Source organism: Panthera tigris, chromosome B3, assembly GCF_018350195.1.
Source record: "Panthera tigris isolate Pti1 chromosome B3, P.tigris_Pti1_mat1.1, whole genome shotgun sequence".
NCBI classification, from domain to species: domain Eukaryota; kingdom Metazoa; phylum Chordata; class Mammalia; order Carnivora; family Felidae; genus Panthera; species Panthera tigris.
The window spans coordinates 35,267,704-35,339,035 of record NC_056665.1 but is presented as its reverse complement, the minus strand read 5'-3'; the positions used below and the strand labels follow the sequence as shown (position 1 = coordinate 35,339,035).

Sequence of the window (71,332 nt, the reverse complement as noted above, 5' to 3'; positions counted from 1 at the left end):
GTGGTCAAGGGCTTGGAAGGAAGAAAATGGGAAGATCTGGAAGGAATAAGAAACTAAAAGAAAGGCACAGTACACGCATGGACTTAAGAACAGGCACGCAGCGGGCAGGTCTTGGGGGCTCATGTCAACGCCCACTGCTGGGGAGGCATTCACCAATCAGGAGGGCAGGACAACTCATCCTGCGGGTGTCCATTAGCCTCTGTCCCCACCTCATCAGCCATGGTGGCCAGGAAGGGAGCCATGGATCGCCCCAGCAGCAAGGAACCCCTCTCACCAAGGCTCATCTCATTACTGCTGCTATAAAGTGCCCGGTCTGCCAAAAGCAACTGTCGTCTCTGAACCCCCAACGTACAACCCTCCCTGCAGAAGACGACCCCACCACTTCTGGGGGTCGCACTAGAGGGATCTAGGGATCACAGTAGAGCCTTCCTCCTATCCCTGACAGAAAAGCGATCTGCTCTTACCGCATGGGGGGTTTTCCTTCCTACGCTCAATACGAAGGCGTCACTGGATAGAACACCTTACCTACCTACACAGTTTCCCACATGCCAGTGGCTCCCATCAAGTGGCCCATCATATGGCTGGGGTGAAAGAGGTATGACAGTGAGCGCAGGGCCATGGGATCCCCCGGTCTATTGCGTCCCCATCGCCCAGAAGCAGGACCTGTTACAAGGGTGAAAGGGCCTGTTAAAGGTGGCACTGAGGTGCCAGCTAGCGGACAATCCCCTGTGGGGTTGGACTATTGTCCTTTAGAATGTGGTCTAAGGGCCTAGCCCCAAAAGCAATAAATGGCCCTTGGCGACAAGGGCTCGTCTGCCATCACCGTCACCCCCGGGGGTCCTCAGGCAGAATTTACGCCCCCCTGTCCCCACAAAACTTAGGATCTGTGAGGTGAGGGGCCGTGGTCCCCGGGCAGCTGACACCTCCATCGTGGGGCTCACAGTCCTTGCAGGTGGCACCGTGATCCCGGTGGACTTAAAGCTGTGGCACCCCCAGCCCCACCCCCATCTCTTTAGGTTGATCATATCAGTAGACTAGCAAGCAAGGACAGCAATCACCGTCCCGGCGGGGGGCAACTCACCCCAATTAGGTGCTGCCGCCATTGAAGGCAGGACCCCTCTTGGGGGATCTTGGTGGCCCTTGGCCTGATGAAAAGGATCTGTGAATGAGCAGTGGCAGCCACAAAGCAACTCAATAAAGACGTGGCAAACTAAGGGCGCCGATCCCTTAGGGCATGGTGGTCCGGATCGCCCCACCCAGTAAGGAACTCAGATCGGCCAAGCTGCTGCTTGAGGACGAAGGGACGCAGAGGCAGAGTCGTGGGGCTTCGAAGCGTTGGGTCACCCCACTGGGGCCTCGGGACCAGCCATCACTGCTTTCCTTAAGCCTTTTTTCACCAACCCTTTTGCCTTCAGTTTCCCCAGAGGTCGGAAGGAGACTCTGCGACCCATCGCGGCCTCCCGCCGGAGCACAGCTGAGAACCTTCTGTTTTCAGAAGAAGCTGGGGCCCCAGATGTTGCTAGGGGGGCAGGACCGAGGGGCGGGGCAGAGCAGATCTGGCGATACAGGGGGTGGACGCACAGGCGGACGCTTTTCTCACATGCCACTTGGGATCCGCCTGACCTCGCCGGTCTCTGGGGTTTGGGACACTTGCTCCTGCCTCATTCCGCCGCAGTGGCCACGCTGTGTGACTCTGATAAGCGAAGGCAGGCACGAGCCCGAAGCACTGTCGGTCATGTCTCCGCCCCACGCACGCACGCCCCATTCTTGCTGCGGGGGCTCTTCTGTCGAGGCCTGAAATAGAAGACCCATGTGGCACCCATACCTGTGCTTGAGGAAGCGGGAGGAACAAACAGACCACGGGGACCCCTTTGAGCCATGGCTGCGGGAGCCTCCGGTGCGTTCTTCGTCCTTCCTCTCCCTGGGTGGGCAATCCTATGGCGCGGCCACCATCCGGCCTTCTGAGAGCCGTGTTCGTGAGATCGACGCATCAGCCACATTTGACAGCATGGGCGGCCAACATTCTCTCTCTCGTTCTCTCTCTCTCCAGCTTTGCTTATCATTTCCCTCACTCTGGCGTCTCTGGAGCCGTACTCCTTAAAACAGCGGTAGCACGCAAGCCTTTGCCCCGGGCTTTGCTTTCTAGGGAGCTCAGGCTAAGGCAAGAGGTCGGGCCCTTTTATTCCGCGCCCCCAAACCGAGTGGTCGGGACCACGATCGCTTCTCGTTTCCCGGTTAGGAAAGTTGAGCCATTGGACCAGCGCCATATAACGAGGAAACTGCAGACACAGGACCCGAATCTGACTCTGACTTCAAGCCTCGGCTCATGCCAGGGCACTGAGGCTGTACCTCTCAACGAGGCTCCCGTGACGGGCAGGACTGGGGAAAAGCATGTGAAGAGAAGGATGGGCCGAGGGGGACCCAAAGTTGTCCAGGGCCGCGAGGCAGGGCAAGGAGAGCTTGGGTATGGCCAACCCACGTCTCCTGGCCAAGAGCGGCAAAATCAAGGCCTGGAGACGGACCCTGGGTGCAAAGCCTGAGGGTGTCCCTGAATCAGAGCCTGGTGACGTTTGGGGGGAAGCGACTGGTCCGAGTCTGACGGCGAAGGGGATGTCTTGAGAGCTGTCTCCTTTATTCCTTGTCTCCTGGGGTCCCAGGAGACCCATAGAGTGAGGGCAGAAGAGACCTGGGACCTGTCCCCACCAGGGTTTCCCATATCATGCTCCCGGGAACCTGTGTGCTCCAAAGGGACTAAAGTATATGCCCTGAAAAGATAATCCCTTAGAAAGCCACCAGGCACTGGGTTAGAATAGGAAACGCACATAGCATCTACACGTTGACAAACACAGAAGGAAACAAAAGCAACAATTTGATTAACTTGCATTAGGCATGGCCCAAGCTCAGTAGACCCTGTAACCTTTCAAAAAAAAAAAAACTTTGTCGGCTCTGAATGACAAATATTTACGTCTTGTGGCATGCTCTGTTTTACAGAGCGGTTTCTAGACTAGTGTTTGGAAAAACACTGAGATAACTCAATCCCCGCCCCCCCCCGTCGGATCGTGGAGGGACACTGCAGACCAGAGGTGACTCAGCTTGTCCAGACACACAGCAGGCTTTATCAGATACCCTGAGTCCCTGGCCCAGGCTCTCACTCTGACCTGGAAGAAATTTCTGCTGCGTGATTGTTGCCAAGCTATTAATGAAAATGACACCTAAATTAGCTTCAGAAAATGAGGTTTTAGCATTGGAAAGTTTTTGACTGTTGAAATTGGGAATGCAAATGAGTATATGTGCTAGAAATCAATTAGCAAGTGAGAAAGGAGCCCTACCAAGTCTGGTCATCGCAACCCACTTGGGGCCTCAGTTTCCCCTTTGGTGACGGGGGAGGGGGGGTGGGACCCGGCTAGCATACTGCTGAGGTTCCTCCCAGGGGGGATGAGATTCTGTGATTTCAGAGCTAAGGGTCAAAGAGCAGAGAGGTCTGGGGACCGGGGATGGGGGACCCCTCAAAGGGGAAAGAGGCCAGCTGGCCTAGCGAACGGCCCCTGGCAGGCTTCTCAGCTGTTCGCCTCCCCCCAACCCCGAGGAAGGCCCTTGTCCTCATATGCAAAGCGCGCATCTCACATTAGCTTGCAAGGCAGCACTGATTAGTAATTAAACAGCTTAAAAAAAAAATAAAGCCATTAAAGCGAATGCCATCAAGATCAGAACTTCAGACGCTGGCTCGTAATTAGGAGCGTACCTCGAGACCCACAGGAGAGGACATTTACATTTTAACACACACGCTGCACAAGCATTAATATCTCCCCCCTCGCCGCCCCTGTTCCCACCATCGGGGAACTTGCTGCTGAATTCATTGGCTTTCCAGTTTTACCCTGATCCTGGGAAAAGCGGGCCATCTTGCAGGAAGGAAGCAGAGAGAAGTGACAAGGGGTTTTGCATCAGGCTGTAGCCCCACGGTGCCTGGCCGCATTACTTTGGGCAAGTTTCCTAATCGTCTCAGCAAACCTTCTTTTGCTCATCTTTAATTTTTTTTTTTTAATATGTATTTATTTTTGAGAGAGACGGAGTGTGAGCGGGGGGGTGGGGGCAGAGAGAGAGAGAGAGAGAGAGAGAGAGAGAGAGAGAATGAGAGAGAGAGGGAGACAAAGAATCGGAAACAGACTCCAGGCTCTGGGCTGGCAGGACGGAGCCCGACGCGGGGCTCGAACCCGGGAATGGCGAGATCATGACCTAGGTCCGAATCAGACGCTTAACCGATCGAGCCACCCGGGCGCCCCTGCTCATCTTTAAAATGGGGCTAACGATGCCCACCTTACAGTGTTATGCTAAGGATTAAATGAGTCAACGCATTTCTGAATGTAACACATAGTCAGTCGATGCCTGATATCTGCTGTCTGGCACTCAGCCCTCTGCTGAGCGCTGTTGGGGGCCAGAGGGGCAGATGTGGGGCTCTGGAGAAGACTCATTCTCCTTGGAAAGTGAGATGGTCACTTTCCACCCATGATCCCATTTAGTCCTTGGCAACCGTCTCCATACCCATTCGACAGATGAGGACATCAATAGGCTGAGAGAATCCAACCGGCTTGTTGAGCAGAGCCAGGAGGTGGAGGGGCCAATCGGTGAGACCCCACAGCCCTAGTGTGGGGAGAGCCCTGACTGCAGAACTGGGGGGGTCCCGAGGCTCTCCCTTCACCTGTGAAGGCAGCCTCTTAGGAGAGAGAGCCAGCCAGTAGCCTGGGGAAATGGACAGGCCTGCATTCTAGGGCTTCTGGGATATGGTTCATCGCTGTGTGACCTCGGGCCAGTCTCTTTGCCTCTCTGGGCCTCCACTCCGATTCTGTAAAATGAGGGCTTAGGAGAAGTCAAACTCAGCCGCCCCTCCCAGCCTTCACTCTGATGCTGTGTGAGCCTTTGCACGCTCTAGAATTTCTCGAAAAGAAACTACCTGCCCTTGGTACCTGGGCTCGCCGTGACTTTCAACTCTCATTATTTCTCTCAGAGACTTAACTCTCCAAGGGTTAAGAAACAAAAGTTTGGGGGCCTTTAAAAAAAAAAACACACACACACACACGTCAAATATCAGGACCAGACAGGCCATTTTCAGACAGTCCCTGGGGCCTAGTCAGCTATTAAAGATGGAAATTATATATTCATAACACAGGATATTGCTGCTTGCTTATTTATAACTTGCTCCATTTCAAGAATATTTATTCTAGACGAGGAGGCTTGATAATTTTCATCCAATCTACTCCTCATAGCTTAGGGCGAAAGAAGGGAACGAGTCAACTGAAGGAGCAGCTTTCTATTATCAGCAGGTAAGAAAGGCACTCGGCTTCCCTTCCTACAGGAACACACCCAGCTTGGGGCTGATAGCCAGCCCTCAGTCCGCACCAGCCTCCCCGGGGCACCCCAGCCGGGCCCACACCATTCCTGGGCAGGTTGGTTTCAACCAAGGCAGAACTTAACACGGGAGCAGCATGGGCTCGGCCCCCTCCTTTGACCTGAGAAGAGGCCGAGGCCCGGAAAAAGGGTATGTGCTTGCTCAAGGTCAGGGGGACGGGACGCGGGCACACGCGTGCACACGCGCAGCCGGGCTGTGATGCCGGGCCCCTGAGTCTCGGGCCAGCGCTGTCACAGGGAGGGAAAGGGAGCTACTGAGGGCCTACTCTGTGCCAGCCTCTGGGCTAGGGGCTAAATCAAGCCGATGAGATTTTATTAAGCGCTAGCTGTATGCCTTGCCCTGTGCCGGGCATTGCTGGAAGATCAGGAGGAGGAGACAGATGTTTGAAGAAAGATTCCCTTTAAAAAAAAAAAATATTAATGTTTATTTATTTCTGAGACAGAGAGAGACACAGCATGAGCGGGGGAGGGGCAGAGAGAAAGGGAGACACAGAATCGGAAACAGGCTCCAGGCTCCGAGCTGTCAGCACAGAGCCCAAGGCGGGGCTCGAACTCACAAACCGTGAGATCATGACCGGAGCCGAAGTCGGTCGCTCAATCGACTGGGCCACCCAGGCGCCCCTGAAGAAAGATTCCCTTTAAAAAGGTGAGAGCCAAACCCCATGGCATCAGCAGCTGGTCCTGCCAGTCCCCGCCCCCGCCCCTCCCCAGCTGGCTGGGTCATCGGTGTTATTCCCACTGGGCCAAAGAGGACAAGGAGGGACTGGTCCAAGGTCACGACGTTGGCGAGGAAAAGGCAGAGCCTGGACTTGAACCCGGAGCAGACTCAGAGCTCTGCTCTTTCTACTACCCCCAAGCTACAGTGGTCAGACCGAAACCGAGACGTCCCCTGTCCCCTTTCCCACGGGCGGTCTGGCCCTGAGCGCTGCCACGCCCCGCAGGCCCCGGGGGGGAGGGCCCTGTTCCACGGAGGAAAAAACCAGACTCCAGGAGCCGCCGCGTGATCGCTGGAAAAAGGCCGCGCGTCAAGCTGCCTCCGAGCGCGACCCAAATGCAGTCTCTGGCTACCATACGGGCGCGCGCGCACGCGCACGCACACGCGCATATGCGTACACACACGTGCACGCACACATGCAGGTGCACATACGCGTACACACGTGCCGGGGGTGGCTGGCGTTCTTTTCATCCTCTGTTATGCATTTCCCCGCCCGCTCACTCAGCGCGGCTGCAAAACCTATTGGGGGTGAGAATCATCGAGACCGAGGAAGTGTGTGTTTGCGCTGTGTCATTTATTCATTCTGTAAATATTTATTGAGCCCTTATTACATGGCTGGCCCGGGGCAGACAAGAGGATGCCAGGTAAGAGTGGCGAGTGCCAGCAACACGGGCCTGCCCTCCCGAGGGACGTGGTCTGTGGGGGAGCTGGGCTTCATCCTGGGGCTTGGGGACTTGTGGGCGGGAGAAACTGGGGACCCGGACCCATCTGGGGTCAGGAGGGCTCGGAGAGGCGGGCGGGAGGATTAGCTCAGCCAGGTCGGGGGGCCGGCAACAGTGAGCCTCGGGGACGACGGGCCCCACAGCCACCCAAGCGGGCTCGAGGAGAGGCCCTGGGCAGGGCCAGGGGTTTAGGGGTCAGCGTCTCATCATCAGAGCCACTGAAGGAAGGAAGGAACAAGTCAGACTGGTTTTTTTTTAAGGACATCTGAGAGTTGAGGAGGCGAGAGCAGTGGGAGCTAGGGTTTCCTGCCATCAAGGACATTTTATTCTTTTCATTAAATTTTTTGTAACGTTTATTTCTTATGGAGAGACAGAGAGAGACAGAGCATGAGCAGGGGAGGGGCAGAGAGAGGAGGAGACACAGACTGCAAAGCAGGCTCGAGGCTCTGAGCTGTCAGCACAGAGCCTGACGCAGGGCTCGAACTCACAAACCGTGAGATCATGACCTGAGTTCGAGTCAGACGCTTAATGGACAGAGCCACCCAGGCGCCCCTCAACAGCGTTTTATTCTAAAGCATCCTGTGCACAGGCCCTGGGGCACCCCGCCATTGTTACGCAGCCCTGCCCCTGAAGCCTCCCGCTGCTGGGCTGGAGAACGACCAAGGACCCCCTGCGTCACCATCAGGGGCCTACAAGCTAGTTTAAGTGAAGATTTCCGGGTCCGAGCCAGACCTCTGGAATCAGAAACTCCAGGGTGGTCCTGAAATCTGTAGTTTCCAAGGTCGACAGAAAGCTCGGGAGCGGAGTGATGGCTGAAAACCTAACTGGGTCTCTGTGAGACCAGCAGACTGTCCAGAGTGCCTGGGTGTTCTCCGGCCACCAGGGAGGCGTGCTCAACTGGGATTGTTGACATTCGAATCATCGGGGGACATGGGCAGTGCTGGGGGCTGTCCTTGTGCTCAGAGATTCTGATTCACTTGCTGAAGGGCTGGCCACCGTTACTGCTAAATGCACCCCCCCATCCCTGGTGATTCTGTGATGCACCCAAGGTGAGAGACAGAGCGAGAGAGAGAGAGAGGAAGAATGCGAATGGGGAGGGGCAGAGAGAGTAGGAGACAGAGACTCCCAAGCAGGCTCCACGCTGTCAGCCCAGAGCCCATCACGGGGCTCGAACTCATGAACTGTGAGATCGTGACCTGAGCGGAAGTCAAGTCGGACGCTGAACCGACTGAGCCACCCAGGTGCCGCTGTACTTCTCGTTTTCTCATTGGGGGGACTGCAGGCTAGACACAGAGGGGACATGTCCAAGGTCTCACACACACACACACACACACACGCACACACACACACACACACTCGGCTATACATACACGGACACGTTCACTTACATAAAACACACATACGTGTACATACTCACAGACACACACATATACAACACACGCACATACCTACACGCTCATATACACAGATACACGTACAACGCATGCATATATGTACCCATCCACACATATACACACAGATACACAGCTTCTTAGACATCTATGACCTCCAGAGCTCTTTCTACACGTTACCTTGTGCCTCTGTCTGAGTGTAGTGTATTGATTCCTTGGTATTGCAAAATTTATTTCTGCATTTTTTAAGCCACAGCTCTTGCTCAGGATATCCTAAACCTTAGCATCAGATAAATCATAGTGACGTGAGGTTTTGGGGGGGGGGGGTGATTTTCTTTTCTATTCCTTTTAATCGATAAATCATTTGTGAATGCCTTTAATAGAGATCAGTGAAAGCCAGCCTCCACCTTATTATGAAATTGGTATTTGCAACCTTTAAATATGGGGTGTGTCATCTTAGGAGTCTATAGATTCTCTAAAAACTGGAAACCCCCCTTCCAGAAATCTAACATTGCTTCCACCTCCTCGTCGACCCCCACCCCAGGCTCACCGCCATGAGTCAGGCGGCGAAAGTTCTGCTTTGCCCCTCATTTGGCAAGCTGCTCTACCCCAGAGCTTGCTCTCCTCTACACCTAGAAGAAAGGGTACCCATTTCTGATCACCTCCTGGCAAGCAGAACCGCAAAGAACGTCTGACCCAACACAGTCCCCCTCCAGCACGGCCAGTAGCCAGCAGAGTTGGGGCAGGGCTCTGGATAAGAGTGCTGGCATCTGAGTCCCCATGTAACCTTGCCCACGCTTAGTGGCATGGACCTCAGCCCCCGCCCCTTATGACCGTCGTGGGGGGGTTATCACATAGGCACGCTTGAGGCTCCGGGCGAGTCCTCCAATGGCGTGTGCCAGGACAAGTCTACGACACAAGGCAAATAAGCTTTTAAAGGTTATCGTTACCTGAGACCTAATCACATCAACGTCACAACACATCACTCCTTAAAACGTGGAGAAGGGTGGGGTGCCTGAGTGGCTCGTTGGTCCGACTTCGGCTCAGGTCACGATCTCATGGTTCGTGAGTTCGGGCCCCGCATCCGGCTCTGGGCTGACGGCTCGGAGCCTGGAGCCTGCTTTGGATTCTGTGTCTCCCTCTCTCCCTCTTTGTCCCTCTCCTGCTCACTCTCTTGTCTCTCTCAAAAATAAACATTAAGGGGCGCCTGGGTGGCGCAGTCGGTTAAGCGTCCGACTTCAGCCGGGTCACGATCTCGCGGTCCGTGAGTTCAAGCCCCGCGTCGGGCTCTGGGCTGATGGCTCGGAGCCTGGAGCCTGTTTCCGATTCTGTGTCTCCCTCTCTCTCTGCCCCTCCCCCGTTCATGCTCTGTCTCTCTCTGTCCCAAAAATAAATAAAAAACGTTGAAAAAAAAATAAACATTAAAAAAAATTAAAATAAAAACATGGAGAGCTGGATTTATGGCTTGATATTTGCCTACAGCACTGGAGTTTGCAAAGCCCTCTACAATCAGAATTTCCCTTTATGTTCCCAACACCCAAAACGTACACAGGACAGTTGGATCCCAGCTCTGTGGATGAGATATCTGAGGGCCTAGATGGAGAGGTCGCCTTCTCAAGGTCACACAGGCCCAAGACGCAAACTCAATGCAAGATTTGTGATTTCGAGGCTCAGAGAGTTCCCGAGGGTGTCGGAATTGAGGAGATGCCTTCATGACTCCTGCCTAGATGGTGTGAGGAGGCTACTAACCTCGAGCTTGAATGTGGTCCTCAGCTCTCAGCCGAAGGAGCCTCTGTCCTCTTAGGGCCCTGAGAAAGCAGGGTCCATGACTGTCACGGCTCTTTTCCTGGCATCTGGCATAATGCCTGGCACAGGACAGGGGATCGGACCATGTTTGCAGAATGGGTGGGAGAATGAATGATGGCGTGCTGTACGTATGGACGCATGGGTTGACGGAAGGTGGTTAAGGCCATTGGAGGTGTACAATCTCGAATCGTAATCTGCCTCCATCCTGTTCGGTGTGTGCCTTTGGAAGAGCCACTTACCCCCTCTGAGCCCCAGTTCCCATATCTGGAAATGGGGTGATGGCATCTACGTCATAGGTATCATGAAGATATCGGCAATCCATGCAAACGCACAGCATCGCACCTCGTTTGAAGACATGCTTCCATAATGGTAGTTATTTCTACTTGCTCCTTTAAGGGTTTGGATTGCCCCCCAAGCCACCCACCTACTTCTACTCCTGCCCACTCTTGGTCTCTGCCAGCCCGTGGGATTGATCCCTGGTCAACCTTGGTGGCCGGCCAGTCATTACTCTGGCCCTGTCTGACCTAAGAAGCTCACTGGGGCCAGGCTTGGGCTCCCTTTCCGTGCATCCTACAACCCAGTCACCTCTGTGACCAGACCCCTAGGGGCAGAACTGGTACAGCCATTGGATTCAACCTTGTAGGATCCAGGCAACTGGGAACATGTGTGCTCTGAGGGAGACCTTACGCTGGGATTGACACTGGGCAATGGAAGGGAAAGGGGAGGAAGATTCTTCCCTCTCTCCTCCTTTCTTCACCTCTACTCTTCCTCAGTCAGGATGCTTCCTGCTGCTTAAAATAAGACACCCCAACTCGACTTAAACAGTAGGAAAGCTGTGGCACAGCAGAAGGCCCAGAGGTGGGCCAGACCAGTGAGGTTTCCACATGGTCACAAGATGGCTGCTGAAGCTCCGAGCATCACATGTGAATGTGACGAAGACAAGCAGGGTGGGACGTCATTAATTCTGGGAGAGAAAACTTCCCTAGAAGAAACATCTTCTTCCATTCACTAACTCAAGCTCGTGCAACCCCAAGCAGGCTGGCTATACTTGGCGTCTCCTTGGTTTGAAGTGTCCATGGCCCCAGCCTGACCTGGGCAGCAGGCTTTGGGTAAAAGACTCCAGAGCCCTACTCTCCTCCATAAAGGTGATGCAGCCACTTTATTGTCTGTTCAATATGTCCTTTGATGGGGGCAGACCCACTGGGCTGGCCTGGAATATTAGCTGGGTTAATTGTCCCTTCAAATGAACAACCAGTTTAATCAAGGACTTAATGCCCTCAGTCATTCAATTATGCTTGCCTCTGGACATGCGATTCCATTACCTCCCCAGCGTCTTCCGTGCAGGGAGAATGAGATTGGCTGCGGGGTGTGTGTGTGTGTGTGTGTGTGTGTGTGTGTGAGAGAGAGAGAGAGCAAGAGAGAGAGCGAGTTTGATAAGATGTCTATGGGGTTAATACTCTTTAAATTACATTATTTAGGGGCGCCTGGGTGGCTCAGTTGGTTAAGCGTCCGACTTCGGCTCAGGTCACGATCTCACCATTCACGAGTTCGATCCCTGCATCAGGCCCTGTGCTGACAGCTCAGAACCTGGAGACTGCTTCAGATTCCGTGTCTCCATCTCTCTCTGCCCCTCCCCTGCTCACGCTCTGTCTCTGCCTCTCAAAAATAAATAAACCTTAAAAAATTTAAAAAAAATAAATGAAATTATTTAAATCAATGCAATCCATAAAGACCCACATGTATACACACATACATCCGTAAACCCAAATGCAGCCACTGTTCCCTCTACAAGAACAAAACAAACCAAATAAAAAAACTTTACTCCAGAGTTTTTCATAGAATATATTAGAATGTTCATTTTCCAACACAAAAACAAAATGTGGTTAGAACGCAGAAATATGTTCATCACCAGGAGAAAGGCAAAATGTTTTATGGCACATTATGTAATACGATGCAGCCATTCCAAGGTTGATGTGTATACGTATTCACTGACATATATAGGACGTGTTTTTGAATTTACAAAAAAGGTTGCAAAGAGACGTGATCCATTGGTGGAAAATTATGCTTATTCGGATCTATATGAGTATTTATGGAGAGAGACTTGTCCAAAAGAATAACCCCCCCCACACACACACACACACATTTCCCCACTGTTTAATCTGGGTGGCAAGATTGGGGACTTAGCCTTATTTTCATTTTTAAAAATTTCCTAGCTATTTTACAGGAGCATATAACACTGAGTTTTTTAAAGGCAGCAACTTTTATTTGGGGGTATTTCCTCCCACCTTTCCAGAGCCCCATCCTCTAGGTAGAGATCACACTTGTCCCCGCTCTGAGATGTCTCAAGCCCTGCATGGGCCTCGGGGGATAGGTGTGGCCCCAAATCTGTCACCCGCTCCCTTTGGACGCCTTTGGACTCAATTCACCCCTCCAGAAAATGGCAATGCTCTTTACTTCCACAACTTGAAAGGACTTTTACTTGTTTGTGATGATAAGCATGATACATGCTCACTGATAAAAGCTTAAAAAAGGGCAGGAAAGTATGTGGAAGGAAACGTGACCTATTATCGCATCAGCCAGAGATGCCAACCGTTAACATCTTGGTGTATTTTCTTCTAGGCTTTTTGTCTAGGCATCATGGGGGTCAGAAGCTGGAGGCAGGCGTACGCGTGCATGCTGCGTCTGTAGTGGGAGGCCCTGTAGTTTGGATCTAGCACCTGCCACCGAGCGGCTGGGTGACCATGGGGGCATTCCCCTCTCCCAGCCCATTTCCTTATCCATACCCTAGCTCTGGCACTGTTCCTGAGCTGGCCGGAGGCACTATTGTAATACTTTAATACTGTTTTATAACTCCTCCCCCTCCCCGCCCCCAAGCCTCATCAATTTCTCCCCTTCCATAGCGTGACCCGAAACAGCGTCCTCGATGATTCCTGGCCCCAGCTTCACACTAGAATGGTCTGGGGAGCTTACAAAATACTCATGGCTGTGCTCCACCCCAGAAGAATTAAATAAGAATTGTGGGGGTGGGGCCCTGGCATTGGTATTTCTGGAAGGTTCCCCAGAGTATCCTAATGTGAGCCAGGCTGCGAACCACTAGTGCTTGTCAAAGTGCTTTCGAAAGGCCAGAACTACAGGAGCAGAAGGGTTATTACTATTAGTCACGGAGGTTTCCCTGGGGGTGGGGAGGGGGGTGGAAACGGGTTTCCTGACCCCTCCTGGCTCTTACCTGATCTTTCCAGGGAGGCACATTACCAAAATCACAATCTCTTGCTCAGAGGGGGGTTCTCGGACTCACAAAGCATTTTCCTGTGATTCCTGGAGTTGGGTTGACGAGGTTTTGAGCGTTGATGGTGTGCCGGGCACCGTGCTAAGAGGTGCATTTACGTGCATAACAAGTCAGTCCCTCACAGCGTGGGGCACCTTGGCCATATGCACCGACATTCAGAATGTGCACACCGATTTCATTCTTAGTCCTACGACCAACGGACATGGCACAAGACCGCATTCTTTATGAAGCCAATCCGTGTGACAGAAGTCAGGTTAGTAAATTGCCTTAGGGAGTGAAATCGACCAAGACAGGGCAGTAAATTCTGCAGTAACCTGTACCCTGATCTGGGTGGTGCTCATGTGGGCATATACACATGCGAAACTCACTGAGCTGTGTACTTTCCTTTTTGTCGTTAAAAGTTTTAAACTTTAATAAACATCTTTCGATGCAAATAAAACGTATGTATCTGTTGCAGGGAGTATGGCCAGAGTCGTAAAAGATGAGACGGCAAACGAAGGGCAGTTAAGTGAAGGTCCTCATACTCGAGTCGGAATGAGGCCCCAACTCCAGAATGAAGCTTCTTTTTATTAGGATAATTGCTGAAGACTATGTGCACAAAGTCAGCTAAGCAAGTGTGTTAATCAACCTAATGGTGTAGCTTCTCAAGGTTGTATGTATGGCTCGGAGATCAGTCGGCATTCTCCATTTTCCAGATTTCTTTTTGATGACAAAACCCGGAGAATTCCAGGGGCTAGTTGAAGGCTCATATATCCTTTGCCTCAATGATTCTACTGCTAGCCATTCTTTTTCTGTAGATGTATTTGCACGCAGAGAATATTACCTGTGTATAAGGTAATTTACTGCAACGTTTATCATAAGAGCTAAAGATCAGAAAAAAAACACCCAGTGTCCATCCATAGGGGCTGGTAAAATAAAACCCAACGCTTCCTGACTGTGCGGCCCGACACAGCTCTGCGAAAATAGAAGAGATTGCCAAGGCGTGTTTTGAAAGTGAGAAAAATGCAGGTGAAGGGATGCGTCAAGAGGGTGCTATCTTTGGGGCTAAAAAATGTAAAGAGAGATAAAGAGAGCGAGGGAGGGAGCGAGAAAGAGCAGTTTATATAAGCGTAGAGTAACATACCTCTGGAACAGCATTTAGGAAACTCGTGAGGTTGGTTGACTTTGAGGAAGGGACCTGGGTTGCTGGACTGGGTTGAAGGAATCTTTTCACTACATGCATTTCGTGCCGTTTGAACCTTGAACCTTTTAAGAATTTTGACTGAAAGAACTTAGAACCCTCACCTTCTCAAGGCCTCTTGCCGTGAGATAGGCTTTAAAGGTTCCCTTGGTCTTACTATAATCCCAAACCTAAGCCCCTTGCCCTTTCTCTGTGACACCTGCCACTCTCTACCTCCTGTTGCCTCTCGCAAGTGACATGACTCTCCTACCCGCACGGGGCCCTCGCACCTGCAATTCTGACTTCAGAAAATGCCTCTTTTCTGCCTGGTGTCGCCTCCTCCAGGAAGACTTCTCAGACTTCCCCATTATTCTGGGCTCCCACAGTCCCCATTTCTCACGGGTCCTTTGTCGTGACGTTGGCAACAATCGGTTTCCAGTCCTCCGTGTCCTTCTGTGATGTCGGCACCCCGGGCCTGGTAACAGGGTTTGCGGAATGAACCGATGGACGGTTTTTAGCCGGGCTGGGAAACCGACCAACAGCTTTGTCTCTCCTACTGCCTTTGTTTCGTTTCTAAATTCTGCCTGAGCGGGGGCGCCGCCACCTCAGTTTCCTCCTCTGTAGAGTGGAAATAACGAGGGTTCCTCCCTCCTGGGTCGCACTGTGAGGGTTACGCGAGTCATTCTATGCAAAGCGTGTGCAAGCAGGTTTGCTCTCCGGACTTACTGATCAGCACTGTGTTGCGACACTTGCCAACCGGGCCACACGATGTTAGTGACCAAGGTGCCTGCTCTTTGGCCAACTGCCAGCACGGGGAGCCAGCCAGCGGGGGAGAGAGGATGTGGTTCTTGGAATGCCTGGGACCTCTCTGCTCTACCTAAGCCATCGAACTCCACTGAGGGCCAGAGCAGAGCCCCGCTGACCCCAGTCCTAGCAGTTTTCCACAAGCCGAGAAGGAAGGAGCCAGACCTACAGGCTGCCAGGAAGGCATGCCTTCTCTTCGCCTTTAGGTACAGAGGATAAGTCTCCAGTCTCCCAGCCATGTCAAATCCCTGGTCTGCTGGAGCTGGGAAGGCCAGATACCGCGTATAAGTTTGGCTCCCAGATGCCTGAAATTCCTCCATTATCAGCACATTCCTCCGCGGTAAGGGTGGCCCTGTGAAGTTGAAAGATCCCCCCCCTCCCCCCGCCCCGGGAGACGTAGGAGAGGGAGTCCACACCGGGCTGGATCGGACCTGCCAGGACAACCTTGGTGGGAAGGCAGATTCTATAAGCTGGAGACAGGGCAGGTGCAGGGTTGAAGGGCGGGGGGAAGGAGAGGGAGAGAGGGGCAGACAGGTGCTTGAAGATGAAGCTCCCAACCTTGTGGAGGGCAGGAGGGAGTAAGGAAGGGACGAAGAGGGAGAGAAGAGCCAGGAAGAAGGGCGGACACTCAGGCCAGTGGCGGCCCTGGAGAGAAGGCATGGCCGGCCAGAGCTCCCTGATGGGAGGTCTGAACAAATCTGCAGGGACGGAGCTGACTGAAACAGCCTCAAAACAACCTCCCCCAACCCCTTTCTCCTTCTGCTGTCTCCCACCCCCAGCCCCATAAACACAAAGGAATGTCAACTTCTCCCCACTGGGAGGATCCCGGGCTGGGACTAGAACCAGGACGAATCAGATCCCCAGATCGGAAAGTACAATCTGACATGTGTCTTCAAAGGCAGCGGACAGGTGCACGGGGCCCTGAGCACTACCCCAGGGCTTAGGACCTCTGGTCTCCTTGCCAACCCCCACCCCCAGAAGGAGCACCGCCTTTAGGATCATTTCTGGGGAATCGGGGGAGAAAGTGAGGTAGAGAGACTCGGATGTCCCCAGATCCCTTGACTTGACTGCGTGACCCCACGCAAGACCTTAACCTCTATCCTCAGTTTCCTCATCTGTAAATGGGGGCAGTTATAGTATCTGCTCTGAAGATTAAGCGGAAGGACTCTAGGGTCGGGTTTTGAGCCGAACCTTACAGGGCAGATCAGACTTTGACAGGAATTCCAGGCAGAGAGCAAAAGGGCAGGGGGTGGAGAAGACAGGGCATGTGTAGGTAAAGTCAAAGAAGCTGGAGCATACGCCATGGTGGCGGAAGAAGATTCTGGAAAGGCAGGCAAGGGCTTGATCCCAGAGGGCCTTCACTGTGCCGCTAAGGACCCTGGGATTTACCCTGGACCCAGTGGACAGCTACCCAGGGATTCCTGCACTTGACAGAGGCCTTCGATGCCACAGTACGTGGTTTTTCCCAGGCCCCAGGTGGTGCCTGTGGTGAAGTTTCAGCTGGTCAAATCACACCCGGCAGGAGCCACTTCCTTTATTTCGGTCAGCTCCTTCCAGCTGATCCGGACCTCTTCCCTTCTGCCCTAGACGCTTTCTGTTTCTATCCTGTGCCAGGACTTGACCTTGAAGGGAACTAGACCTGGTCTCAGACCCCAGTTCTGTGGCTTCTAGCCAGGAGACGGGGCCAACCCATCCAGCTACCCAGACCCCGGTCTCCTCCTCTGAAATGTGGGGAAACGGCCCCGACGTCGTGGGGTGAAAGCAAGGGGCGCACGCAGGGTCCGGAGCCCGGTTGGCCCACCCCGCGGCGCCGGCTGGCCCCGGAGGGAGCCCCCTCGGCCGCGGGCAGGAGCCCTCGGAGGCCGGAATCCCCTCCGCGGCCACGGCCATCCTCGTGTGCGGCTGGGAGAGCAGCCAGGGAGAGAATGGCCCGCGCCTGCAAACCTCGAGGCCGGGCTTAGGCCTGTCGGAAAAATAGGAAGCAATGGTGAACGCCAAGGAAAGGGCTTTTCTCGGTTTGCTTTGGCAGAGCGTAGAAAACCCGCCTCGAGGCTGGATTTGAGAAGGCAGAGAAGAGTGTTGTGTACGCCACGTGTCCCGGGGGAAGAACTTGTTTTCTGCGGACCTACTAAGTGCCAGGCTGGATACCTCCATGGGGAGCCTTGCGTGTGCAAGCACACGGGGGACACAGCATGCGCACTGGCCACGGCTGCCCCCCCCCGCCCCTCCCCCGCCCTTTCCGAAGAGCATCCCCACAGTGCAGGTGAGGAAACTGAGGTTTGGCGACGCAGCGGGCCTCGTCCAAGATCCCCAAGATCCGGGGCACGTGGGAGTCTTTCAGCCGGGCCCTGGGCTCCTCCATGCGCTCTGGTCCTCCTGCCCTGGGCGCCGGCCAAGGGGCCCAGCCCTTCACACGCTGCACCTTGCCAGGCCCAGGCAGGTGGAAAAGTGAGCGTGCCTTTCTCCAGATCCCCTACGGGAATGGCTCATAAGCCCACAGGGACCCCGAGCCTGGCACACCTCAGTGGCGGTGCTCAGAGTCGCTGTCCCAGGAGCTGATTGATGTACAGCAGATCAGAATGTTGCCTTCAAAGGCCTGTGTGGTTTCCTAGTCAGTCCAGGGTCTGCCTGAGCAGTGCAGCCCGGGAAAACTCCCAGCGTGCACAGCTCCATCGATAGAAGGGCTCCTGGCTCCGGAGAGGCTCCCCAGAGACTCTTCAGCACTCAGTCTCTGGTCTGCAAGGCGCAGGAACATCCTGGGGGTAGTGAGCTCCCAACCCCGTTGCTAGACGCAACCAAGCCCAGGCTGGCTGAATGGGAACCCTGTTGGAGCCAGTAGCCGCCTTCCCCCGCCTCCAACCCCTCTGGGCCCTTTTGCAGAGCTGGCAAGGTCATGGAAACGTACGAAGGGCCCTGCAAGCTTGTGGGGTTCACATTACAGGTGGAGTGCTGAAATCCTGGGCAAACCCTGGGACCCAGGGCTAGGGGTTGGCCAGTTTTTCATAACCTCATTCGTGCAAGGATAGTGGGTCCCATTATCCTTTCACCGTTCCCCCCCCAAACATCTCTAACATTTTCCTTATGCTAATTAATCAAACCTAAGGTAGAGGTAATAGCTAACTTTTTCACCTATTCGTTATATCGAGACCTGTGTTTTCAGTTTTTATTTAAATAAAAATTTTAATTTTCGAAAATGGATTTAAAAAAATTATTTACAAATTTAAATAAAACTTTAACATGTTGACTTAGTTAACATACGGTGTGATATTGGTTTTAGCTCTGCAATATAGTGATTCAACACTTTGCTACAACACCCAGTGCTCATCACAACAAGTGCACGCCTATTTAACCCGTCACCCAAACACCTCCCCTCTGGTACCACCTGTTCTCTGGAGTGAGGAGTCTTTCTTGGTTTGCCTCTCTGTCTCTCTGTCTTTTTTTTTCCCCTCTGCTCATTGGTTTTGTTTCTTAAATTCCACCTGTGAGTGAAATCACGTGGTATTTGTCTTTCTCTGACTTCTTTCCCTTAGCGGAATACTCTCTAGCTCCATCCACATTGTTGCAAATGGCAAGATGTAGTATTTTTGATGGCTGAGTGATATTCCAGTGTGTGTGTGTGTGTGTGTGTGTGTGTGTGTGTGCGCGTGCGCATGTGTCTTGCATCTTCTTTCTTATCCATCCACCCGTCGATGGACATTCGGGCTCTTTCAATAATCTGGCTATCGTAGATAAGGCTGCTATAAAAATCCCGGGTGCCTGTATCCCTTTGAATTAGTATTTTTGTGTTCTTGGAGTAAATACCTAGTAGTGCGATTGCTGGGTCGAGATACTTTACGGCAAATCGTCACTTTCTCAAAGAGGCAGGGTAACATTTAAGCGGCATCCATGGATCTTAGCAACATGAGCGTCACCCCAGAGCTCATTAGAAATGCACATTCTCAGGCCCCTCCCTAGACTGTGAAGCATCAGAATCTGTGCTTCTGTAAGATCCCTAGGTGATTTGTATGCCCATATGAAAATTTTAAAAGAGGTCTAATCATGATTCTCGTACAAATATGAAATGAATCTGGGCCAAAGATTTTATTTCACGTGTCAATGAACGAGGAAACCACTAAGATGTTGTAATCACCTCAAAAGACAGTTCAAAGAGTAGACCCATGTATAGGTCATCAGGAATCTGAACTGAATTTACAAACAGATACAAAACTGGCCAAAACTCCATAGGACAATAATCAATGGCAGTGCACGGGGCATAATTTGCATTTCTGTGGATAAGAATCGTTTGCATTGCTATCGGTTTGCTCCGACTTCCAGAGCTATAACAGAGCTCAGATCATGAAAGGCGGAGAAAAAACAAACCCCAGAAAGATAGCCGGTAATCGCTCTCTCTCTTTGGTTCTTTCTTTCTCTCCCCGACTCCATTTTCATCTTTCACAATTTTTCCGGACACAAGACAGAATTTGATAAGACCTGGCCTAGACCACTTCTGGCCTCTGACATGCCTGGACACAGCCTCTCCAGACCAAGACTAGAGCAAACGTCTCAGCAAATCCCCATGTCTTTCAGACTCTGCTTGGGAATTCGCAGATTGACCAGACCGGGCCTCCGGGCAGCACTGGCCTGAATGGCAGAGCAGGGATTTCAGGGAACTGCAGGATAGGAGTGGCTCCCGCTGCTGGTGGGGGTTACTCTGTGGTTTCTAAAATACTTCATTCGGGGCAGGAAGCTAAGGTGGGCATCTGTTAGTTTTACTCTAGGCCCTGGGCACGATCAGTCACACCAGCTGGCAATGCATCTTCAGAAGCAGGGACTACACGCTACAGTTTCCCTTACTTTCGCCTCTGATCCATTTTAAGGTTTTGTGAACCAGGAGAATAGACGCTTCAAAAGGGGCGGCCCTTGGCACTTTGGTACCGGAAGCAGGTGAGTTAGCTACAATAGAGACCTCTCCAGCCCGAAGGAGGCATAAGAATGTACCGAGCCCCGAAAAGATTCCCCAGACCTGGTTCTTGGATGGTCCCCTGGGCAGCCACTGATCTGGCGGATTCCTCTTTGTCTGTCTCTGCCTGCAAGCATAGCAGTCGATTACTAATGCCGCCTGTGACGCAGGCGGACCCATCACTGGCGATGCTATCAGAACACGTTAAAGGACAGAGAGCCAGGCTTCGTGGAGCTCATGGGGGTTGTTTGGATGTCGGATCCGCTTGAAGTCACTGCCGGGAGGCGGGACTCAGTTCTGCCTGTGCCTCACCCTCACTGTGCCTGGTGTTGAGGCTGGGAGAGAAGATCCAAGCACTCGCCTGCCCCTTCGTTGTTGCCTCTCAGTGTTATCAAAAGGTTGTGTGTAAAGAGGAGTGGTTTGGGGGTCTGGCAAATGGAGCAAACGCTTAGGATTCCCATGTCTGGTCCGGTCATGGCTCTAATGGGGCAGTTCAGCACGGGCGGTAAGCAGGGCTGGCGTCAGGCAGGTCTGGGGTTGAATCCTGACTCTGCTTTCCCCACCCCCCACCCTCTGCCTTGTCATGGAGTGGCTCGTTTCACCCTGCTGGGTGCCAGGTGTGGGTCCAGGGGTTGAGAACAACCCAGTGGACACGATGGAAGGGGTTTCATAAGAGCGGGGAAGGGGCATCGAACGAAATATCACTCACACTGTTTTATAAGTTACCTTTGTGATAACACCGTGGAGGAAAAGTCTGCATCGCTCAAGGGCGGATAGTGGGAAGAACTTCCCTTGCCTGAAGAATCACAAGCAGAGCGCCTGCGTGGCTCAGTCGGTTAAGCGTCCGATTTTGGCCCAGGTCATGATCTCGAGGTTGGTGAGTTCGAGCCCCGCGTCGGGCTCTGTGTGGACAGCTCAGGTCCTGGAGCCTGCTTCAGATTCTGTGTCTCCCTCTCTCTCTGCCCCTCTCCTGCTCTTGCTCTGTCTCTGTCAACAATAAATAAATGTTAAAAAAAATTAAGAAAGAAAAGAATCAAAAGCACTTCCCAGAGGAAGCTTAGACTTAAGGGTGAGTTGGAGGTGGGGGCCGTTAGTCAAGCAGAAGAAAAAGCAGGGGCAATGGCCCTGAGGTGGGAGGAGTTTGGCCCACTCTAAAGATGCAAAGAAGGCCCATGTGGGCTGTGGCTCTCATTTATTTGTGGGCTCAGGAACTACCTGGGACATTAATTAAAATGTACCTTCCTGGGGTCGTTTGAGCATTCGACTCTTGATTTCGGCTCAGGTCATGATTTCACAGTTTGTGAGTTCAAGCCCCACATCAGGCTCTCTGCTGTCAGTGCAGAACCCACTTGGGATTTTCTGTTGCCCTCTCTCTCTCTCTCTCTGCCCCTCCCCAACTTGTGCGCCCTCTCGCGCTCTCTCTCTCTCTCTCTCTCTCTCTCTCTCTCAAAAATAGCAACTAAACATTAAAAAATATTTTTAAGTACCTTCCTGAATCCCATCTCCAGAAATTCGGATTCCCCAGGTCTGGGATGGGGGCCCAGGGATCTGCGTTTTGCACAGGCATCTCAGGATATGTAGGAAATCTTGCTTAGGGCCACGTTGAGAAACGTTGTGTTGCAGCCTATGAATAGTGGGACGAGATACAGGGACTCATTTAATGTCTCTAAGCAGCTCTCAGAGTTTACCACGTGGGTTGCAGGCCTTGCCCAATCAGCAACTCAGTTGCCATCTGCCATCTTGAATTTCTCCCATCTTGGAGCCCAGGCCTCCCTCACCGAATTCAGGGGTCCTTGGCCTAGCTGCCCAAAGAGGCTTTTCAAACACCAATTAAATCAGAGTTTCTTGGGGGTGCGTCCCAGGCATTGGTAACTTTTCAGCTTCTCAGGGAAATCTAATGAGAACTAGTGATCTAATTCTTTGAATCCCCCTTTCATCCAGAAGAGTTTAAAAAAGGGCTCAGATGGGGCGCCTGGGTGGCTCAGTCGGTTAAGTGTCCGACTTCGGCTCAGGTCACGATCTCACGGTCCATGAGTTCGAGCCCCGTGTCGGGCTCTGTGCTGACAGCTCAGAGCCTGGAGCCCGTTTCAGATTCTGTGTCTCCCTCTCTCTCTGACCCTCCCCTGCTCATGCTCTGTCTCTCTCTGTCTCAAAAATAAATAAACGTTAAAAAAAAAAATTAAAAAAAAAAAAAAGGGCTCAGAGAAAATACCCTCTTCTCCTTTTCTGGTCTCAAACCTCAGGGATCACCAGAGCCAGTAAGGGCCAAAGGCATCATCCAGCATTGCCTTGCCAAATTCTGTTTTTAAAAATATTTTTGATATAAGTTTTTAGGTATCTTATAAAACAGTATATCAAATAATCTAGAATGACTTCTCATCTACCCTGCCGTCCACCAAGACTACCATATTTGATTTAATCCACTTTATTGAGGTATAATCTGCATACCGTAAATGCACACATTTAAACCGGGCAGTTGGGTGCGTTCTGACAAATGTGTTTTGCCCCACCCCCACCTCCCATGAGTCATCCACTTTGAACAGTTTTTGTTCCACTTTCTCTGGTGGTTTCCCCATGTCATGTGCTCATACTGAGATATATATATATATACATATATATATATATATATATGTATGTATATATATATAATTTATGAATCAACTTTGGATAAGGTCATATTATGATTCTTCCAACCAGGAGACTGTTGAAAGTGAAAAGGGATAGGACTAGTAATTACACAGAACAACAGGCATAAGAGGGGCCCAGAAGACACAGAGGGGCCCAGGAGACACAGAATCTGAAGCAGACTCTAGGCTCTGAGCTGTCAGCACAGAGCCTGACGTGGGGCTCGAACTCACGGACCGTGAGATCATGACCTGAGCCGAAGTCGGACCCTTAACTGACTGAGTCACCCAGGAGCCCCTGCTGGGGCTTTTTGGTGAGGATATGGGTCCCCTGTGTTTCCCTCGAGTTCTGTTGTCTTCTGCTGCCCGATTTCTCATCTCATTTACCTCGTCGAGGATGACAGCATTTGCTCCTGTTTTGTAGTCATTATTAAGCCTTTCCTATTTTGTCTATGAGAAACCCAAGGCTCGGTGTTTACACGATGTTGATGATGTAACTTTGTTCCCTGTGAACCAAGAAGCCTACTGTGAACCATAACTGCTCCTTCTATAGGGAGACAGTGTTAGAACACGTGTGCCTTTCCTGGGAAAAGGCTTCTCACATCAGCATTAAATGAATTTTCCTTCTTTACTCTCTACCAATTCCTTTAAATCGTGTCAGAAATTTAGTTTGCTTCGCATATGCGCCGTTAATTTCTCGGTGAGGGATTTTTCTTCCCGCTACCTGCTGGGGTTTCCTTTTTTATTTTTATGTATTTATTTTTTTAAGAAACACATGCCTCTTTGCCATATTCCTAAAATCTTCCAACTTCCTTTTATATATTGCTTGAAACTATTCGTTCCTTCTTTCTGATTTCATTCTGCCATGGTCCCTAATTCTCTGCTCTTATTTTTTCTGAGGGTTTCCTGAGTCAGCTATACAGCAATTATCCTGGAGTTCCTTTCTATTAGATCCTTGAATTAATTCCACCAGTGTTGATCCCATAACTTGTCCTTCATGGTTTCCAAATCAGGTTACTGGAATACATATTCAAATAACTTCTCAGAAAGGAGGCATGGAAATTAAATTTCTGAGTCTTGCATGTTTGAATATGAGGGAGTTCTTTTTTCTTCGCTCATGACTGATAGTTTGGCTGGGTATTGAATTCCAGGTTAAAAGCCATTTTCACTTAGCACTTAGAGAGGAAATACAGTGAAGAAGTTAAAAAGCCAGGCATGAAATTGCCAGGGTTTTAATATTAAACTTTGCCATTTACTGGGTCCAGCAAGTTGCTTAACTTGTCTGTATCTCAGTTTTCTCATCCATAAACAGAGAATAAAATAGTATCTAAATCGTGGAGTTGTGATGGAGATTAAATTAGTCTGTATATGGAAAGTGCTTACAACAGTGTCTGCACATAATAAACATCATGTAAGTGTTGGCTATTATTCCTCTGGCCTCTGTTGTTGCTGATGAGAATTATGATATCATTTATCTGATCCTGCTTCTTTGTCAGTCAAAGAAGTAGATATTCTGGTTCTTTGTAAGTTGATATTCTGGTTTCCTGAGAAATGTCCAGGATCTTCTCTAATCGTTGATATACCTAAATTGCCCAAATTCTACATCTGCTTGGCATCCTCTGGGCCCTTTAAAGTTGATGACTCTATGTCCCTTTTGGGCTCTGTTTTCTTTTTTTTTAATGTTATTATTTCTATGATAATCTTCTCTCTCTCTCTCTCTCTCTCAGCTTCTTTCTTTTCTTATTCTTGAACTCCTACTGCCAGTTGGGTGTTGAACCTTTTGAACAGATCCAATTTGAATATGTTTTTTTCTTGTATTTTATGTCATTTGTTCAATGTTCTTGAATATTTCCTTGACATTGTATTCTAGGCTTTCTATTGATTTCCACAACTTTTGGCAATAATAACTTTAATTTCTAGGAGCCCTTTCTCATTCACTAATGGATCCTTTTCCATGGCACCTTGTTTTGACTTTTATAACTCTACCCACTCAGCTTTCCCATCAGCCTTGTGTTGACTCCAGAAATATCTCTTTGGAATTCTTGGGCATTTGAAAATCTCTGCCATTGGCCTTCAACCAATTAACTTTCTTGGAGCACCTGACCAGTGCTAGGCATTGAGCTGGGTACTGTGGACATTACAAAAATGAATGAGCTATGGTCCCAAGCCTCAAGAGCCCGGTTAATTCAGAGACACATATGGAAATAAATAATGACAATATGATAGGTGCACAAGAGGCCTTTCCAGATGAAGGAATAACAGTCTGTTGGGGATCGAGAAAGACCTCACGAGGGAGGTGGTGCTTGAGTGCTTCTTAAGGGATAAGTAGGTGTCCAGACAGAGAAGTAGAAGAACATCCCAGGCAGGAGTCAGAGTTGGGCACGATCAGGGAGGATGAGAGAGCTCAGGAGGAAGAGCACACAAATCTAGCTCTGCAGTTGCAAGGTTGGCAGGAACCAGACATAAAGAACCTGGATGCCTTAAGGGGGTCTAGAACTGGTCCACAGACAGTAGAAAGTCCTCAGAGGGTCATTAGTAAAGGAGAGCCATGGAGGGGAATGTGTGTTGGAAAGGTCCTTCTGGAAATCCTGGGACAGGTGGGTTGGAAAGGCATCTCCTCAACCAAGAGTTCTCACAGATAACACCCGCCCACCTCTGCCCAAAAATGGCTTCCTCAGCACTGAGGAACATTCCTTATCTGTACTGAATTAAAGTCTTTTGGCTGTCCCCTGTCTCTCCTCATGCAGAGACCACACTAATAACAACGATCGTCTCATTTGACCCTGCCCCATTTTTAGATCACAGAGTGTTCTCGTGTCCATCACCTCATTCCAGTGGTCTGTGAGGAAAGCAAGCCCGATGATTTCCCCCACTTTACAGAGACAGCACTGTCTGAGGTAGGTACTCTATTTCTCCGCATTTTGCAAATGAGCAAACGGAGGCACAGAGATGAAGAAACCTGCCCAAGATCACGGTACTCATAAGCGGGAGAGCCGAGATGTGAACCCGGGAAGCCAGGCCAGAGTCTGTGAGCTTATCCACTACACGCACCACCTCTCCCATGTTTCTCCTGCTTCCTCTCCACACCTAGAAAATATCTGGGTGCATAGTAGGTCCTTAGGGAAAACACACTGAATAGGGAACAAGAAGACTTGGAATAATGTATGCTATGATTAAACAGGCACCAACTCATGCTAAGCACTCGATTGGCATTATCTCATCCAGTCCCCCTGCCAGTCAGGTTGGTCTTATTTTATCTCCATTTTATAAGGAAGGTTTTATAGCAAGGAAGTGGCTAGAACCCGGACTTGGACACGAGGCCGTCTGATCTCTCCAAGTGCCCCTGGACGTGGACATCCACGTGAGACACCCAGCTCCTGGCCTGTGGCCTGACGGCGTCTGTTTCTTTCCATTGTCTTGGTCTTGGCTGCCCGTCTGGCCTTCAGGCTCCTCAGGGATCCTTCTTTCCTCCCCCTTCCTTCTAGAACATTCTGTATGAACGCGAAACAGGGAGAGAGTGGTGACTGTCCACAGTGAACCCACAGATGGACTTTGCTGACCTGGCCTGACCAAACCTTCTTTCTCAGTCCACCAGATGGGCTTCTCAGCAGACTCAGGACCCAGCAGATGGCATGGAGACCAAGGCTGGCCGGGGAGGACCCCTGAAACCCATGTGGCCCTGCATGGAGCCAGGGTAGGTGGGCTTCCCCAGCCCTGGAGTGCGGGGGCAGAAACTTGATCTGGGTGAGGTGTAATGCCGTCGATGTGACCTAAGGGACCCTTTGGTGACAGAAGGCAAAATATCTTTGGAGAAGTCAGCATATGCTGAGACACTCTCTGATGCTCAGGAGGGCTAGACCAAGAGTTTGTCTTTTCGAGGGGACCCCTCCTAGCCCTTGGTAGAAATAGGTATGGGGAAACTAGCAGAGGGAGCCTCAGACATCAGTCCCTTACTTCCGCTCTCTCTCTTGTTCTTTCTTTTAAACAAAAATTCAGAAGATTTACTTCCTCTCTAATACCCTTCTAGGAGTGTAGGCTCTGAAACTCCCTGAGTTCAAATCCCAGCTCTACCACAGTGGAACTTGGTGACCTTGGACCAACGTCTTTGTGCCTTAGTTTTCTCATCCGTGAACAAGGGACAGTTGTAGCACCCATTGGCCCAGATCGTTGTAAAGCGTTGTAAAGCAGCAACGTATGGAATGAGCTTGTCACACTGCTGGCTTTAGTTCTTATTGTACTTACCTGTAATCTATTCAAATCTCACTCGTTTAGAAAGCTATGTGAAAATCGTCGCGAATGCCTTTTTACACTACCCGGCCCCACAATTTGTGCCACGTTGTTATTTACGTATAATCATTAGCGGGAGCTCTGAGGGTAGGCGGGTGAAAGCATAGTGTACACGTGGGTGTCCTGGAGACAGCTCACACAGGTTTGTGAGCGAATTGTTCTTCCGAAATCTCGTGAGCTGATTGTCAAAGTTACCGTGTAAAATGTAACCGATAAATTTACAGTGAAGTGGATTATTTCAAAACCCAACGCTAATGGATAGTAAAAACTCATCACTTCCTGTCTGTTTGATAACAGTTGAGAACTCCGCTCTTGAGGTTGTTCACATATATCGGTCTGTGTGCGGAAATGCTGTGTAATGGTGTGCAGGTGCGCGTCTGTCTCTGGTTCCTCCTCCGCAGCTCATGTTGGCGGGAAAGGTTACACCATGGAAATTGGCAAATACTACACATCCGGGCCGGACGATTGTTTTGATCCTTGTCTCGACTTAGGAGAATGACAGAGACAATGTTAATGATGTAGGTTAAACTAGCCAGCGTGTTGTGGCAATTACATTGTAAATGGCACAAAAATATCGAAGACATATTCTTCCAGTGTTCCGAAATTGTGCCCCAACTCAGCAGAAAAGTCATTTGTCTCATTGTTGCATAAATGTCTGGTTTCACTCTCATCTAACTCATTAATGAAAATGAAAATATCAACTAACCTGCGCATAGAAAGGATACTCATTTGTCAATAGTAACGACCTGGCTACGGATACAAGGGTTTAGGAACTATCGATGGAAGCATTCTGTGGGAATCGATTGACTCGATGGAATTTATAATGAAGGGTATTGTAGATCTTATTATTTATGTCATACCCTAGGATCCTTAATGGCACTAAAATTCATAATATATTTATGTATGCAGAAATGTGTGCACATATTTGTTGTTGGACAGCCACCTCTTAGCACAGCACTGAGGATGCCGGAAAGGACTCAGGCCCTGAGATCACACAGACCTGGCCTGGAATCCCAGCACCTCCGTTTATAAGCTGTGTGACCTTGGGCAAGTTACTCAACCTTTTTGCATTTCATCAATAAAATGGAACTATAAAGGCAAGGCGCTAGCATAGGTGAAATAGTGTGGCCTAGACGTTAAGAACCCATGTTCAGAAGTTGGGCTGCCTCCATTTGAATCCGGGCTCCCCCTCCTTGCTAATCACGTGACATTGGCCCACTCGCTGTTGGGTGGGGTATTAGTCAGGGTTCTACAAGGGAAATAGCACCAGTGGGAGATGATATATAAAGGTATTAGCTTACATGGTTGTGGGGGCTGGGAAGTCTGAAATCTGTAGGGCAGGAGGGAATGCTCAGGCACGAGCGGAAGCTCTAGCCCACAGCCAGAATTTCTTCTTCTTCGGGGAATCCTCTGTTTTGCTCTTAATGCCTTTCAACTGATTAAACCTGGCCCACCCAGATTACGGAGGATCATCTCCTTTTCTTAAAATCCACCGATCGTAGATGTTGTTCACGTCTACAAAAACGCTGCCTTCGTGGCAACATCTAGGTCGGTGCCTAACGAATGCTGCAGGCTTCTGCAGCCTGGCCACGCTGACAGATAACAGGAACGAGAGGAATAGCGAACACAGGGTCGAACAGCACGGTAGTGGGAAAGACTCAGACCCTGCCTGGCCAGAGTAAGTGCTCACTAAGTGTCAGTAAACCACTGTTCTTGCCGAGACTGAAGTTTGGCTTCCCAGGAACGGGATGGCCACCGCACAAGGAAGGGTCAGAGGCCCACGTGGGAAAATGGAGTCAGAGCCCCAGGACAACACTGGCTGGCTGTGTAGATGAGCGCCTGGGACCTTGCCTGGAGAAGGCAGAAGGGACCCCATAGCCCTGGGCCCCGACTGGAAGCCCGGTGGGGTACACTCAGATGGAAGGCAGCTATGATTTGGTATCTCTCGAGGCCCCTTGCGGGGTGTCTGGCCTGAGGCCAGAAGACGAGGTGGTTATAAGGTGGCCAACGGGAGGCCCTGCAGGTGGGCAGACAGGCGGGTGGCCACAGTGGATGTATCATCAGCCGCTGACTGAGGATTTGGGTAACTTTCATTTGCCGCCTTAGCCGGGAGCCAGGTTTAGAATACATTCCAGGAGCTCAAGTTCAAATCTCTAAACTAGGTCCCCAGGCCCCAGGCACAGCCGCATGATCAGCAGAATTTATCTCAGGGTGGGGGGGGCTCATCTGAAGTGCCTTTCTCCCCTCCCTCTGAACTCTTGCCCCTGAGACCTTTGCCCCCACCCTCTTAGACTCCCCTGGGAGCCTCTGTCCCAGAAAACTCCAGTCCCCCTGCATCCTGCTCCCGGATGCTGGCTTCGGGCCCGCTCCGCTCCCCCTGCACAGTGCCGGGTGGGGAACCATGGCTATGGAAGGGCCATCTGCAGAACAGAACCGGCGGGTCGCGGCCCACGGCCGAAGGGCTTACTATTCCCAAGGAGATCTGCGGGCCCAGGAAGAAAGGCAGCCCAGAGAAAGGTGTCGAATCACGTCACGGCGGGACATCCCACACGTGGGCCATCTGGGCAAGAAAAGACTCGGAGCACCGGGCACGCTTGCACATGAGGGTCGGTCCCACCGATAGAGATTTCAGAGCCCGGAAGAGCCTGATGTTCCCGGATGGCGGGGGGACTGTGGCTGAGGGAGCAAGATGACTTATTTTCCCTGACACAGGCAGCAGCTGAGAACCGAAGCCGACACAGAAGTTCCCAGGGCGTGGGCCCTGCCCTGCCGCAGCCAGCAAATGAGCAGGGGCAGCTCTCCCAATTCAGGGAACCACCAAGAATTCCAAGCAGGCCGCCCGGATTCCTGGGTGCCGCCCTCCCTGGCCGGCCCCACCTCAGCCCTGACCTGGTGGCCTTGGCAACTTCTCTGCTGACCTCGCTGTCCCACGTGGGGCCGAGCGGCCTGGGCTTCCAATCACTGCAGACACAGCAAGGGCTGAGCACTATTACTCGGGCCTGTGGTGAAGGGTTTAGAGGCAAGCGGCCGTCCTCCAGCGGCAGAGGGCTGACCAGGGATGGCATCACTGGGGATGGCCCCCAAGGCCCATCTGCCTGCTCTCTGGCCTGGCTGCCTCACCAGCTGCACTGCCCCCTTCACAGTCTCCCCTCTGACTGGACCTATCCCATCCCCCAGGCCACCCCGTGGCTCCAAACGTGCAGCCACTGCTCCCTTGGTCTGTAACATATTCTTTTGCTGTCCCTCCAGCTTTTCTTTTCAGGTGACTCCATTTCGTAGCATTGCCCCTCACCCCCCATCGCAACCCCCACAGTCAAGTTCCAATACTGCCTTGTGTATTCTCCATTGAAGCTCATAGTGCATTGTTTTAGTTTGCATACCTGTTCTTCTAGGCTATGAGCTGTCACTGTGATTTGGTTCCAATCATCACTTAATCCCCAGAATCTAGCCCGGTGTCTGGCACTGTTTGGCCAATGAGAAAAAAGGTGGGCAGAGGGATGGATGAATTAGTGTTGGCTGGATGGCTGGTTGGATACAAAGATGACAGAATGGAAGGATAAATGGGTCAATGTTGAATAGATAGGTGGACGGAAAGATGATGGATGAATGGATGGGTGGCTGGATGGGTGGATGGAAGGATGGATGGATGATGGCTGGAAGGAAGGATGGATGGATGATGGCTGGAAGGAACGATGAGTGGAAGGAAGGAAGGATGGATGGATGGATGGAGGCTGGAAGGAAGAAAAGAAAGAAGGATGGATAGATGGAAGGAAGGATGGATGGATGATGGCTGGAAGGAACGATGAGTGGAAGGAAGGAAGGATGGATGGATGGATGGATGGGGCTGGAAGGAAGAAAAGAAAGAAAGATGGATAGATGGAAGGAAGGATGGATGGATGGAAGGATGGATGGATGATGGCTGGAAGGAACGATGGATGGATGATGGCTGGAAGGAACGATGAGTGGAAGGAAGGAAGGATGGATGGATGGATGGAGGCTGGAAGGAAGAAAAGAAAGAAGGATGGATAGATGGAAGGAAGGATGGATGGATGATGGCTGGAAGGAAAGATGAGTGGAAGGAAGGATGGATGGATAGATGGATGGATGGATGATGAATGTGGCTCCACTTAATGGATGAGGAAGTGAGGTCTGGAGCTGTTAAGGGTTTTGTTCCCGGATGCCAAGCCGGTTTAAAGCAAAATGGAAATCACACATCCTGCTTCTTGACTTCTGGCTCTGAGCTGTGCGAGATGTAGAGGGTACAGGATGGGAGGCGGGAGGGGCCCCAGCTATGTCGGGCTTCAGCTGGCCCCCTGTAGGGAGCAAGGCACCCCCCCTTGACACCACAGGGACAGGGTGAAGCCTGCCCTCCTAAACTAGCCATGTCTGCCCGGATCCTTCAGTTCCTCCAGGAAGGAAGAGGCATTGAGAGGACCAATTAGGAGAGGTTGGAAATATCTAGAAAGACAGAAGGATCTCCTTTGCCCACCCCTGCTGGATCAGGGCATGGCTGCACTTCAGAGGCAGGTGGCTGAACACCACCGCGCCTTCCTCCTCTACCCAGAAGCCAGAGTCGGTAATGGCAGGCCACGCAGGCGATCCTGAGGGAGGGCGGCCCGAATGGATTTTCTTGAGGCAACGGATCCGCATTGGCCATTCTGAGTGGCCTATCTGCTGAACAGCAGAATTTCTTCTTTGTGAAACACCTTACTAACTTTTCCTGTTAATTTTTTTTATTTTCTAAGCTTTATAACAATATTTTCAGATTTGAAAAAAATGGGACGAAAACAATGCAAAGAACTTGCCAAATGGTAGCATGTTACATTTGCTGATTTCCTTTATAATTTGTTTTGTAATTCTCTCTCTACACGTACATGTATACGTGTATATGTATATCTATATACATATGTATGTAGATATACGTACAATCACATATATTATATGTGGGTGTATATATCTGCATATGTAATATAAAATTAGAGAGTCACTTTAACGTTTATTTATTTTTGGGACAGAGAGAGACAGAGCATGAATGGGGGAGGGGTAGAGAGAGAGAGAGACACAGAATCGGAAGCAGGCTCCAGGCTCTGAGCCATCAGCCCAGAGCCCGACGCGGGGCTCGAACTCACGGACCACGAGATCGTGACCTGAGCTGAAGTCGGACGCTTAACCGACTGAGCCACCCAGGCGCCCCGAGAGTCACTTTAGATACTTTTGCCTCTAATTACTTCAGCGTGTTTTTACTTAACAACAAATTCTCCTTCATCACCGCAGTACTGTTGTCAACATTAGTAGATTAACATTTCTACAATGGTAACTAATCTATATACCTGATTCAGATTTCTCCAGTTGCCCCACTAATATCCTTCCTCTGATCCAGGATGCCACCTGCATTTGGTTGCCGTGTCTCTTTAGCATAGGATCCTGTTCCCACAGGGGACGGTTTTCTTAGCCTTTCCTTGTTTTTCACGACCTTGACATTTTTGCAGAGAATCAGCTAGTTATTTTGCATCTGCCCTTTGCTCTGAGTTTGTCTGGTGGTGTTTCCTCCTGATGAGATAGATGCAGGTTACGTGAGGTTGGCAGGCTGCCGCAGAAATGATGCTGTCCTTCTCAGTGCGTCGTGTCAGGCGGGGGGCATGATGATGACCGGTCCCCTCGCTGGTGAGTTTGGCCTTGATCATTTGGTTCAAGTGGGGTCGGCCAAGTTTCTCAGCTGAAAAGCTATTATCTTCCCCCTTCACAAAGTGTTAAGTATCTTGTGAGAACATTTCTTGAGACTATGTAAATATTTTGTTTCTCATCACATGCTTGCTCACCAATTTTAGCATTGGGGCCATCGTCCTTGCCTGAAGCACTTATTGCTATGGTGGTTGCCAAAGGTGATTTTTCTGATTCCAACATTCCTTCTGTATTTCCTGGTTGGAATCCTAGAAGAGTTTCCCTTCTTCTCATTTATTTATATCAGTTTAAATTTTTTTTTTAATGCTTGTTTATTTTTGAGAGAGAGTGACGGCGTGAGCAGAGGAGGGGCAGAGAGAGAGAGAGAGAGAGAGAGAGAGAGAGAGAGACAGAATCTGAAGCAGGCTCCAGGCTCCGAGCTGTCAGCACGGAGCCCGACGCGGGGCTCGAACTCTCCAACTGCGAGATCCTGACCTGAGCCGAAGTCAGATGCCCCACGGACTGAACCACCCAGGTGCCCCTATTTATATCCGTTTAGACTTAAGGATTCTTTCTTAACTGTGAGTTAAAATCTGTTAGTGTAATTAACTAATTATAACATTTTATTATGAAATACTTGTAGATTCCCGGGAAGTTGCAAAGATAGCACAGCCCTGTATACCCTCCACGCGGTATCTTGATGGTTGTATCGTACCTCACAACAATACAACATCATAACTGGAAAATGCCATTGGTGCAAGGTATGTGAATAGTAAATTCATGCCCTCACTGCAGTCAAGATACAGACCTGTTCTATTCCTGCAGAGTTCTCCCCTGCGCTATTCTTTTACAGTCACGCCTCATCCTCTCCCCACCATCCCTAATCCCCAGCGACCACTATTTTGTTCTCCATCTCTGTACTTTTGTCATTTTCCAGACTGTTCTATGCATGGAGCCTACAGAACATGACCCTGTGGGGTTGGGTTTCTTTGCTCTGCGTATCATCCTGGAGATCCATCCACATTGCTGGGTGTGCCAACATCTTACTCATTTTCATTGCTGAGTAGTAGTCATGGTGTGGATGTAGCAAGTGTGTTTAACCATTCGCCAGTGGAAGACACTTGGGTCGCTTCTGGTTTGTGGCTATTACGCATAAAGCTGCCGCGAACGGTCACGCCCAGGCTTTGTGCGGACATGTTTTCACTTCACAGGACTACACGCCCAGGAGTGCAGGTCCCTGTGGATATGGTGAGCGTACGTTTAGACTTTTAAGAGACGGCCAGATTTGTCCAGAGGGGCTGCTTCATCAGCACTGTGTGAGGAATCCTTTTCCCTGCCTCCTCACCAATGTTGGCATTGTCACTATTTTTAAATTTTGTCTCAACATTCTGATAAGTATGCGTTGCAATCTCATTGTGGCTTTAGTCTGCATTTCCTTAATGGCTAATGATGTTGAACATCTCTTCAGGTACTCCTTTGCCATCCGTATAGTTTCAGCGAAATGTCTCTTCGTGTCTTTTGCCCATTTTCTGATCAGGTCGTTTTCTTTCTTGCCGTCGAGTTCCGAGAGTTCTTTACACGTTCTAGATATAGAAGTCCTTTGTCAGATACGTGGTTTGCAAATCTCTCTCCCTCATTCTCTGCTTTAATGCCCAAGTTGCCCTTGTTGGTTTGTAAAAGCAAGTTTTCATGTACTCATCTGACAAATTGTTTTCTAGCCCCTACCATCTGCCGGGCACTTGTCTGGGAGCCATAGATGAGACAGATAAGACGGGGTCTCTGCTCACGAGGGGCTCACAGGCCAGTGTTGGGGTGTGGAGCAGAGGGAAAAAAAAACAGATCATTTCAACACAACACAGTCAATGGCATAAGAAGGTATGGATGTGGTGCGTGGTAGGAGGGACCAGGAAGATCCGCCAGGGAAGGTGGGAAAGTTGGAAGGACGAGTCTCCTCCTAAGTGGCAGGCAAGGAGGCCACGGGCATTCGGAGCAGAAACAAAAGAGCTTGTGCATCTGTGGCTGAATCATTCAGAGTTCATGACAGCAGGGCTAGGAGGCCAGAGGGCACTATCGGGTGAGTGCTTGGGAATTCCTCAGAGTTGGGTAGCCATCTTGGAAGGCACTCCCTGCTCATGTGACCATGGGCTAGATACTAACTCTTCTCAGGCTCAATTTTCTCACAGGCACAAGTGAGTTTAGTAGTGCCCACTTCTCAGATCCCAGCAGGGTTAGAAATAATATACATAACACATCTAGAACAGTGCCAGGGAGATAGAATTAGGTGTTTCATGAACATTAGCCTTGGCAAATTTTTTTTGGAAAAACAAAGGAAGTTTGAAGATTGGCTTGCGGGAGGGAACCCTGCCAAGGTCCTGCCCCTTCCCAAGGATCTCTCCCTACCGTGGTCCTGCCTGAAGGAAGGGGCGAGCCTCCTCCTGTCTACCTCAGGTCCATCTCCCCATGCCTGGGACCACAGCCTTGCATCTTTCTGGGACTAGGAACCATTTAGACACACTTTTGGCTCCTTCCCAACAGGCTTAAACCTCCCCAGGCCATCAGGCAATCGCTGGCCTTTCTTTCTCAGCCACCTTTCCAGGAAGAGCTGTCTATTTTCACCATCTCCACTCTCCCCCCTCCCTCTTCTTCACTCAGTGTGGTCTAGCTCCCTGCCCCCACCCCAGGGACTTCCCTGGTCAAGGTCATTGTGGCCTCTGTGACACAGACATGATTCACTCTCTCTCTCTCCCCCAGTTTCCCTGCAGCATTTGAGAAGGTTGACCACTTCCCCCTTCTTGAGACATTCTTCTGGCTTGGCTTTCAAGATGGTGCCCATGCAGGATGTTTCCCAGGGTCCTTGTGGGAGCCTCTCCTGAACTCCTTGGTATGCTCCTCTTACTGTACCTTCTACTAAGGAGAGGTGTCCCCCGGGTTCATCCCTCAGCTCTCTGTCCTCACTCAACATGCTTGAGCTCCTTCCTGGTCCTTCCCTGATCCCCATCCATGCCTTCTGTTAGCTTCTTCAGTCTGGGGGTCTCAGGTATCTATTTTCCCACTCTCAGACCTCTCTCCTGAACTCCAGACCACTGGGTCCCACTGTCTATGGAATATCTACCCTTCAAACTCAACGTGAGTGAAGTCAAGTCCCCCCAACCCTTCCTTAGACTGACTCCTCCTCCCCCGATTCCATCTTCCACTGAACAGCACTACGACCTTCCAGCCATCAAGAACAGGCTGATACAACACAGGGAAAACAGTGATGGAGAGGTGAGTGGTAAGTTCAGTGTCCACTGATGCACCAGGGGACCCTGAGGCAGAGATGTCAGGGAGCAGCTGTCAGTGTGTGACTGGAGTCGGGGAGAGGGATCAGGGCAGGAGACAATTCGATGATGTTCCCACTGAGCCAGGAGCAGAGCCAAAGGCCTGGCTGGAAACTCCACCTTTTCCCAGGAGGCCCCCCCACCCCGCCCCAGCTTGGTTTCACTTGTAGGTTCAGGCCTCCCACCTCTATGCTTGAGAGTCCAGGGTATCTGCAAGGGCAGAGAAGGAAGGAAGGAGGGGTTCTGCTTGGTTAAGCAAGGGGAAAGGGGATAGCCAAAGAGAGGGAACTGGGAGGCTACAAGTAAAAGTAGCTCCGGGGGAAGGGGGGGTGGGGGAGGTACAAGAGTAGAGGCCAAAACAAGAAGTGAACTTGACATATTTATGTGGTTTGAAAAGGAGAGATTGAGTTACTCTCCGCCTCACTCCTCATCGTGAATCTGTGAATTTGCACTTCCTGCCTTAATCTGAGAAGGTGGGGGCCAGGAAGAAGGGGGGGCACTAGTGATAACACCAGGATCCACAACAACAACAAAACACAAATAAATGAAAATAACCTCTGGCAGGTATGGAGTGGAGAAGGGACATTTGTCAGGCAAACAAACAAAACTGCAGGCAGTTGGGTGTCTTAATTGACACTCAGCAGATATTTATTGAGAACATACTAGTACTCAGCACGTCAGATACTTACCACATTTTATCTTCGCTGCGGTCATGTGCACTACATTTTTATCCCCATTTTGCGGATGAGGAAACAGACTCAGAAAGATTACTCAACTTGTCTGTGGCCACCCAGTTTAGAGTGTCGACAGTGTCTGATTCTGGTGCCCATGCTCTTTTAGTTGTTTTGTGAAATGTTTATATTATTTCTTTTTTAGAGTTAAAGTGTACAATCATGCAGTTTAAAAAGTTGACCAGGTCAGGGGTGCCTGGGTGGCTCAGTTGGTTACGTGTCTGACTCCGGCTCAGGTCATGATCTCACGGTCCATGAGTTCGAACCCTGCGTCGGGCTCTGGGCTCTCAGATCAGAGCCTGGAGCCTGCTTCAGATTCTGTGTCTCCCTCTCTCTTTGCCCCTCCCCACTCACCCTCTCTCTCTCTCTCTTTCTCAAAAATAAATAAACATTAAGAAAAAAAATAACTCGTTCTGCAAAGTTTATTAAGGCAAACAGCATTCACCAGCATCCTTCTTTCATAGACAAGCACTTGGAATTGTTTAGATGATTTCATCTAATACTTGGATTCATAACTCTATATAACATGTTCGCATGACTATTTCTTGATATTTCTGTTTTAGGCATTGTTGATTGACTTTCCATTCTGGGACAGTAAGGTTTGGCTCTTCCCCTCACACACATATACACCTGGTACACACATGCACAGGTCCTAGCCTCCACCCTCCCCATACAGTCATAGAGTTAATTTCTTACATCAGTAGTCAGAGCTGACATTATTATGATGAAATAACTACTACTGCTTAAGAGCGGATTTATGTAGTAAGATTCCTTTCTCTTTCCTGACACCTTTTGTGTTTTTTGGAGTTGATAGTTGCTTTTGTTTTTCCTGTTGCTTGCACAGTTTCCTATTACTTTATTCATTCAATATTCAAAATGGTCATTTTGGTTTTCTGAAGAGAGTAGACACATTGCTGTACATCAATTCTTCTATTTGTTTAATTTCCATGAACAGGGTTTCATGGGGTTTTCTTATCTTCTCCAGTTGAGACTGGCTACCATCTCTGCCTGGGTCATGACTGTCATCCTGGCCTCTCACAATCATCACTGGGGGATTCCCTTTTCATCTATGTCTGTTTTATGGTTTCCTCTTTCTTAGTACCCCCCCCCCCATTTTGGTTGATATCTCCATTTTTCAGCAGTTTTCTGATCAAAGTATTCAGGAGTAAAGTTTTAAACCCCATGGATCTTTCTTCTCGGGCTACTCTTTTCCCTCAGAGAAGAGGCTTCCAGTGTCTTGCCTAGAGGATGTACATCTAGATGCGGGTTACTGGGATCAACTGGGAGAAGATGGCTCTGGTACCTCAACATTTAGCATACAAATGTTCTCTTAGTCCCCATTTTCAGTTCAGACCTTCACCTTCAGCTGGGCCTCATATGCCTCATCTTGCTGCAGAGATTCCCTCTTGTCTCCAGGCTTCAGCCATGGGAAGAAATAGTTACCCAGCTATAAGGAGCAGAGGGAAAGATCTGGAGTTATAATTGCCTCTGGGTAAATTGCCTTCACTCAGTAATCTTTACGTCTGCCCTCTCTCCTCACTTGCTTCCAGAAGTACCTGGTGCTGCCAGTTCCTGAGGCTTTTGTGGGTTGTCCTGGGTAAATCAATTTGGTTCTTAGCCTTTCCTACTACCAGCTTAGGAGTGCTTCATAGTTCTCTTTCTAAACTGGTTACCACTTCTCTACCTGCTGTCCAGCTTTGCAAATTTTGTGACTCTTGTCTCTTCTCTTGTTTTCCCCATTCTTATGGGTTTGTGCCTTCAAGATGCTTGTGTTCACTATCTTTCCCTGGGAATCCAAGGCCATTTCTCCCTCCCCATACACAAGTATCTAGTGCTCAAGAGTGGGCAGGTCTTGCATACATGAGTCACTTCTCAGCCTCAAGAGTTTCTCAAGAGAGAGGAAATGAGCTTCTTGGTGTGAAATCAACACATTTCCCACACAGGAGTCAAGATACCTGAGATGCAGAATGACTTGCTCATTATCTTCCTGGGTAACCTGGAGCAAGCCATCTCACCATTTTTGCTGAATCTGTGTTCCTGTCAGTAAAACAAAGCAAATGGCACCCGCAACCCTGCATGAAGATAGTGAGAATCAAGCAAGATTATGGGAGATACAGCTCTCTGCACAGTTTCAGGCACCACACAGATATCTGAGATTAAGATTCCTGGTCTCTAATTCAGGAAGCAGCTAGTAAGTACCTGTGCTAGGTCCTCAGGATTCAGAGATGAGAAAGCAGGTCCTTTTCCCTAGAGAAGCTCATGGCACAGCAGAGGAGGCAGATGAATAAGGACTGAACAAGGCAGGTGCACAAGGAAGGGTTGTACCAGTCGGAGGAGAAGAAGGTGTCCAAGATAGAAAGACTGGTATGAGCAAAGGAAAAGAGGCCTGAATCTGCAAGGCAGGAGCAGAGAGCTGCAAGATCATGGGACTGGAGCTATGTGGCTGGGTTGGGGCTGCCTTATGCCTGCTATCTATGCCATGCTCTTTCTCTGTGAGCCAGAGAGGGGGTTGACCCTGGAGAGTGGCCTGGTTGAATCTGCTCGAGGGAAGGTCACTTCTGGCAGTGAGATGAGGGGTGGCTTAGAGAAAGGCCAGTTGAGCTCAGAGGTCTATCAGGATGCAGGAGGGTGATGTGGCCTCAAGGAAGTCAGGAGCAGGGGAGATGGAGAGGAGACTATGGGCTTCAAGAGATATTTAAGAGGCCAAATCACCAGGACTTGGTAATCAACTGCGAAATTTAGGGGATGAGAAAATTTGAGGAGTCTAGACTGACTCAGGCCTCCAGCTCTGATGGCTGGCGGGCCAGCAGAGCTGTTCCCCAAGCCAGGGGTGTAAAGGAGGAAGGACGGTCTGCTCAGAGGAAAATGAGAGAAGGTAAGGGGTTTTAATGCGGACATCTGGAGTGTCACAGATCTGCGCAACACAAGAGGGGGTGACAATGAGGGAGCTACAAATGTGAGTCAGGAAAAAGTCTATAGAGATATTAGCCATCTGGGCATCAGTCACTCAAACATAACCACCACCCTCATCATGACCGTCAATTCCACCATCATCACTATATCATTGTCACCATCACCAGCCCTCTACCACCATTACTGTCACCCCCACGACCATCACCACCCCCACCACCATCCTGATCTTTGAAGATTAGTTCCCTTCCCCCCATCTTCTCAGAAATTATCATCTCTTCCAGGACAGGAATCACCTGGGTCCCATGCCTGCCCATGGCAGGTGTTCAGATACTATGAATATCATAGTCAACTGGTGACAAGTGGACCTCAGTGTCCAGAAAAACAGAGTCACTGGCTCCTTGCGCACCTCCTCCAGCCTGCCCAGGGTGTCATTTGAGTGCTTCCTGCCTTCATCCTCATCCAGGCCTTGTGTCGGAAGAGACCGCGGTCTGCCATTAACTCAGCCACATAGACCAGGCCAAGGTGCACCCACCTTCTCAGAGTGGCCAGACTGGTGTGTGCTCCCCCGACCTGCTTTAACCAGTTGGTAATGAGCACAGAAGTCTCCCACTCTGCTCTCTGTCCCTGGCCACACTTTCACGCCCTCCACGCTCTGAACTTCATCCCCCAGAGAGGCCCTCTTTTCTCGACTTCCCACCAGCCTTGCCCCGGTCTTCTGGATACCCTGCTTCATAATCTGCGCTCCCCTCCAGCTCCCCCTGGGACATGGCTGTCCACTAAGGCCACTTCCTCTTACGTGGTGCTCTGATGCAAGGAACCTCCGTGGTGATGTGTTTGTGTAGTAAGCTCCTTGGTCTTCCTTAAGATTCTCTCGGGTTCCCCTTTAGCCAGAATCATGCCTCATCTCCTCATAGAAGCGTGTTCTCTCGGGGCGCCTGGGTGGCTCCGTCGGTTGAACGTGTGACATCGGCTCAGGTCACGATCTCGCGGTTCGTGGGCTCGAGACCCGCGTCGGGCTCTGTGCTGGCAGCTTGGAGCCTGGAGCCTGCTTCAGATTCTGTGTCTCCCCCTCTCTCTCTGCCCCCTCCGCTGCCCACACTCCGTGTCTCTCTGTCTCTCAGTAATAAGTAAACATTAAAAAAAATTTTTTTAAAAGCAAAACTCTCTTTTCGGAGTTAGGCATCAATACACCCTAGCTGGGTGGCCATGGGCAAGCCACTGACTTCTCTGAGTCTCAGCTTCTTCGTGTGTAAAATGGGAATAATACCTCCTCATTTTTTAGGGCTGTCATCGACTTCGATGACCTGGCGTAAGTCAGTCACCCGGGACATTGCCTGACACATCCCAAGTGTTGGATACGTTGTCATTCCCTCTTTATTTCCCTACCCTCCAGCCTCCAGGGCTTGTTTTTGTCATTGTTATTTGTGGTCTTGTCTAACCTATCCTTGTTAGGCATGGCATGAGAGCAGAGAGCGCCTCCTGTATGCTTTCAAATCTCCCAGAGCTCTGTGGCCCTAGGAGGGGCTCCATAAATGTTGGCTAAATGACCGAATTGAGTCGGTGGTTGTGCAGCAGGTGCAATCCCTCGCTCATTTGTGACATAACCTTCAAGAGACGAGAAAGAACATGTGAGACCCTTTTGTGCATTCTGCAACCAAATGAGCCTGGTGTGGGGGGGGGGGACATTGGCACCCTGCCCCCATCCAACTGTGCAGAAATAACAGGGCTGGTGGGATCGAAAGCAGCGTGGGTGACGCAGACGATGAGCTGTTTCCACTGGGGCGTGGATGGGTCTGCACTAATCAGGGGAGGCTTCCCAGGGAAGCTGAGATGGAAGCAGACTGCACACCAGAATCACCGGGAGGCTTTGAAAACCCAGGGTCCACGAGCCACACCCGGGCCAATTAAATAAAGATCGCTGGGGGTGGGAGCCAGACATGAGCAATTTTTACAGCTTCCAGGCGACTTGTGCAGCTGAGTTGGAAAGCCTGTGGGTGAGAGGCTGGTTGCAGAAGACTGGGGGGGTTGGGGGGGGACACTGTTGGCCCCGAAGGTGTGATGCAGATACCCAGGAATGTCACCTCCCTCCTCTCCCCTGCAGCCCGTCTTCTCCTTTACTGGTCTTTCTTCCTTCCTTCCTTCCTTCCTCCCTTCCTTTCCTCCTCCCTCCCTCCGTTTCTTTCTTTCTTTCTTTCTTTCTTTCTTTCTTTCTTTCTTTCTCTTTTTTCTCTTCTTTCTTCTTTCTTTCTTTCTTTCTTTCTTTCTTTCTTTCCTTCTTTCTTTCTTCCTTTCTTTCCACTCACCTCCAGTTCCCTTTCGCAGCTGACGAGAGGGAACATCTCCTTCCAGCACCTGCATTAATAACACCGTGTATCCCCGGGGAGATTAGGAACCTGTCTGTGTTCAGAGCCCCCTGGCTCATCAAAGGCCGAGGGCGCAGGGAGGGGACGGGCGGGATTTACACGGGTAACTCCAATTAAGACAAATGTCAGCTCCCTCTCCGCAGGCTGCGGGTGCTCTCGCCCCGCCGTGCGGCGGGGGCCTGGTGTGGGAGAGCAAGACTGTTTTTGCTGTAACTGTCAGGCTCTGAGAGAAGCAGCCAGAAGGAAGCAAAAGGAGAGCAGGAGCAGGAGGGCCGTCCTGGCACAGATACCCTCCCGGGCCCTGGGCGGTTCACAGGCCCCTCCTCCCCAGCATCATCCCTCAGGGCGCCGCTTTGGAAACACAGGGGGCTGTGTGAGAAGCCTGCTCCAGGGACCCCCCAGGATCGGCTGTTGGTTTCTCTGAGGCTGCTCCAAGGGCTCCCATCCGCTGGAGGGTAGAGCCCCTCCTATACAAAGGAGGGAGGATCCCTAGAAATGCAGAGTCTCAGGCCCACAGCCACTCCTCCCAGGGCAGAGCCTGCAGGTTAACAAGATCCCCAGTGACTGGGACACCCAGTAAGGGTGGAGAAGCTTGCTCTCTTTCTTGCAAATCTGGACTCTGAGGGAAGACAAAACTGTCGCAGCATCATGAGGACGGGGAGAGGCTGAACTGACGGGGGGCTCGAGGCCTGGCCCTAGCCAGGACCTTCCGGATCGTCCTGGCCGGGCCATCCTGGCACCCAGTTTCCCAGTCTCTGTACAATGGGGACAAGGATGGCCTCACGCGGGACCAGCAACTCATGGAAATGGAGGTCGTGATGGTGATGGAGGCACAAAAAATGAGGCAGCGCGTATGAGGCGCTTAAGATGTCCCTGGACTATGCTAATGGAGTTATGTAAATTACTCACCTTTCACAGAAACGCTGTTACTAATCCCCATTTACAAATGGGGAAATGGTGGCCCAGCAAGGCAAAATAAAATAGTTGACCCAGGCGTATACAGGTAGTAAAGGCTGGAGGGCACTGAAACCTATTGCTTAAGGATTGTGCATTCACCGAAGCTTTCCCAAAAGCAAAGAAGGCTTTCCTTTTCCTGGGCATCACGGGACTGCCTCCAAATGGTGGTGATACCACCCTAGAGGTAACCGAATCCACCCTATGACAAGCCAGAGAGCCGGGTCGCCAGCTCTGCAAGATCACCCGTGGCCTGTGACCCTGTTCACATCACTCACGTGAGTGGTGGGCAAGGTTCTGTCCTGGCTCAGCTTCCTGTCATTCCCACAAAACTTCTTAGGTCGGGAGAGAATAACAGCGTGAGCTCTCTGAGAGCTACAGAAACGAGGCCATGGTCAACAGTGCCCAGCGTTCAAATCCCAATTCTGCTATTCCTTGTGGCCCCGGGCAGTTTACTTTACCTCCGTGGGCCTCGGTTTACGCCTCTGTAAAATGGGAGTAGTAAAAGCGTGCTTCCTAAATGTATTGAAAAGATAACCTATGGTTCCTTTAGAGCCTCTAGAACAACGTCCGGCAAGGAGCAGGCACTCAGTAAGGGGCAAGTGCTCTTTCCCCCGCCCTCCTCCTCCTCTTCCTCCTCCCCCTCCTCCTCCTCCTCGGCAAATTCTTCCCTACAAGAGAACCCTGTGGACAAAGCAGAAAGGTTCTAGTACCACGGATATCAAAGAGGGATTAGCTTGAGCTCATGAGGCAGCAGGCTGTCTTGGGGCTCAGGGTGCCCACGGGTATGTGTGGGTTTGGAATGGGCATGGGGTTTTGGAAAGCCCTGTAATCAGTGGCCAATGGGCTAGCACAATACCAGAGGGTTGCCAAATTATCTGGAGAAACAAATTCTTGGGGTTTTATTTAAACTACTTGCAATAGGCAGTACTCCTAGAATGTTATTTCCATCTTTCTCTGCTGTCTTGACCAGCGTGCCCTGAGCCTCTTCGTGGCGGCTTGTAGTCACGACCCTCCAGTGTGCCGTGTGCCCCGCGTTGTGATCCAGGGTGCCCTCGGGGACCCTGGACCGAAGGCAGAGCCCCGCGCGGCCGCAGGTGGTCAAGAACCGATCTACCACGGCTGTGCCCTTGTTGTTCCGACAGCGAAGTCTTCTGTTAAAATGGAAACATCCGAGTGGGAAACAGTAAGACACCGTGGCCCATGACCTTCGAGTGAGAACTGATTTCTTGGATTAACAGCTGGTATTTAGCCAAGGCCCCTGAGGTGGGGGTGGTCTCAGTTTAGGAAGCAATGAGAGGAGAGAGGGGCAGGAGTGGGCTTGGGGCTTCATCGGGTGTAGACAGGCAGGGATTCAGACCTTCCCTGTGGATTTGGTTGTTTAGAAGGGGCCCCAGTTAGGGGGGCTGAGGAGTGAACTTCCCTTGTCATCACTGAGAACATTCTGGGATCCAGGGAAAGGAGTGCCGGTAAGCCGGTACAGACAGTAGAGGCTTCAACGCCGACTGAGGGCCATGAGGCCCTGCTTCCCACAAGAGAACATTCCCTTTGCTCAGCCCCACGCATGAGGCCCCCTCTTGCTCTGTAGAGCAGCCTGTATCTCTATCTCTATTTTTATCTATACAAACAGCCTCTTTAAGCCAACAGTTCACATGAAGACATGGAAAGCATGTGCATTAAATCTGCAGATGACTCAAAGCTGGAGGGGATGAGAGAATTAAGGTTCAAGATGAGCTCGGCAGTCGAGAATGCTGGGTCGAAAGCAACCAGATGAAATTTGACATCAATAAATCTCACGTCTTGAATGCCGTTTCCAAAAAGTCAGTTGCACAAGAACGGGACGGGGGAGACCTGGCTTGACTGCAATTCACATAAAAAAGATGAGGAGGTTTGAGTCCGCCTCAAGTTCAACGTGAGCGAGCCAGCCGAGTGAGGAGGCAGCTCGGGGAGGGAAAGGAAGCGTCCAACAACATCCTAATGCTTCTGCTGCATTAACCCCTGGAGAGGGGGTGGGAGCGCGGATGGAGTGGGCCCGGGGGTGGGGGGGGTGGGGGGGGTGAGGGTGGGGGGGAGGGTTGGTGTTGAATGGCCTTGTCAGAGAGAGTCAGACCCGCAAGGGCTGATACTTACCGAGTACTCAGGACACAGAGGGGCGGACCCGTTTGCCCAAGTTCACACGGCCAGTGGGTGGTGGACCCATGCCCTTGATCGCTCCGCTCTGCTGCCTCTCTGTTAGACAACACCTTGTCTACTTTCTCTTCCCCATTTTACAGATGAGGAGACAGGACCGGAAGCGTGAGCACGATTTGTCCACCCTGGCCCGGTGAGTGAACTGCAGACTCAGGCCCTCCTGGGAGCCTCTCTTCGGGACTCTTTTCCTCCACTGTGCTGGGCGGCTGCCAGCCCGTCAGGGTGGCTGAATGCTTACCCTTAAGGAACCAAAGCCCGTGTCGAATTTTGTGTGGCGCTTATCGCACGAGGGGATCCACCCTGCTCTGCCTAGCAGACAGTGAAATGCTCCGGAGTTAGCTTTTTCTTTGTCACCCCCAGTCACGTTCAAGGTTAACAGTTGCCACGCCTAATTGAACCACAGCAGGATATTTACCCTGGAGAGACCGTGAGACCCTGTATCGAGTGTCCCTGTTTATGTTGTTTTTTTTTTTTTAATTCTTTTCCACTGAAACTGCTCATGGCCATGCCCCCGGCCTCTATTTCTTTCTAAATTGCCATGATTCACCAGGCTTTCACGTTAAACAGGACCTAAGCTGAGTGTCTGCTATGTGCCAGGTGCAGCACTGGGGCCGGTCACATAGGTCACCTTCGTTGAACTTCAAGACAGCACTGCAAGGTAGCTTATGATTTTGTGCATCTCACAGCTTCATAGGGCAACCGATCATACTGCTTTGCCTGTCTTCCGGGACATAGAAACGGGCATTTAAAACCTGGACAGTCTCAGGGGCATCCGGGTGGCTCAGGAGGTGGAGCGTCCAACTTTGGCTCTCGTCTTCATCTCGAGGCTCGTGAGTTTGAGCCCCGCATGGGGCTCGCTGCTGTCAACACAGAGCCCGCTTCGGATCTTCTGTCCCCCTCTCTCTCTTCCCCCTTCCCCGTTTGCACTCGCTCTCTCAAAAATAAATAAATCGTAAAAAGAAATAAAAGTAAAAACCGGGCAGTCTCGGACAACAGGGACAAGTTGCCCACCCCAGGCTTAGAGACGTTAACTGACTCGCCCCATGTCCCGAAGCCAGAGAGGGGCGGAGCAAAGGTTTCAAATCAGTTTCCCGGGGACCAAAGACTTCCTGGTAGAAACAAATGCAAAGTGAGAGTAACCACTCGGGCCCATTCTCTCCCCTCTGCTTCAGGCTCCTGGAAGACTTGCTTTGTTGATTTCCTTAGTTTCGGTTCTGTGTCAGAGGCCAAGTTCACAGAAATGTGAAACAAGGAGAAGAATACCTACTTCCTAGGGTGGTGCCGAGCACGGAGTGTTTAGAAAGAACACGAACAGTGCCCAGTGTGACAGGAGTTCAAGAAAGTCGTATTCCTTCCCTTTTACCTTGATTGCACTGCCTGGTGAGCTCAGCTGAGGTTTAGGGATGAGAGGTGAGTGGCACAGGGCTCCGATCGGTGAGAAGCTCAGCTGTCGCGTGCTGCAGTAGATGTGGGGGCTCGTGTTCGGAGAGGGGCGTCAATCAGCTAGAGCGTGTGGCCATGATGAAGGGAGGTGACCTCAGCGGCCAGGGGCCCACAAGGGAGGTCCCCCAAGAAATGAACAAAGGAACCAAGGAAGAAGAGAGAGTGGAAGGCAGACAGGGGAGCTGACTCCAAGCCTTCAAAAGGCTGACATGGGAAGTAAGATACTCAATCCTCGAGGCCCATCCAAGAGAGGGGGCAGGGACCACTGGGGGGCTCCGTCGGTTAAGAGTCCGACTCTTGGTTTCGGCCCAGGTCACGATCTCACGTGTGTGAGTTCGAGCCCCGCATCGGGCTCGGTGCTGACGGCGCAGAGCCTGCTGGGGATTCTCTCTCCCTCCCTGTCTCTCTGCCCCTCCCCTGCTCGCGCTCTCTCTGTCTCTTTCTCTGAATAAATAAATAAACTCTAACAAACAAAAAACAGGGGGCAAGGTTCCTGGGAGGCAACTCTGGCTGGCTGTCAGGACTTTGCAACGAGCAGATCGACGAAGGGAGCCTTCTCAGAGGGTGGTGGCCTTTCTTCCCGTCGCGGGAGGCATGCGAGGAGACTCTGGGTGACCATCTGCCGGGAGATTCTGCAAAGAGCATCCCTACAGCGTCTGCGACGCCGGGCTAGATGAGCACTCGGCTGTCTCCCAACCCTGGGACCCTCCAGCAGACGTTGGCTTTCTTCCCTACAACTGTAAATATTTGTGCATTCCCAAGTTATAAAGTGGAGCTCTTGGCTTGCAAAGGTCAGGACGAAAGGCTTGTTTGGGGAACAGTTTGCTGAGTGTTTCTTTAGGCTGCGTTTCCAAGCCTTCTTGTCATCTGTGTTTGGAGTGGACACAAGCTGCAAGATAATTTTTCCCCCCCCGTAGGGGAAGAATTGTTCACTAGGAACGGACGCAAGTGGAGATCATTCCAGAATGCGGAAGCAGACCCGAAAGGCAGGGACGCTTCTTCTATGTGGCTACAGTGTGTCAGATCAGCAGACGGGCTCCCCCACCCTACCTCTCGTGGTGTAGGTTCAGGGGTCTTTTGTCCCAGTGCATAGGGCTTCCTGGTGGGAGCTGGAGGGAGACAACACCTGTTTATGGCAATGGAGGTGGGCGGGAAGGGTTGCGTTCAGTCTGGCTTTGATGTTCGTAGCTGGGTGCCACTGAGTCTCAGCTTCTTCCCTAGGAGCCGGTGCAGGGGTGGAGGGGATGGCCAACCCCTACTCATCCTGCGAGACGCTGGGTCACCTGCTCCGTGAAACCTCCCGTGTCCTTTCCGGACAAAGTTTTGTTTTTTGTTGGTTTTCAGTTTGTTTGTTTTTTTTTTTTCTGTTTACTTTGGGGTTCTACGACATTTACACACTGATTTCTCGGGATATTTTTTGTTATCAGCCTGCATACGGGTCTCTCCCATGAGACCGGTGGGGTGGGGGGATCTCTGGAGCGGGCAGAGGCAGGTCATATCCAAGTTTATACTTACCAGCTACTCCGGTGTCTGGCACCTGGTGAGGCCTTCCAAAAACTGTTGCTGCCCAAATGAATGGAAGGATGAAGAAATGAGAAAACCGGCCTGGTGGTCCTGAGAACTGACCCTGGGGGTGCTTATAGAGATACCGTTTCGACCTCAAGAGTCCCTACGCCTCTCTGCACCCCACGCCTGTCTCCCCTTCTTCTCCACACTGTTGGACAGACATCTCTCTTTCCCACTTCCCTAAAATGTCTTGGATTTGGAAAATAGCAACCCTTTAGGAAAATGGGTAATGACCAAGGGCTCAATCACGGAACGCGTGTAACTCCTGGAGTCCTAGTGAAATGTCAAGGATTTGATTAGAGCAAGCCCAGCCCCTGGTGACCTGAAGAAAATATGATCTGTTTGTCCTAGAGGGGGGGAAGAAGGATCACTCTTTATTTACAAACCCGCCCGCCTAATCCCCTCTGACAATATGGGAAGTCATGCTGCACGGCTGGAGCATTATTTCAGGGCTCCCTTAAGGAAGAACTATCTTCTACTCAATTAAAGCAAAGCCTGAACTTGCTCTGACCCCATCATTGCTCGGCCAGGAAAGCAGTCTTGGCTCCTTCCAGTGGGGTGGTTGCCCGGGCTCTGGGCCCGGTTCTTTTTCATCAGGACGTCTCGAGCATTTATTGGGGTGGAAACCATCCCTCTGCAGTTCCCTTCGGCCTGGCCCGGGCTTGGGTGCTAGGAGAGGAAGAGGGCGCCGAAAAATGAAATGGATGATGTATCCCAGCACCGCAAGCCCTCCCCCGGGGGGGCCACCTCTGCCCGCCCAGTTCTGGGTGGGGCCCCAAAGTCAGAATGGATGAGCGGCCCCCCCAGGGGTCCCCACCAGGCCCCTAAAAGGCTTTTAAGCCCCCACCTGTCTCCAAGGAGAACTCCGCTTCCCCTGTCCTGTTCTATGTAGGTCAGCGCCTCCAACTCAGGACCTGCCTGCAAAGTCCAGCCTCCGTCTGCAGGAACGAGCCGCACCGTTATTTAGTGGAGACCAGACCAAGATACATGATCTCACTGGAAAAGCACACACTCTGAGAATCTCACCTCCCCCTCTCCCAAGCTGCACCGACTCCTGGGGAATCCGGAGGGAGAGGGCTTGGCCAGGCTGACTATATATAGCAAGGGGACATTAGCTGGAATCTTCTGTATAGGAAAGTGTAATTTTCTTTCTGCTCGTCTCAATTACAAAATAACAAGACTGCTAAAAATCCAATAGTATGAATGTCAATATTGGCGGGGACAGCCACAGGAAATTTAATTGCACAATGGGTGCCAGTTGAAGACGGTATGTGCTCCTTCTCGGCTTTTCTTAATTCTAATTAGGAATTTACTGATCTTACAGACTCACACGCAGAGGCTTGTCACCAGGCCAGGAATGGGTCCTAACAACGTTGGCTTCCTTTTCCGAGTCCCTGGCCTTTCCTTCGCCCCAAACGTCATCTCTGATTGGGGCTTGTAGCTGGTTGCGAACATCAGCTCTCCAGTTTCTTTGCCGTGTCAGAGGACCAGATGTTTTTTATTTGAGAGCAAATTGACACATTAAATTACACTGTGCAAACATTAAAGCCAGCCGCGGGTAAACAGGCCGAGATTCATTGAATTTTACGGGTCACAATAATGTTTATGTAATTTAACAAATTCCTGCCCCGCTGCTGAGTCTCTCCAAGAAGTATTAACTTAAGAAAGATGCGACCTGCCCAGAAGCTCCCCATCGCCCTCCACCCCCCACCTCTGCCTCTCGGAATTGGAGATCCGGGCATGAGCACGCCCCGCACGGAGCGAGGAACCACGGCTAGGTCTCTCTTGGTCCTCAAGACGTCTCCTAGCTGTCCACAGATACTTAGGAGATGCTCTTTTGGCCCTGGACGTCCCTTGGGGTTGCCTGTCCAGGATGCATCCGTTCCTTCTGTTGATAACAGCCCTGGGATTTTTCTCTAAGAAGCATCATTACATTCCCAGGTTCCAAGGTCCCTTTCCGGGGAGAATCCACTCCACGGCCCTGCCGCGGGGCCCTTGATCCAGGCCTGGCCAATCAGAGCATTTCATCCAGCCCCTGGCTGGTGATTGGGTCAGCCACGGGAACGTGATCAAACCCAGGCCAAAGAGCATCGGCCCCAGGACTTCTGCAGAAGCAGGCGGAAGGAGGAGCTGCGGTCACCCTGGTCTTGTCGAGTGGCAACGGGGAAGTAGGGAGCTGCTGGGCCCCGTTTGCCCGCAGTTGGGAAAGGGCTACCTGGGAATTAGGCCAACACAGAAGGAAGCAAAAATGGAGAAGGGCACGTTCCCATGAGGTTTTCTGAGCCCCGGGATCCAGCGGTGGTTCAAGCTTACATGGGGGCTTTTTGGTTAGGTGAGTTGATAAATGTTAAGTCGGGTTGAGTTGAATTTTGGACACTTGCACAAAAGGGCCTTATTCCATGGGGCAAGAGATTACCCCACAGCACTCTGTAGGGACCAGGTCCCCCTCCCCGCCCCCCACCATTTTCTACAACGCTGGCCTCGGCCCCCACGGGTGCGAATCTCTGATTCGCTACTGCTTTCCTTAGGCTCCCTCCGCCCTCCATTCCAGCCATCTTGTTCGTTCTTAAACATGGCCTGCTTTTCTCTCCTCCCTGCCTTCTCTTATTTTCCTCTTACTGTCTGCAGTGCCCTTCGCCTCCTCTATCTGTCCATCCTTCCAGGCCGGGCTTAATTCCGCTCCCCGCAAGGAAGCCCCCGCCTCTGAGCTCCCAGATGTGCCGTTTGGTATTGCTTTTTGTAGCATATGGTTGTTTCTTCCCTTCTGTTTCTTCGGAGCCTAAAAACTTCCTGGTACAGTGCTGGGCACATGGAATCATAGGTTGTTAGTATTTGAAAGTGTGGTAGAGGTTGTAAAGATCACCCTGCCCTCACAATCTACAGTTGAAGAAACCGAGGCCCAGAGAGGTGAATTGACTTGCCCAAGGTCACACGGCTAGTTTATGGCCAGACCCGAAAAGAAATTCCAGCTGAATGTTCTTTCCACAACAGCAAGCCCCATCCATTTGGTTGATTTATTTTCCAGTTAAGCATATGGACAGCCTGAATTGGGTTGGCATCTTACCATCTATTAATGGTACTGAGTCAGCAATGAGAAGAAAGAACGACGGACTTTTTTACCCAATCGAAAGATCTGGGCGCAACTTCCAGCTGGGCTGTGTGACCTTGGACCAGTCCTTGCACGTCTCTCGCTGCATGCCACGACTCCATTTTCGCAACTGCAAAAATGAGGTCTCTCGACTTGGGTCTGAGGGCACGTCTTATTTGTGAGGCGTCTTCCACTGATCGGTGGGGTTGCCCGCAGTGCTGTCTGGGAAGGATCTGAAGGGGCATCTGGGCTCGGGAGGAGGGAAGGCTATGACCTCTTAGCACGGCTCAGGAGCAACGGTCAGGGCGTGTGAGCGGGCACACCAGAGTTTTGAGGTCCCTTCCTATTCCGTCATTCTAGGTCATTTCGGTCCTGGTGACAGTGCAAATACAGAGCCCATGCATCCATCTTCAGGACCCCCTTTGTCATGTTCTGTCACCTGTGGCCTGCCCACTGTGTGTAGCCTTCATGATACCCTGAAACTTCTGGACTCAGAAACCCACCCACACCTCCCCCCTCCCCCCCACCCCGCCACAAAATTCACTCGGGCCCTCCCCTGGATCCACTGACCAACTGAAATTTGGGGCGAACTTGGTGGGTCTAGCGTGGGTTGGGTCAAGTGCCAGAGAGAGACATGAAGTCGTGGAGAAAAGCTGATGGTTGGGGAACTCGGGGGGAGGTGAGAAACCTGCTTCCAGGTTTACAGTGTTTAGTATGTGGGAACAGACATCCTCCTCACACCTAAGGGGAAACAGGGACCTGGGGCCAAAACAACAACAACAACAACAACAACAACAACAACAAAAAGCCCACAACTGTGGTGTGGGCTCCCCTGGAGGGCCAGGGGCCTGGCTTTTCACTAAGAGCCCTTTCTGCCTCACTTTACCCATCTTTCAAGCAGAGAGCACAGTCCTAGTGCTTCCCGCAAGGTTGTTGAAATAATCCACTGAAATAATCTCTATAAAGCGCCTGGGACACAAGGCCTGGTAGTACTTCCCTCCCCTGGTGCGAACTCCAGTCCCCTCCGGTCTAGGCAGGTTCAGACATTCATTTAACAAGCCTGCTCCTGTATGCTGGCTGCTAGGGATGCGGAGATGAGCAAGACACAGGTTGCTTGGCTCTCTTTCAGTGGCAGGTGACAGGAATCAAATGCAAAGTAGTTATAGCGGGAGGGGGAAAAAAGCGGGGGGGGGGCATCGATTGGCTCATAGAAGTAATCCTCCTTCAGGCACGGCTGCATCCAGGAATCCAATTGGTCGTGTCGGGGTTTAACACTCACACACTCTCTGTCTTCATCTCTCAGACCTGCTGTCTCCACCTCACCGGAAAGATGGGCTGTTGGAAGCTGCTGGCAGTTTAGCAAACCCAGATCGGGTGAAAGGCAGGCTTCTTGGGTCCTGTGCGGGGAAGCATCTCCCCTTTTAGGAACACGAGTGGGGCGCACGCTGGGGTCGCTCTGGCCCTCTCCTGGGATGTCCTCTGCAGCAGCCCTCCTGTCCCCGTGGCTGAGCAGGGGTGATCACAACTCCCTTCCCCGCCCGCCGCCCTGTCCGCGGGCAGCGAGCCAGGGGCAGTGTAACCAGAGGTCTCTGGGTCTCTGGTTTTCTCAGGAGAACATAATAACGTGGTGCTGACCGCACAGGCGGTGGCCCCGGGCCGGCGGCAGAGGCTTCTGAGGCTTATGGTTTAGTTCAGTCCCTGCCAATGCTGACTCCTTTCTAACTTTAGAAATCCGTGGTTGGCTTTCCTTGCATCAAAGAAGTCAAAGTATTCAACTCTGGAGTGTGTGTATTTTTAAAACAACAACAACAACAACAACAACAAAATCAAAACAAAACCAGAAAGGGAGGAAAAAAACAAAACAAAACAAAAAATCCAGTGATCTCTCAGAGTCAAGGAGACTCAGCCCACAGATCCCCGAGCTTCACGGAAATGCCCCGTGACTGCGGTCAGCCCGAATTAAACATATCTCCTCTGTTTTTAAAGCTAAAAAAAAATTCGAAATGACCTTTAATTAGTAGACCCGGTTCTTTCCTTCCCATCAAAGCCCAGTGTTTCGCGCAGAGCTACATTTCCTAAAAAGGCCTGGGGCTGGGAGCTAAGTTCCCTCACCTTGCACGGGATAATGCCCTGCAAACAGGGCATTCCCGCTGGCCTCCAGGCTGTGCCGAGTGGGTGCTGGTGTGAGAGCACAAGGGTGGCTTGAACCCTCAGGGAGGAGGGCTGCAGGTCCCCAGAGCCTCTGGATCTGCTCTGCTCCCTTACTAGCTGTGTCCTCTTGAGCAAGTGCCCTAGAAAAACTCTCTGGTGTCAGTTTTCCCATCTGTAAAATGGGGAAGCCCAGGTCGTGGCCAGCCCACCTCTTACCGAAAGATGTGGGCATTTTGAAAAGCGCCAGACCCTCCGCGAAAGGATGAAATTCTTTCTTCTCTATCGGATGCCTTGATTCCTCCTCCTCTCCCCTCCACTTGTTTTTTTTTTTTTTAATTTAAACACCCCTCCCCCGTTTTCTCTTCTGTCTTGGCCCATCTCCTGGGGAAGGAGGGGGGCGTCCCAAAAGGGCAGAACTGAATCTGTGTCGGCGTTGTCACTCACGCGGGGACTCTATTTGTGTGTTTTTCCAGGTCATCTGGCCTCCTCCCGCCCGTGGACACAAGGGCTGTAAGAAAGCATTAGTCCTTTTAGATCCAACTGGTGGTGCAGCCCTCCAGGAAATTTTCTTCTGCCGTCTAACCAAGTTGGCCAGACAACTTATCCTCTGATTAGGGGTCACGCATCATCCCAGGGGAATCATTAGTTTTTCCGAAGGCCATGGCAGTGGAGGAAGAAGGAAGAGGCTTAAAATAAAACACACACACACACACACACACACGCACACACACACACACAGCAGACCAGCGGGTAACACCACCGATGGGCTCACACAGACTTCAGGATTCATTTATAGATGCTTCTTAAGCTGAAATGACTCGTTTGGGCAGCTGGGGACAGACAGGACGGGCCCACTAGCTCCCTCCTCCCCGCCCCTCCCCGGTCGGCTGACTCTCTCATTCCTCAGCTGTGGCTCATGCAGAGAAAGAAAAGCACTGACATTGGCCGTAGGACCCAGTCTGATCAAGCCTTAGGTCTGTGCACTTGAGGCTCCTGGAAGGTCAGGGTCCTAATGATTGGGTTTTTAACTTCCTTAGTTGTTTTATTTTGTTGTTGTTGTTGTTTTTCCCGTTGAGGCCAACTGTACACACAGTGAAATTGTACCTATCTTTAAGGGGCAATTCAATCACTTTTGATACGCGTATTCCCGTGTCAACCAGGACATAGAACATTTCCATTGCCCCAGGAAGTTCTTTTGTGTCACCCAAAGGTACCACTGTTCCGATTTCTGCCAACGACCTGAATGCTTCCAATTACTGCCAACTCCAGTTCCAGTATACGAACATATTGCCATTGGTCTACCCCGTGCCACTGTATGTGGTCATTTCTCTCTCTCGTTTTTTTTTAACGTGTATTCATTTTTGAGAGTTGGAGAGAGACAAAGCAGGAGCCCGGGAGAGGCACAGAGAGAGCGAGACCCAGAATCCGAAGCAGGCTCCAGGCTCCGGGCTGCCAGCACAGAGCCCGACGCGGGGCTCGAACCCACCGACCGTGAGATCACGACCTGAGCCGAAGTCGGACGCTTAACCGACAGAGCCACCCAGGCGCCCCATGTACGTGGACGTTTCTGTTTCCGGTTTCGGACTGTTGTGGATAAGGCCGCCGTGGGCATTCGTGTACACGTCATTGTGTGGACATCGGTCTTCATTTCTCTGGAATAAATACCTGGGAGTGGAATTGCGGGATCACGAGAAGGCAAATATTTAAATTTACGTGACGTAATTGGAGCGGTTGTACCATTTCGCATTCTTAATCAGTACCGTATGAGGGTTCCGGTTGTTCCTTATCCTCACCAGTGTTTCAGGTGGTGGGTCTTTGAATTTGAACCATCTTGGTGCATGAATAAGAATAATTCATCGTGGTTTTGGTTTGCATGTCTCTGGTGACTAATGATGTGGAGCACAGCTCCCAGTGCTGATTGGCCATTCATATATTTCAAAGCCACAAATACTTCCTTCTAGATTTTTTTCCAAAAACTGTACGGTCTTAACGTTTACCTTTATGACTATCCCATCCCTCAGATTAACGTTTGTGTGTGGTGAGAGGTAAGGGTCTACACTTATTCACTTATTTATTTTACCATATATTTATCTGGCTGTTCAATATTTGTTGCAAAGACTTTGCCCCGTGAAATGGCTTTGGCACCATGGTTGGAAATCGGTTCACTATATGTATGGGTCTACTTCTGGTCTTTCTAGTCTGTTCCATTTACCTGTCTTTCCTTATGTCAATACCACACTGTCTTGATTATGTAGCTTGATGGTAAATCTTGAATCAGGTAGCAGAAGTTCTCTAAATTTGATTTCTTTTTCAGTATTATTTGTATTATTCCATATCTTTGCTTTTCCATATAAATTCTTCTTAAAAAAAGTTTATTTGGGAGAGAGAGAAAGAGAGCAAGTAGGGGAGGGGGCAGAGGGAGAGAGAGAATCTCAACATGGGGCTCGATCTCACAGCCTCAAGATCGTGACTTCAGCCGAAATCAAGAGTCAGATGCTTAACTGACTGAGCACCTGGGCGCCCCTCCATATAAATTCTTAATGACATGTTTCTTGTCATTTTCTGTGGAAATCTCTGTTGAGATTCTGACTGGGGTTGTTGTGATGTATAGATACATTTGGAGAGAATTGACATACTAACAATATTGAGTTCCATGAACATGAGATAGCTCATCGTTTATAAGATCTTTTTAAATGTCTTTCAGCAATGTTTTGTCATCTTATATATATTATATATATACTTATATATATACTTATATATAATATAATATATTATATATATACTTATATATATACTTATATATAATATATTATATATATACATATATATGTAATATATATAAGTATATAGTATACTATATACATATAGTATATACATATAGTATATTATATACTTATATATATTACATATATATGTATATATATAATGTATGTATGTATATGTATATATGTATGTATGTATATATATATGTATATATACATGTATGTAATATATATAAGTATATAATATATAATAAATATTATTATTATTACTGTATGTAGACCTTGTATTCTATGCTTGTTAAATTCACTTGTTAGTTCTAAGAGTTGCTTTGTAGATTCCTTAGGATTTTCTACCTAAAACAGTCATGGTGTCGGGGCACCTGGGTGGCTCACTTGGTTAAGCATCCAGCTTTGGTTCAGGTCATGCTCTCCCAGTTTGTGAGTTCAAGCCTCACATCAGGGCTGCTTTGGATCCTCTGCCCCCTGTCTCTCTCTGCCCCTCCTCTGCTTGTTCGCTCTCTCACTCTCTTTTTCAAAATAAATAAATAAACTTAAAAAAAATTTTGTTTAATCTTGAATGTAAAGACAGCCTTAAGGGCACCTAGGTGGCTCAGTCAGTTGGGCGTCTGACTTTGGCTCAGGTCATGATCTCATGGTTCGTGGGTTCGAGCCCCGTGTTGGGCTCTGTGCTGACAGCTCAGAGCCTGGAGCCTGCTTCAGATTCTGTGTCTCCCTCTCTCTCTCTCCCTCTCCCCCACTCATTCTCTCTCTCTCTCTCTCTCTCTCTCACACACACACACACACACACACACTCTCTCTCTCTCTCAAAAATAAACATTACAAATATTTAAAGACAGCTTTACTTCTTATGTTTACATTTTAATGCCTTTTATTTATATTTTACTCAGCATAGTTGCACTGAGATCTTCAATACAAAGCCAAATGGAATTGGAAGGCACAGACATCCTTTGTGTAGATTGAATTATTTTTTCCCGAAATGTTTAATGAAATTAAGAGTGACACGATCAGTCTCATAATGTGATTGCAGCTTTTTCTGTTGGAAGATTGTTTTATAATAAAGCCAATCTCTTGAACGGATGCAGAGCTATTCCATTTTCTGCCTCTTTTTGTTTCGGTTTTGGTAAGTTGTGTTTTTCAAATATTTTGTCCATTTCATCTAAGTTGTAAAATTTGATAGTATAATCTTGTTCATAACAGGCTCTTATTATCCCTTTAATTTATATCAGACATTGCAAGTAAAATGTTGCAGAGACTCTGGATTCTGTTATCTTCTTCTGAAGAATATTGATTTTTGTTCTGGCCGGCAGTGAAGCTACTGGATAATCACCTTGAACTTGTAGAGATTTGACTTTGCACTTTCACGGGATGGGTCATATTTGGTTTGCCTTAGTTTTAGGGTGAATCCCTTAGGTCTGGGACATTTTTATTCTGCTCCCTTGGTGAGACTTAAAGTCCACATTCTGTCTGTAGCTGTGGCCGGGCCACAATTGAAATCTCTGCCCAGCTTCTAGAGCTTTCTAGTTGATGCTTCCACTGGGCTTCTTGATGTCACCCCCACGCATGCACAGTTCAAGGATCAGTCAAGGATTTGAGGGTAGTTTACATGCCACTTGGGGGCTCTCCCCTCCAAGGTTCTCTCCTTTGCAGGATTTCTCTCCTCGGTTCCGGCTTCTCTGGGAGACTGGAGCTCCAGCCTCTGGCACCTGATCAGACATAGTGTGGTTTTCTATGTCGGTTCTGGCCAGCCCAGGCCACGCAAACAGGGGGTAGGTACACTCAGGAGAAGAGTCGTAGACCCAGGAATCGCCCAGTGAGGTTACCTTCTTTCACGGGTCCATCCCCATCCAGGTTCTGCCTGGTTTCAGCAGCTCTCCAAGGCTGTCAAACGCTTGTTTTTTATTGTGTTCATACATTAAAGCTGTTTTCTACAAGAGAGCTCATCCAACACAAGCCACGTGACCCCTTAATCCTCTTTCCTATTAAAGTGTGGAGAAAGTGGTATCCAGAGAGGAACGGTGATCTGCCAACATCGCACGGTAGTCATTGGCTGAGCCAACTCTTCAAACCACGTTTGCTGGCTCCATTTGCTGGATCGTGGTGCTCGGTGACTGTCGGTGCTTCACAGAGGGCCACCGAATGAGCTTGGTGGCACCTCGGGCATCCTCACTGCACGTGCGAGGTGGAAGGCAAAAAGAAACGCGAGAAATGAGGAAGTCAAGGGGTCCAAGTCTTCCAGGGCCCCCAGCGAGCCAGATGGTGGGTCAGAGAGGCAGAGGCCCAGCCCTCAGGCAGGCTGAGAGGACTGGAGGGTCCGCAGTGGCTTTAAGCACCACCGAGAGGCTGCTACCTGCCCAGTTTACATCTCCACTCCAGACCCCCTCAGCACCGGGGACTTAGTCCTTCCGGAACGAAACCATCCCGGCTTTCTCCATCCAGGACACACGTTCCCCTGTGTTCCCTCGTTCCGATCAGAGCCTACCATCCACCTCCCGGAGCGTCCACCCCAGAATCTGAAAGCTAGTCCTTGACTTCCCCGTCATTCACTGTAAAACTTGCCATACACCCCTCATCCTGAAAAGCCCGGGAGCTGTCCCTCCTTTTGACCCCTCTCGTCCCTGCTTTTGTTCAAGAATTCTTCCCTTCCCCCTGGTTTACTGCTGTGATGTCCTGACAGGTCCCAGCTCGGGACTCCTACCCCCGTCCCCACCTCCCAGTTCCATTCCACCACTGCCTGAGTCTTCCCCTCCAGCCCAAGATATGATCCTTTCCTTTCCTATCCACTCAGGGCCCTCACAGGCTAGTGGTGAAAACAGGTTAATAACCTGGCTCTGATACAAAGCGATAGATGTGAATAATTATGAACTTTGATGCAGGACATCAAATCCCTTTTTTGGACCACCCTATCCTCTGCCTGAACAGGAATTCTGAGGAGACACTAAGAAAGAAGTGGGGGGGGGGCTTCGTCAACTGTCCCTGGCCCCCCCACCACACCCCCGCAAAGTCAGGAGGTCTCAAGTTTGACATTTTGGCTTCAAAAGAGAAAAATATGCTAAGCATACATTTTCAGACACATAATAAGGAACCAAAGAAGCAATAAACATTTGTAATAATTACTACCTTATAATAAAATCTAGTTCTTTTTTTTTTAAAGTTTATTTATTATTATTTTGAGGCGGGCGGACGCAGGGGTGGGGACAGAGAAAGGAGAGAGGATCCCAAGCAGGTTCTGTCAGTGCAGAGCCTGATGCGGGGCTCGATCTCACGCACCGTGAGATCACGACCCGAGCCAAAGTCGGATGCGTAACTGACAGACCCACCCAGGCGCCCCAAGAAAATCTATTTCTTAAAAATAGGGGTAAGAATTCCTCCCAGCCATCCTCGCCAAGTTTCTCATTTGAAACCTAAGGGTAAAGATTGATCGAATGTTTGGGCGCCTGGGTGGCTCAGTTGGTTAAGCAGCCGACTCCGGCTCAGGTCATGATCTCGCTGTTCACGAGTTCGAGCCAGGCTCTGAGCCTGGAGTCTGTTTCGGATTCTGTGTCTCCCTCTCTGCCCCTTTCCCACTCACACTCTGTCTCTCTGTCTCTCAAAAAAAAAAAAAAAAAGAAACATTAAAAAAAAAAAAAAAAAGACTGACTTAATGCTTTTCAAACTCCAGATGGTGAAAAAGTCAGAAAGCATGATGCTGGACAAGGCACAGGACCATTCTGCACCTTGGTCCCCCCTCCTCCCTGCCGCTTTAAGGAAGAAGGTAGTCATTACCATCCTCGACAGCTCACGGGGTTACTGCTTGTTTCAAATTAGACAACAAAATGTGAGCAAAGGCCCTTGGAGAAATCCAAAGCACTGTGACAAAAGGCATTACTATACCAGACACATTTATGTTCATTTTGCCTCTCCTAAGAGACATCTCTTGTTTCAGTCCTCCCAGGCTGATTAATATTCCAGAGACACAAAACAACTTGAAGAATTAGGGTAGAGACAGGCCCAGGAGGCGAAAATCATCGATGTTTCCAGGAGACCGTGGGAGTCGTCAATATTTGTCCGAGGCCACGGGACCGTACAGAGAGTCTCTGAGCCTAACTTGAGCGTCCACGATTGCGAAAGTCAGGTAAGCCGTGACACTGGGGGGCCGGGACCTGTGCCCTCCCCCGGTCCGGGGATCGAGTTCCTGGCCGGCACCGCGTGCCCAAATCAGAGGGCAGCCATTGTCCCCCTTGCTGTGCCGTGCTGGGCACCCCGCAGTCCCCTCTGGGTGCAGGTTCTGACCCGCTCTCCATTTCTTCCTCCGCCCCAGGTTGCTGGGACGGTGAGCTGAGCCCCCGGGGTGCGACAGCTCTTGGTAAGCTGTAAAACTGTGTGCGGGGCCACCTGGATGGCTCGGTCGGTTGAGCGTCCGACTTCGGCTCCGGTCACGATGTCCCGGTTTAGGAGTTCGGGCCCCACATCTGGCTCCCTGCCGTCAGCCTGTCAGCGCGTGGCCCACGTTGGCTCTTCTGTCTCCCCCCTCTCTGCCCTTCCCCCACTTGTACTCGCCCATAAATAAATAAATATTAAAAAACAAAAAAAAAAGCTACGTACATTTCTGTTGCTGTCGTCGTCCTCTGTGAGGCTTGTGTTCCGGTGGGGCCGGTCCGTCTGTGCGAGACAGGCCTTTGCAGGGGGATCCTGATCCTTGCGGGCCTCGTCTGGGCCGCCACCCCCAGCCGGTGGTACAGTGCAGTCTCCCCCAGCAGGGCTGGCCGGAGACCAGACGCCACGTAGCCCGTGGAGCCTGGGGACGCAGACCCGGCCCTGCTAGGGCCACCTGATCCCAAGCCATCCCCAGGCTCCCGGGTTTGCCTTTTCGGTCCGCAGTTTCCACGTGGCCCTGGGTCTCAGGGTGGTCTGGGGAAGGAGGCATTCGTTTCCTGTCCCTTTCATTGATTTCTTGCGTTCCCTTCGAGTCCCCCCGACATGTGCCGGCCCTTCCTCCGGAGCTGCCTTCCACCAGGCGCGGGCTGGCCAAGTTTCTTCAATTAATGACCTGAGACTGAAATGGAGAGCCACGATTTCACAGCCCCGGCGGGGGAATGACCCTGCTCTGGAGATACGGGAAAAAAAAAAAAAACGTGTTGTCAGGGCTGTGTCTGTGAAATAGAAGTTATTAAAGCGGACGCACCGGCTCCCCTGGGCCATGAGCTACCGCTGGCGGCCAAGGTCTGGACTGTGGCCAGACGTCCCCCTTCCCTCACCTCTGGACCGGCTCGCCTGCTGCTTTGCCGGAGGCACCCGAGCCGGTGTCCTGCTTAGCGCTCCCTCTCGGTGACCCTTCTGCTTCAAATATGATTTCAAATATGACAAAATTAAATGAAATTGTGTCTTGCTGGGACTTATCACCCAGCCTCGACACCTATCGGCCTCCGGTGAGTCTTTTCATCTCCATTTCTACCTACGCACCCCCCCCCCACCATCCTTTTTGTGCAATTTTGAAGCAAATCCACAGCCCATCTTATCGGCACCCCCTCCTTGGCTTTGAGCCAGCGTTACCTTGATAAGGGAGCCCTCCAAGGTGTCAGGCAAACCTGACTTTAAGTCCTGCCACACCCACATGCTGTGTGACGTTGGTCGAGCTACTTAACCTCTCTGGGCCTCACAGTTTTCACCTACAAAATAAGATTAATATGACCTAGCTTGCGATAATGTATCTAAACTGTCTGACATCATAGCTGACGCATAGTAGGTGTTCTGGAGATAGTTCTTCCCTTGCCCTGGTTTGCCCTGGATGAATAGGAGATAGCTACGACGTGGCTTGCTGTGTTCGACATTCTAAGATGTCAGCGGAAGTCCCCCGAGGTTAGACACCTGACCACATACTGCGTCAGCCCAGCCCAGACGCCGCTACAGTGAGAACTTTTCTTGGATGCCAGCTTCCCTCACTGACTCTTTCTATAGCGTGGACGGTTCACTGGCCACATTTCTACCATCAGGCGGTTTCACAGACTGAGAGCCTGTAAAGTTCAAGTCCTGACGTTGGCCGTGACTTTCCTATCTACAGAGCATTGCAAGGGGGTGGGGTTGGGGGGAACGCTTGGCAAAGGGGAACGTGTGCACCCGAACCAAGCCCCCTTAGCTGGCTTAGAAGAGGCTTGACCTGCTTCTGGCAGCTGTTGGGAGCACAAGACTCCTCTCTACCCTGGGTGGCAGCCGGCGATAAAGCCCCAGTAACTCAGACAAATGTGGCTGACGCCAGAGAGGAGTCAAGGGCCTGGCTGCGACGTCTGGGGCCACCTCGGTCTTGGACCTCGCTGTGTGTTTACAAGTTTCCCTTTGACAATTCAGTTTTGAAGATGGGCTTCATTAAAGGGCAATTATAGGTTAAGTAACTTGTTGGCTCGCTGCCTAATGTGGAAAACTCGACTGTGACAATCAGATAATTCTGAGATTAAGCAAGACATCAATTGCTACTGAAAGACGCTTAGCAAGAGGATAAAAGACTCTCCCCAGCCATGACCTCATCCCAGCTGCCCTGTCTGGGCAGGAAGTCTGAGTCCAAGGGGCCAGCAGGCTCTGGGAACCTCTGGCATCGGGGCTGACCTCTTCTGGGAAAGGGGACTGTGGAAGACAAAGTGCCTTCCCATCGGGATGGCAAGATGTCCTCGCTTCCTGTCGGGCTCTGCTTCTGGAGGCTTCTCTCTGGGTACTGGTGCCTTCTGGTCTCTCTCTGCCATGGCGTCTGTCTCTACCTCGCTTTCTCACCAGCACCCCCTTGCTTATATCCTCTACTCTCCAACCCGACACCTAGAATGATCTCTCCTTTCGCTTTTACTCTCCGCGAAGCTTCCTTGACCCAGACGAGATAACCCACCTCAAACTTCCCGGAGCATTTTGTATCAAATGGGAAACTTCCTACTGTGGGTCAGAAAACCCTGCCCCCAACATCACCGGTGCAGAAAGGGGGACTTACCGGCTTATGTAACCGACAAGCCCAAGGATTGTTGGTTTCAGACATGGCTGGATCCAGGGGCATTCAACAATGCCCTCTCCTCTGCTTTTCTCTCATACGCTCTAATTTGAGAGGCTCCTTTGAAGAAAGGCATTCATGGCTCAGGCCCATTTGGTTGCCAGCAACAGAAACTTACCCCGGCTAGTTTAAGGGTGTGTTTGACTTTCCTTCCCTGTTCTACTGCACGGAAGTGCTTTAAAAATTAAAAAAAAAAAAAAATTAGTGATTATCCCTATGTGCCAGACACGGTGCTACGTTCTGACCATGGGTGGTGACCAGAGCAAGATCTGGTCTCTGCCCTCTGGAGCCACAGACCCGCAATCGTCAAAAAGTCAGGCAAATGAATGAAAACAAGCAACTCTGGGAAATGCCAGAGATGAGGGGTACCGGTATCATGCCAGGCCGTAGCGAGGAATTCAGTCAATACAGGGAGGTGAGAAAGGCAGAAACCGGACTTGTTGGAAACCTCTGGAATCACTGAAGATCCCAAGGGGGCCCAGGACAGGAGACCTGTGGCCTCAGGAAAACCACCCCCAGGGCCGCCCTGAAAGCCCCGGCAACCGGGCTTGGTGGCCTCCTCGTCCCCCGGGCTCTGTCTTCAGAGGGACTTCTTGTCACTGCCGTTTGCCCCAGGGCCCTTCACTTGAGTGTCAAATTCCGGGGAGGAGGAACTGCGGGGCTCAACTTGGGTCATGGCTTCTGTATCTATGCCTCCCGCAGCCACAGCTGGGCAGGCAGGACACAGCCACTGCAGGGTCCCGGAGCGTCCTCTACAGCCAAATTCATCCGGGGACCGACGCGTTGTGGTTTTTGTGGGATTCTTCCAGGTTGGGCACTGCAAGGCCCTTGTCCCAGCAGGCAACCCCTCATCCTCCAACTCAGTCTGGCTTCTTTCTCCCAAATCCACGAGGCCCCCTGGGCTGGAGGCCACACGGCGGCCAAGGTCTCCCTGTCTCCGCTTCGGTGGTCAGTGCCATCCTGGCTCTGCCCGCCCAGCTTACACTCACCTGGCAGCCTGGGGCGATGGCAAGGACACGGGAGCTGGATTCTCAAGCCCGTGTCTACATAGCATTGCTATCCTCTCCTTCCACCGTTCTCGCGTCTCTGTTATGTGCATTTTCAAACCTACGCACAAGTGGAGAAAACCGTTATAGTGGTCCCCACGGCACCAGTCACCCCAGCTCCGACGTTGATCCACGTTTTGCGATCTTATTTAACCTACCAGATCCGCTACTTTTAGGAGGGGGCTGAGGTACTCGAAAGCGAGTCACAGACAGCATATCATTTCAGCCCTAAACACTTAGAGCCTGTGTATCTAAAGGACGGGGCTGTTTCTCTTTCCCACAACCAGGATGCCCTTTTTTCACACCTAACAAAACCCGCAGTGACTTCTGGAGGTCACCTACGAACACAGCCCAGGGTCCAGCTTTTCGGATTATCTCAAAGATGTCAAACAATTGGTTGGTTCAAACCAGGACCCAAGCGCCATGCCCGCATCGTACTTAGTTGCTATGATGGGTGAGTCCCTGCGATGCTAAAATGTCCCCTCCCCTCTTTCCCATGCTGGCGGAGCGTCCCTTCTGTCATCGGCGGGAAACTGAGGCAGGGTTCAAGGTCTCTCTGTCGGTGAGGAGCAGAGCCAGCGCGAGAACTCAGGCGCTCAGGGTGGTCGTGTCTCCCTGCCCACAGATCAGACCCCTCGAGTTTATACTCTTCTATTTTTGAACCAACAGCGAAGTTAGCACGAGCGGGCAACCTTAGCGCCGTGAGTTCTCGGGATATAATTCACTTTAATCTTTTAAGCATTTGACAGTATTTGCTCGAAAGAAGGAGCAACAAGTACATAATTATTGCACTAATTAAGCTGCCAAAAACACACGCGTGCGGCAAGAGCACCTTTGAAACGGGGAGCCCACGACGCATTAGCATCTGCTGTAAGCGTATTAATCACCTAACAGGCAATTAGCAAGCTGTTACTGTTTGAGGCTGCTATGTAAATAAATTCTTGGGTTAATTTCTTCCTCTGATAATAAAGAAAACATTATGAAAATTAGCTAAGCGACAATGTAAATGATCTTCACTGTTAATTATATGACGGTGTTACATATGCAAGGACCCGGGTGCTGATAAGGGCCTGGCTCCCTCCCTCCCCACTGCCCACCCCCGGCCCCCACCTCGGCTGTGCCGCTTTAAAAAACGCAAGTGTTGACACAGGTAATGTTACACGGGGGCGGGAGAGCCTTGGGGACCAGAGTCACAGCTGTTTGCTTGCGGCTTGCCCAGAGCCACCACCAAGGCTGCAAACTGGAGACCCTCACCTGAGCCTCAAGTGTCCTTGGGCTGGGCCCGTGACCCCAGCTGGCAGCAGGGGATTAGGGAAGGGGCAAAAGACCAGGCCTGGGGCCCTCCCCACCCCCTGGCTGCCTGCTCCCACTGGCCCCCCTGCGGTGCCAAAGAAAGCTTCCTGGACTCCTGTGACGTCACCAGGCAGCTGTTCCTGTCTGTGTGGCATCTGCTAAAAGGGGGGGGGGGATGGGGGGGCCCCCAGGCTCCATCTGGTCAGGTGGGTAACGTGAGGTGGGTACGAATCCTGACTCTAGAATCCAAATCCCGCCTCCAGCATTCAGTGGCCGTGGCCTTGGACCAACGACCAAACTTCCCTCTGCCTCAGTCTCCTCCCCTACATGGGTTTGCAGCGAACAGTGATAAGGGGTGACCCTCATGGAGTCTTTAGCACGGAGCCCGCCCCCCGTGGCGAGCCCCCGATGCACGTTCGCTGTCGTCACCACCCCTGATCCAGTCATTCCCTGTGTCCCAAGTGCCAGGAGCCCAAAGGGGAAAGGCACAGACCTGTCACTCTGGGTCAGGAGAGAGCCAGGACGTACGTGTCAAAATAAGCAGCCCTCCAGGCAACATAGACCACTAGCCGGAGGAGAGGGACTGGCAAAGATCGACGGTTGTGGCCAGAGGGGCAAGGGACAAACCAGTGTCCAGTGTCGTGGAGAGTCGGAGCTCAGGCTTTCGTTCTAAGTACGTCCAGCAGGACGTCATGTGATGGAGCGAGGACGGGCTGTAGAATCAGACAGCCGCTTGTCTTTCTTGGCAAAAGCTCCCTGCTCTGAACCTTGTTTCCTTCCAGGTTCTAGGGATGGCCACGAGGGATGGGCCACGCACACACAGGGCCTGACCTGGTGGGTGCTGGGTCCCTTAAGCTGTCAGATAAAGGGCAGACCAGGAGACCTGTCTTGAGCGTCTGCCCTGCAAGCCCATCCCCCGGGCAGAGGACGGGGGCCTTTGTCCTGCTGCTGAAATTGGCCCGCAAGGCAACATCTCCTTTAGCAGCCCGTTTCAGCTTACTTAGGGAAATAACAGCTTACACAGGTTTCTTTTGCTGCAGGACTCTTCCGGGCATTTAAACAATAAGATGCCCGTATCACAAAGTGTTCGTTTCTTCCACACGTAAAGAGCCCCTACAATCAATAATAAGACCAGCAATTCATTTTTAAATGGGCAGTCTTGTGCTTTTTGTACCCTTAAAGCACACGTATCCTATGACCCAGCTGTTCCAACCCTGCGTGTACACTCTAGCCTGGAAAGAGTTGCCCCTGTGTACCAGGAGACGTGCACTAGAATGTTCCCAGCGACACTGTGCTAACAAAACTGTGGGGGGTGACCCACAAAGCCATCAGCAGGAGAAAGGATCAGTTGTGGCATATATCAACTACAGTATTCACAGCCACATTGACAGTTTTCAAAACCAAGGCCGGGATTTCCAAAATGTTGAATAAAATAATGTCAGTTACAGAAGTATATCTAGATGTCAATACCACTCCTATAAAGACCTCAAAACATATATAGCAATATAATGTTTAAAGAGATACGCTCTCTCTCTCCTTCTCTCAGTCTCTCGTTGTGCACACACACACACACACACACACACACACGTGTATATGTATATACAAACAAAATTCAGAAATGTGGTTACTCTTGGTAGGGAGAAGGAATACAGAGGATCTCAAAGGCATTAATAGTGGTTTGTGTCTCTTAAGCTGGGTAATGAGTACATGGGCATTTTTCTATTTTTATGCCATATGCTAATATATATATATATATATACACATATATGTATGTATACACACGTAAATATATATGTAAGTATATATATACTGAATATACATATATATCCTTTTGTCTATTTGAAAAATTTTGTGTTAACACTTTTTTTATTTTTATTTTTGAGAGACCACAAGCTGGGGAGGGGTGGCTGGGGGGAGGGTGGGGGACAGAAGATGTGAAGCAGGCTCTGAGCTGTCAGTGCAGAGCCCAAAACAGGGCTTGAACTCACGAACTGTGAGTTCATGACCTGAGCACTCAACTGACTGAGCCACCCAGGTGCCCCGTGGTAACAATTTTCGCTAAAGAAAACGGACAAAAGGTACAGTCAGTTCACAGAGACTAAGAAGTAAGTGACTATTCACGGGGGGAGGCACAGAGGGAGAGAGAGAGAGAGAATATTAGGCAGCGCAGAGCCTGATGCGGGGCTCGATCCCACCACCCTGGGAAGTATATTCTGTACTCGGACGGGCCTCTGGACCCCTCTTTCCCGGAACACCTGTCAACCTCCTGGCATTCCGTGGGACAGAGCTGGTAAACCACAACCCGCCCCCCGTGTTGCTCTGAGTCCCAGGTCTGCCCTCCGGAGCCACCCTGGACAAGCCTTTCCTCTACCCCTGACAATCCCCTTTTCCAGTTAGATCTTCCGCTCTTTTAATAAGGCCTTTGATAGGCTCCCCGGCCCCTTCACCAGCTCAGCCATTCTCTTCTCGACGGTCTTTGAACCTTGACATGATTTTTGATCTGTGACACCTAGAGAGAAGCAAATGTCGGAGAGTGGCTGACGAACACAGAGGAAAGCGAGGCTGTCACTTCACGGGCCCCAGATGCGTGGCCTCCTCCGCCCGGCCGTCCACGTAAGAGGCCAGGAACCCGTTTAGCGGCTTCGTCTCGCTGCAGGCGTCTATTGATCTCGTGGTCAACACCACCGCCCCTCCAGGTCTTTTACACAAGAGTGGCTGGGAGCCAGCCTCCCACATCCTGTACTTAGGCAATCGATTTTTCTGAACCTGAAATGCAAGCCGTAACATTAATCTCTGTTACGCTTTCCCCGGCTAGAATCTACAATCACCCGTGGCCCACGCCTGCCAGGATCATGTGAATCTCAAAATGGTCAGCGCAGGCCCAGGGAGGTGGAACCCTTTGCTCCCGGGCTGGCTTTGCCCCCCACCGACTTTGGGGGGGGGGGTGACTTTGGGCAACTCTGTCTTTCCTTAGGAGGAGAGACGAGGGGTGACTCAGAAGCACCTGGGATGTCATTCTCCCTCCCGGCTGGGTGACAGGCCTGCTCTCTAGGTCCACTTCCAGCCCGCGGTGGGCACACGCATGCTGATGAAGTTGGGGCTGAGGAGGGACCACCAGTGACCTCCCTCTAGGTGGAAATGGAACCATCCATCAGCCAACTGGGGTTGGGTTTGTTCGATGAACTATGAAACCACAAACTGATTTATGATCCAGCCTATATTTGAGCCCTCCTCTGCCTCGTCTCCTCCAGGGAAAACACCTACCACAGCATCTAGCCTCAAGTCAAAGCAACGCCTGTGGGTTTGTTTCTTTTTCTTCGATTTCAACCTTGCTATGACTCTGGTCTCTGTTTCCTGCCTCTGGCCTTCTTTTATTCCTGATAGTCATGTGACTCCATGGCTTTGGACAGACAGAGGCTCTGTGGCAACCAGGTTTGTCCAGCTGACCCCTGGGAGTACGTGGGGTGGCCCCCAGTAGTCCCCAGGGGTCCACCTCGGGGAAAACCCATTAACTCCCTTTGATCTTGAAACAAAGACAGACACCATTGACCTTGTTGGCCTTACTCTAGAACTGGCTTTGATTTCCACTCTCTGGGGCTCTACGTTCTAATCCCCTTTCAAAGACCATTCTGGGCACCTCAGGAAGCTCTTCTTTCAGAGACACATGGAACACAGATCCAAGAGTGATCATTGTTTTTTTAATTTTTAATTTAATTTTATTTTTTAAACATTTCTTTCTTTTTTTTTTTTTTAATTTTTTAACGTTTATTTATTTTTGAGACAGAGAGAGACAGAGCATGAACGGGGGAGGGTCAGAGAGAGAGGGAGACACAGAATCTGAAACAGGCTCCAGGCTCTGAGTTGTCAGCACAGAGCCCGACGCGGGGCTCGAACTCACAGACCACGAGATCATGACCTGAGCCGAAGTCGGCTGCTTAACTGACTGAGCCACCCAGGCGCCCCTAAACATTTATTTCTTTTTGAGGGATGGAGGGAGACAGAGTACGAGTGGGGGAGGGACAGGGAGAGGTGGGGGACACAGAGTGCCAAGAAGGCTCCAGGCTCTGAGCTGTCAGCACAGAGCCCGACGCGGGGCTCGAACTCACGGACTGTGAGATCATGACCTGAGCCGCAGTCGGGCACCTAACCGACTGAGCCACCCTGGTGCCCCATAGTGATATTTTTTTTTAAAAAGGAAATTTATCTCCCAATGTACTTATCTAATAGGCGAACACATAATTCTAATATGAATAAAGAAAAAGATACAAACGGTAGTCCTCATCTTTGAAGGGGACGATAAATATCCTCTCACCAGGTCATTGGAAAGCTTGAACCTGTATGGTCTCTCTTAGCACATTATAGCTAATGTTCTATATTCTGCTATATAATATAGTCGATATATTATAGAATATCAAATATAGACTGTATTATAGCTATTTAATCCTGTGCTCTTTCTTTTCTTAATGTTTATTTATTTATTTTGAGAGACACAGACAGCGTGCGTGGTTCAGAGAGAGTAGGAGAGAGAGGATCCCAAGCAGTCTCTGTGCTGTTAACGCAGAGCCCAAGGCAGGGCTCGAACTCACGAACTGCGAGTTCATGATCTGGGCTAAAACCAAGAGTCAGACGCTCAACCGACGGAGGGACCCTGGCGCCCCTCCCCGGGGCTTCTTTTGCATGCCAGGGATACTGGTTCCAATCATTCTGGTGTTAGAGCTGCGGGCAGGGTCTTTAAAATGTGCTCATCAATCAGAGTCTACACTGAGTCCCAGGCTGGGGAGGAGGAGACCGGGCTGAGCGGCAGACCCCGTGGTTAGCTTCTCTTCCTGCCGGGCGACTCCCGCCCCTCCGTGAGGTGATGACGTGATAATAACAGCCAACGCGAGTCGGGTGCTTGTTCCGTCCTGCCACTCGGTGCTTGCAGTCTTGCAAGGTTGGTTGTTCCATGACAATTGTGAAAAATCCCTTTGCCAGATCTCGGGTGGGGAAACAGAGGCACGGAGAGGTTATGTGAGGTGCGCTGCCAGCAAGGACAGGGCAGGGAGGGCAGGCTGGCCTCAGAGGCTGTTCTCCATCTGCCACACACAGTCACCTGCTTCGCGGCCTCCGAGGCTGCAAACTCAGGGCCCCGAGCAATGACTGGGCAAGAGTGGTTTCCCCCTGCTTCTCGTCTTGCGCCTTGCACTCCACCTGTCCCGCAGGAGGTCCTGGCCAGTCTCTTAGCTCCTGTTCATTCCTCCTCAGCCACGCAGGCCTCCTTGCTAGTCCGTGACCACCAACTAAGTTCATTGGCTGCTCAGAGTGTGCACACTGGCTGTGCCTTCTGCCTGGGATGCTGTTCCCCGGGGTGTCGTTCGGGCCTCTGCACAAACGCTACCTCCTCAGAAAGGCTTTCCGTGGGCATCTAATATCTCCTGTCCCTCTCCCCCTGCTCCCGGGGAGCGGACAAGGGTTTTGGCAGACAGAGAACAGGACTGGAAGCCGGGATGGGACAGTAGCCACCTGCGGGGCTGCACCGGGCCCAGACGAGCGTCACTTTCAAGGGTCTCGTCCTCGGGGCTCAGGGTGGGTAGCCAGGGCTGAGAGCACAGATTCGGGGGCCGGACCACTCGCTGGCCATGTGACCCCGAGGAACCGGCTTCCCCTCCCCGAACCGGCCTCTGCGAACTGAAGTAACACGACGCGTCTCTCCTG

At 50.9% G+C, this 71,332-nt stretch overlaps 1 long non-coding RNA gene across 6 annotated transcripts; it reads left to right on the top strand.

Moving 5' to 3' along the window:
* Positions 1-33,320: 33,320 nt before the first annotated feature.
* LOC122239432 lies at positions 33,321-54,899 on the top strand. Of its 6 annotated transcripts, XR_006218525.1 has the most exons (5): positions 33,321-34,045; positions 35,549-36,061; positions 44,049-44,987; positions 45,349-45,398; positions 53,987-54,899. It is a non-coding gene; the product is annotated as an uncharacterized LOC122239432 (long non-coding RNA). The 6 variants fall into 6 exon arrangements; XR_006218523.1 differs by lacking the exon at positions 53,987-54,899 and having other exon boundaries at positions 45,349-45,413; XR_006218524.1 differs by lacking the exons at positions 45,349-45,398; positions 53,987-54,899 and having other exon boundaries at positions 44,049-44,289; positions 44,764-45,069.
* The last annotated feature ends 16,433 nt before the right edge of the window (positions 54,900-71,332 follow it).